At 44.6% G+C, this 72089-nt stretch overlaps 3 protein-coding genes and 3 non-coding genes across 6 annotated transcripts in view; 1 reads left to right on the forward strand and 5 right to left on the reverse strand.

Moving 5' to 3' along the window:
• Window positions 1-12531: 12531 nt before the first annotated feature.
• LOC109784082 (signal recognition particle subunit SRP54 2) lies at window positions 12532-16154 on the reverse strand. The gene is made up of 3 exons (XM_020342684.3): window positions 15297-16154; window positions 13102-15181; window positions 12532-12710 (listed from the first exon to the last, which is right to left on the reverse strand). Exons 1-2 carry the CDS (start codon window positions 15489-15491, stop codon window positions 15017-15019), a joined length of 360 nt encoding a protein of 119 aa, XP_020198273.1. The 5' UTR covers window positions 15492-16154; the 3' UTR covers window positions 12532-12710; window positions 13102-15016.
• LOC120962182 (small nucleolar RNA Z223) lies at window positions 13504-13595 on the reverse strand. The gene has a single exon (XR_005753030.1). It is a non-coding gene; the product is annotated as a small nucleolar RNA Z223 (small nucleolar RNA).
• Window positions 13647-13731, reverse strand: LOC120962249 (small nucleolar RNA U36a). Its single transcript, XR_005753091.1, has one exon. It is a non-coding gene; the product is annotated as a small nucleolar RNA U36a (small nucleolar RNA).
• LOC120962172 (small nucleolar RNA SNORD96 family) lies at window positions 14241-14332 on the reverse strand. The gene has a single exon (XR_005753020.1). It is a non-coding gene; the product is annotated as a small nucleolar RNA SNORD96 family (small nucleolar RNA).
• A 9439-nt stretch (window positions 16155-25593) lies between the features above and the next one.
• LOC109784085 (uncharacterized) lies at window positions 25594-32758 on the reverse strand. The gene is made up of 10 exons (XM_073495800.1): window positions 32573-32758; window positions 32281-32386; window positions 31435-31884; window positions 30659-31117; window positions 29915-30002; window positions 29531-29639; window positions 28042-28738; window positions 27467-27946; window positions 27041-27226; window positions 25594-26914 (listed from the first exon to the last, which is right to left on the reverse strand). Exons 1-10 carry the CDS (start codon window positions 32756-32758, stop codon window positions 25746-25748), a joined length of 3930 nt encoding a protein of 1309 aa, XP_073351901.1. The 3' UTR covers window positions 25594-25745.
• Window positions 32759-71186: 38428 nt separating this feature from the next.
• The window catches only part of LOC109784083 (deoxyuridine 5'-triphosphate nucleotidohydrolase-like), a 6954-nt gene continuing 6051 nt past the window's right edge, over window positions 71187-72089 (forward strand). Inside the window, exon 1 of the mRNA XM_073496032.1 lies at window positions 71187-71367. Within this exon, the coding sequence (XP_073352133.1) occupies window positions 71187-71367 (181 nt within the window). The remainder of the gene's footprint in view (window positions 71368-72089) is intronic.

Here is a 72089-nt window from a genome sequence, read left to right on the forward strand (position 1 = left end):
TGAACTTGATATGCATGTCACATTAAGTGTTTTTTAGTGAAATCACTTTCACTTTGTAGCGGCAACATATTAGTTTGATACAACAAGGACAACAAAAGATTACAACATTCACACTCTTCATCTGAAATATAATACTGTGAAATAACTTTCCATCTTCATTTTGTGACTTTAGTTTCAGCTCCACAAGGTGATATAATTTTCTTTAGTTCAAAATTGAAAATTGTGACATGCATATCTCAATATTAGTATTACATCACCAGTAATGCGTTCATAAAACTGCCACCACAAGTTAGCAGGGCGTGATGTTTTCTGATGGACTGTATTCAAAATCCAATGAAACATCACTCACCATATCTCATAAACTTATGTTCGTAAGTTATTTAGTGGTGTCACTCATATTCATTAGGTGCCAGTTCAGTTACCCCGCAAAAAGTTGTACACAAAAATCTAATATAGTACAAAAAAATGTATGAAATGGCATAAATGTATTACTTCATATTCAACATATGGGACGGCCCAGAAGTACAGAGCTGCATTGAAATAGCCCAGAAATGTGTGGCTGGTGAGATCATGCAAAAGCTAGACGAGATAGAAAGGTTGTGATCCAAAGAGCCAACACCTTTGTTATTCATGGTAAAGATGTGATCCTGTTCACGTATGGATTTATCTGGTGTATACTCGTTTCTTTTGGTTCATCTGTGGGCAGTCCACACTATCATATTCTATAAACTAGTATAGTACATGTGCTATGCAACAAAGAATAGACACACTCGCCGAAATATAACATGAAGGTCTATCTTTTTGTATTCAAACAACTATATTCCACCTCTCAAGACTGACATATGACAACATATTTGTGCCTCATATTCAACACTGAGACTATATGTTGGACATTTCTGTAAACGGTTTTGGACATTTCCGAACTTTATGAAGAGTTGGGGAGAGGGAAGCTTCTCAAATACCTTAAACATTGTACTTCTCACAAACTGATTAGGACGTCACATAAATTGGTTGTACTGTCGACGCACACGGCATGCTCGCTGATAGAGGGATATTTTTTCCTGTGTTGCTTGGCGGCGAAGTAGGTTGGTTGATCAACTATCTGATAGCCCTCGGAGTAGTTTTTTCCTGGAATGCTCCTCTCCTATGCCGCCGCGCCGCACATGGGCACCTCCTCTCCTATGCTCCACGCTCTCCTCCTCCTCATTCTCTTCTCGGCGGCCGGCGTCCAAGACGCGTCCAGCTCCGGCGTCGCGCCCTATTTGATAGCCCTCGGACGGGTGGCCGCGGCCAAAGCACGCGCCGGTGGGGGCAAAGGCGAGGCGTAGGGGTACGGCACGGGCATGGCCAGAAGAAGGCGAGGCGCAGGGGTGCGGCGCGGGCACGGCCAGAAGAAGGCGAGCGCGGGCGGGAGTGGTGCTCCGGCCATGGTGAGCATCAACAACAGCGGGAGCGCGGCAGCGGGTGGAGCTAGCGAGGCGTGGCTGGGCGCTGTCGGCAGCGGCGCCGGGGCAGCAGCTGCGCATCAGTAGGGAGGGGCAGCAGCGGCGAGAGTAGAAGGGGAAGCGCGGTGGGTAGGCTAGCGAGGCGCGGCGACTGCGGTGTGGTGCTCGCGGGCTTGGGCGGCAGCGGAGCAAGCACGCAGAGCAGGGGGGTGCGGCCAGCGGTTGGAAGAAGGTCGCCGGTGCCACGGGCTGCCGCTGCTCACCGGCGTCGGCACGGTGGTGCTGCCCGATGCACATAAGGTGCTTGTTGAAATGTTAAACAGAGAAGGAGGGGAGGAAGAAGAAGGTTGATGATGACGTGTGGGTCCCATTTGTCATAACGGTTAACTTCACGGTCAAATAAACAGAGTTGACTTTGCTGCCGGTCCCACATGTCATAAACAGGTTTAAAATCATGAAAACGGTCATCAACTCAACTTGGTAGTTTTTTGTCATAAAATTAGTATTAATCTGGAGTTTTCGGTCACTTTTCAAAATGTGGTAGTTCTGTGGGACGGATACGTGAAATGTGGTAGTTTTTTGTCAATTACTCGCCAAAATGGTACAAAGCCCCTGGGCCATCACTAGTTATGCCACAGCTGAGAGGTTTATAGCATGCATCAATGTTGCTTTTGCTGTGGTTATAGACAAATCTTAATTGAAAACTGTCGTCGCCATCCACATCAACACCACAGCATCTAGAGGTATTTTTACAATTTGGGATTTTTTTAGGGGAAAGTTTTGGATATTTGTCTTGTCGATTTGGCGGGGTTTCCTAAGGTTCGCGCGACACAGTGAAACAAATCGAATCACTAAAATGCATGCCAACTCAGAGTGTAAATCGACCAAAGCCTTGCTGTGAGAAGAAATGGAAATCCATGAACACACAAAACTACAACATGCAAATAGCAAAGCACACAAGTAACTCACCATCTAGGGGCATCAGAAGAATGCAGAGCTGCACCATGGAATCGGGTGTGAATGCATTCCTGTTCCGGATGGCAATATTCAGTCTCAGTAGTGGAAGATAAGCTAACTAACAGTAAATGGATACATCCCCAATTGTATCTGTTACTAAAAAAATTAATTACACTAGAGATGAACTGCAGATACAGAATCAAGTACATGACATAGCAGGAAATGAGCACCTGTACATTGACTCCTTTGGTTCACCTGTAAATTATACTCTGGATTCATCAGAACTGAAGATTTCTTTTTTTTTATGGTAGTGAAGAATTCTTAATGCCTGAGATTGTTCCCATGCCGCTCAATCTCATGATGTTTATATATGCATCCAATTCTTTGAAGACCTCCTCTATCTGCCCCAATGACATCCGAGGTGGAAGATGGTGACAGCGAGGAGCGGCTATGTGGGTGAGGGAGTGTAATGGAGCGCGCGTCCTCTTTCAACGACATGGAAAGTGTTGTTTTGCACAGTGCCAGCACAGTTGGGCCGATCAGTGGCACCGCCACTGTCCGTTATGCTGATTCTATCCCACAATGGAGAGGTCTGGTTTGAGCGTGCTCCGGCGGTAGACAAATTTGAGGTGAAAAGCGTCAGCACTATGGTCATATATAGATGGGAAAACCACAACAACCAACACCTTTAGAGTTCCACCTAGCCAATTTCTCTGTGATTCCTAGTCCTAGGTGCCGACGCATCTGGTTAGGCGATTTCAGCAACAAGTTGTACAATTTGATACCAGATTTCATGGGGATGGCATGCCAGAAGGAGGCCATCATGAATTTTGCAGGTCCGGTGTCATTCACAGTACAACTAACATCAATATTCTCAATCACCAAGGTGATGCCATCATGCAAGAAGAGCCTGGGGGGAGGGGGGCTGAGAAGTCTCATTACAAACAAGCGACACTGAAATCAAGCCCCTGGGAGCACCTTGAACCGATGCCAAAGTGGTAGTTGAAACTCAGATTGTGACATGTCTCAAAATAAAATGTTGCCCCGCTTTTTATATATAAAACACCAACCACAACCACATCTATCGGAACAAGTTAATGAAGTACACATCTGGGTGGTGTGATGCAATGTGAAAGCAAGACGAAATTTCACAACTGCCACAATAAAATGCACTGCTACATTTCTTGTGGTCATGATTAAGTAGACCTCACAAGTCAGTCAGTACATTCTGGACTAAGTGATTTCAAGTTTTCAACCAATCAGAGGCGGCACTGAGCTCTGCCAGACCTGTGCTGCATGCAGAAAGGGAAAAGTTTACTTAGTTTCTCTTTGGTTCGTGGGAAATTTTGCTGTTTCTTGTGGGAATAGAACGATTAAATTGATTTCGGGTTCCGCAGGCCCTTGAGAGGTTCGAACTCCGGAGTGCGTGCGAAGAACTCAACCTCCCCAGTCTGCCTACTCGCCAATCTCACGGCCTAACTCGATGAACAGAAAGGAAACGAGACACATCAGTTTTTATTAAAGTAATTAAGGAGACAGAGCACTTTAATGATCCTAGAAAGAGCCAATGTCAAGCACGTCAGCCTAAGCAAAACAATTAAATGAAGAAAGCTCACCAATTGTGCTAAATCATTAAATGAAGTGAACTTAGCTACCACCGATTAAGCATCTATGCATTGAGGACTTAAGTTGTTAAGCTATTTAATGCACTTAACAGCTCATCTAAGCACCTTTGCATTGAAGGAGGCCTTACACGATGGATCTGGCGTCATAATGTCGTTGTTTCGCACATGAGATCAAGCGAATGTTTAGATTGGGCCAGCCCGTCTAAGCGTTTGAGCATTTCGTTTGCAGAAACCTTCTATAGATTTCCAGCCGGTTATTCTATGGTTTTGCGAAACTTCTATAATGTTCCTGAACTAGGCTTTTTCTCTTCTTTTTATTTTTCTTTTTTCTTTTTCATGTTTACCTTTTTCTCCTATTTTCCCTTTTTAGTTTATTTTCTTTATATTTTTTGTTTTTTTTCTTTTTTTATATTATTTCTTTCATTTTTTATTTTCTTCTATTTTCTTTTTCTAATATTTTTTTTCCTTTTCTAAATGTTCGAAAATTTTAAAATTGTTTCCGCATCTCACATTTTGTCCACATATTTCAAAAAGGTTTAGACGTTAAAAAATTGTCCGCTTCTTTTTTAAAAATTTGATATATACAAAAAAAGAATTTTCAGAAATGATTTTTATTTTTATTTATGTATTAAAAATTCAAATTTTCAAATTTTATTCAGGATTCTGAAATTGGTCTTGATTTAAAAAATTTGTTCTCTAAATTCAAAAAATGTTCACGTTTATCAAAGAAATGTTCGGGGTTTTCAAAATTGTGTTCCTACATTCAATCTTTTTCTCTCCAAATTAGAAAATGTGCACGTTTTCAATATTTTTTTGAGATTTCTCAAATAACTTTTGTTCCATTTTCAAATTGTGTCGTCCAAATGCAATAAATGTTTAGGATTTTCAAATATTTTTTCTCATGTTCAAAATTTCTTCTTGATTTCAAATTTTGCTCTCTAAATTCAATAATTGTTCGGAATTTTCAAAAAAATTCACATGCATCATATTTTGTTCAAAATTAGAAAATAGTCAGAAATTTTTAAATTTTGGTTGTGCTTTTGACAAAATTGTTCACAAGTTCAATTTATTGCTCCAGTTTTTGGAAATCTGTTCTAGATATGTTTTCAAGTGTTTAGTTTTGCAGCTGTATGTAGGTCTTTTAGCGTCGTCCTGTACTTCCGTTAGTTGAACTCGACGGGCACTTTGGCTAGCAACTTGCGCACATGAGTGGGCGGCCGTAGGTTCAAATCTCGCCAGCTCCCTCACTGCTGCAGGAATGCTTAACAGTGGCAGGCGAAAAAAGCCAATCAGTGGCGGGCAAGGCTCTCAAGGGGAGCCCGCCACTGACCTCCCGCTACAGGTACGATCTCTTTAGTGGTGGGCATCCCTTTTATGCCCTCCACTGGTGTTAGTTGAAGAAGTGGCATGTGTATCTGGGATCCAAGCATAACTAAAAGTGCACCAACTAATTGGTTTTTTTTGAACCACTGAAACAGTAGGAGAGGCTCCTACTGCAAATTAAATAAATGAATCAACAACTGTACATGAGTTGTATGTTACAAAGCCATCCCACTTTGTGGGTGGAGAGAGGGAGGGGAGGTATAATCAGAGCTTTATTACAAGGTATCTAAGAAAGAAAGCAAGAAGGGTTTATTCTTATCTCCCACCCTATAAGTGAGGAGGGATAGGTCTTCTTTCAATCTAGAGAGCCAAGAGCTTGTGGATGGAGTGATTCCTCGAAAGTGCTTGTTGTTCCTTTCTTTCCAGATACTCCAAGCAGATTGTAGAAGGATTTCAACGAATAATGGTCTATTCCATGAAGTTTTAGCCGATTCCACCAAATCCAACCTATTACCTTGAGTAGACCCTTGCATTCCAATTTTGGCCCAGCAATGTAAGCTAAAAGGGCATTCAAAAAACAGGTGCTCCACCGTTTCATCAGTGCATGTTGGGCAAAGCAGGCAACCAAAGGTGTTACCAATGTTGTAGTGTCTTCGTTTTAGCATATTTCTGGTGTTCAACCTGTCCGAGAGTAGGAGCCATCCAAAGACTTTGATTTTCATAGTGGTTTTGGACTTCCATAGCCACGAATATGCAGGATGAGCTTGGATGTCTCTAAAGAAAAGTCATAAAAATTGTTGGCCGAGAAGTGAGTGGATCCCCAGATGTATGTCCATTCATCATGTGTTGATTGATCTTCCAGCTGAACGTCCGAAGTCATGCTCTGTAGATCTCTGGTCTCAGCATGAGCCTGCGCAGATAATGGTAGGTGGAACGTTTCCTGCAAGCTAGTGGTCCCTAGGAACGCGCGAACAGAGATGTCTTCATCCTTGGAAATGAGAAGGCGCGATTCACCCAGCCACATATCTTAGCTAGCTAGCTACCCAAAACAAAGTAGTCAAAACACGATGGACGGTACAAACATTCGCTAGTTAATTAGTACCGATCATGACAAGTGCTAGGACCTACTCCTCTCTTTTAGAAAAAAAAATTAAAAAGAAAAGAAAACCCTTGCATCTCCATGATGGAGCACAGAGATCCACCAACCTCCAATTTCTGGCTTGCACTCATTCAATAATTGCCTCCATCCATCAATTTTGAGGCGTCCATCTGATAGAAGATCAGTCGAGTATCTTCCTTGAAAATTGGTCTTCTCATGACAAATAATTGCCATCTGACATTGCACATCCATCACCGCAAGCAGAACAATTCTTGGGAGCTTTAGTTGAAGAACATAATAGTAACATAGTAAGTAGTGTAAAATAAATCTAACCATGCATTGTTTTACGAATGTTGGTATGGCTTAACTTGTGCACTAGTGGCACGTATCGTATCTTGTAGTATTTCGGCCAGTTGTAAGTGCCCTTAAAGAACTCAACATCATTAATAAAGGAGACAAGATAATTCTTCTCCTCCCAAGTAATCACTGAGCCAACAGTGTAATAGGTCTCTGATACGTCTCCAACGTATCTATAATTTTTTATTGTTTCATGCTTTATATATCATTTTATATTATTTTTATGAACTAACATATTAACTTAGTGCCTAGTGCCACTGTTTTTTTTTGTGTTTTCTTTGTTTCTAAAAAAACATACCAAACGAAGTCCAAACACGATGAAACTTTATGGTGATTTTTTTGAACTATAAGAGACCCTAGAATTTCGGGGAGGGGCCAGAAGATGCATGAGAGAGCCACAAGCTCAAACAGCGTGCCCTATAGGGGGGCACGTGCTACTTGTGATAGTATTGGGATTTCTCCGAAGAGAAAGGGTGATGTATTGTAGTAGTAAAAAATATTTCCCTTAGTTAAGAACCAAGGTTTATCGAACCAGTAGGAGGCGCCATACCAACAAGATAAGCGGTATCTGCCTCTGTTGGAAAAGGCAGTGCCTAGGAGGCGCTTAGTCACGCCTAGCGCTAGGCAATGGCCAAACGCCTCGCCTAGGGCATAAGCAGAAGTCTAGGCAGAGCAAGTAAGAAATTATCTACCCAACCGAGAAATCATGCCATATTGTACTGATATGCCAAAAGGGCCATATTTCAATCGTGATAGTTGGTAGTTAACATACTTATATGCCCTGAATTAATAAAATACACATATAATAACCACATATATACCTTGATAGTAAAAATTATATAACCGCCTAGGCTGCACCTAGGGCGGTTAAGCACCGCCTAGGCACTAGGCGAAGGCCAACCGCCTCGCTTACGCCTACCGCTTTTTCCAACCTTGGTATCTGCACACACATAAAGCCAATGCTTGCACCCAACGAAGACAAGAGGGTTGTCAATCCCCTTGTTCTCGCCAATTACAAGCATTAAATCTGGTAGTGGTAGATACATAAATAAAATAAAAATAAAAACAGCGAGGAATTTTAGGCTTTTAGTAAATATAAAAGATGGACCTGGGGCTATAGGTTTACTAGAGGCATCTCTCCAATGAGCATAGCAATGGTGTGTAAACAAGTAATGTTGGACAATTGTTAGAATAGCGCATACTTATGATGATTCTTCATGGCATAATCAATACATAGGCATTACGTTAGTGATAAATAGACCGTTACACTTACAGACGTCTACTATTATTACTCCACCGCAAGACCGCTATCCAGCATGCATCTCAAAATATTAAGTTCATGACAAACAGAGTAATGTTTTAAGTAAGATGGCATAACGCAGACAAAGCAATATCGATTAATATGTTCTAGCCCCATCGTTTTATCCTTAGTTGCAACAATACAAATACGTGCCTTGCAACTCCTTCTGTCACAGAGTAAGGACATTACAAGATTGAACCTACTACCAAGCATCTCTCCCACTGAAAATAAATTGATCTAATTGGCCAAAAGAAATATAAGGCTATAAAATCACACATAAATAAATCTCAGAAAAGGCTCAAATACTTTTAGTGAATAATTTGATCATAAACACACAATTCATCGAATCCCAAGAAACGAACCGAAAAAGTTTTCGCCGGATGGGTCTCGAAGAGATTATTGTATTGAAGATTAAAGAGAGAGAGAAAGACATCTACCTATTGCTATGGACCCGTAGGTCATGTGGGAACTACTCACACATCATCATGGAGACTGCAAAATCGATGAAGATTGCCTCCCAATGGTTTCCCCCTTCGGTAGAGTATGGGAAAAGGCCTCTAGATGGGATCGCGGAAGAACAAAGGCTTGCAGCGACAAAAAAAGATGGCCCAACCCAATGCGCTTGGCGACCATGTTCTTCTCTCTGACTTCCTCCTCCACCACAGGGTCCAATCGGCCGGCGCCTCCGTCCGCCGTCTTTCTCCCCCGCCGCCGGCGCCAGTCTCGCCATATGCACCGCCGACCTGAGACCCAGTCCCCCCTCCCTCGCATCTCCCCCCCCCCCCCCCCCCACACACACACACACTACACATCGCCGCCGATAAAAATGAGCTGCCTCCCCACGCTCCCGCCGGCGTGATAGAGAGAAGCGAGCGAGCGAGCGGGAGTGCCACTTTCTTTGAGTTGGTGCGATGTTGGTGAAGGAAGCAGAAACAATGGCTGCAACTTCCCTAAGTTACTCGCGAGGCATGCTTCTTCTGGGAGATGGTGATGGTATCCAGACCGGCTAGCTATTCATCCTATTCTAGCATAGCCTTCATCCACAGGAGTTTGATGCCCGCTGGATCATTGTTGTTATCTTTTGGCCCTTCTTTTGCGGAGTCTTATCCCCTAGACGGTCTTTTATCTAAGCTCTGGTTTGTTGTGTCGTCAGGTTTTCGCCCCATAGCTGATGGTCCATTTCAAGATCATCATGCGATGGGTTTCCTGGCGATGCACCAACTCTCTCCCCCCTTTCAGTCCCCCTTTGCTGGTAGTTGCTCTATATGGCTCGGTGCCTAGTTAGTATGTTATGTTGAACTGATGCTACAGACAGACAGATGTATTTCCGTTCATTGCAAAATTAATGGAAAGGGGTGTGAGCCTGGTTGGAAAAAAAACTTCCCTAAGTCCCAAACAGTGCAAGGCACCGGGCGATCCTCAGTTCTGGTGATGAATCCACTTGTTCCCCTCAAAATCCTAAGCAATCCGTTACTGGTGCTCGTTTCTTTTTAATTTTTAACTCATCCTGCATCTCGAATCAGTCTCCAGCGGTCTGAATTTTTGCTACGGTATGCCCTCGGTTTCAGCTTGAATTTGGATTTCTTAAAAAAAGAAGCTAAAATTGGGGACGAGTTCAGTTACTGTTAGTAGCTGTCAGTTAGCTTATCTTCCACTAGGCGGGACTGAGGATTGCCAGACAGCTAACGGTTTCATGAGGGCGGCATCCACAATCGATTGCGCACTACCATTCCGCATTCAAACGATGCCCACCTGCCACATGAAAAGTAACCATGAATATCCTCTGCAAGCTGCCTGAGATCTGCCATGTTCACATTTCTCGGACCAGGTTTATCTCTTTGATTTGTAGGAATTTTTGCTGCTTCTTGAATTGTTTGTTGTCGTCACTCATGGAGGCCTCGCAAGTCAGTCAATACTATCTCTAATTCTAGCCCATAAAAAGGGCCACCAGCCTATCTCTGTCCCTAATAAATCACATTAATTACATGCCTTGTTTCTGGATTTCCGAAGGTTTGCTCTGTACAATAAAGGGATTACCAGCAACTAGTAAAAATTCATGCCAAACATAGACAGGAAGTCCACCATATGCTCGGGCTAAAGGCCCTTAACATCAGCAAATTAAATTGATGGAACGGGAACATATGAGCTCGGGCACACAAAATTACCGCATGAAAAATGCCAACTTGCACAGGAGCTCGCTAGCAGGGGGATCGGTTGTTGATGCCATCCAACTCATGAACAGCGACAAACAGCTGGGGAACTTCAGTCCCATGCATCCAGTGGAAGATAAGCTAATTAACTGATTGCCTCAGCTGAGATCACCAATAGCAACTGAATCCATCCTCAGAAGGCTAACTATTGGCTCAAGATAAAGTGGAGCCATCAAAGTACAAAACCTCTGTAAAGCGAAGGTTTTGGGGGAACTGGCTCAACCCTCAAAGGGGTGGCCTACCACATATATATAATGATTACATACAAGTCCAATACCAATAAGGTATGGTTTACACAGTAAGACTACAATACGAAGTCTAACACCCTCCCTCAATCTCAACTCACTCCTGAAGTATCTAGGAGGTTGAGATTGCGCCTACAGACCTCAAACATGGGAGAAGGTAGAGGCTTGGTGAAGATGTCCGCAAGTTGATCTTTTGAAGAGATAAACCTGACTTGTAATAGCTTCCGTGCAACACGTTCCCTCACAAAATGATAGTCAATCTCAATGTGTTTAGTCCGTGCATGGAACACCGGGTTTGACGACAGAAACGTAGCACCGATGTTGTCACACCAAAGGACCGAAGGATGTGGCTGAGCAACTCCTAGCTCTCGAAGTAGGGACTCAATCCATATAAGTTCAGCAGTTGCATTGGCAACCGACTTGTACTCAACTTCTGTGCTGCTGCGGGAAACAGTGGCTTGCTTGTGTGCACTCCAGGCGATCAGATTAGGACCCAAGAACACAGCATGTCCCCCCGTGGATCGCCTATCATCTGGACACCCAGCCCAATCAGCATCAGAGAATGCAGAAAGAAGTCCAGAGGAACTGGGGCGCAGGTGAAGACCAAAGGAGACAGTGAGACGCACATAACGCAGTATGCGCTTCACAGCAGACCAGTGTACATCAGCAGGAGCATGAAGATACTGGCACACCCTGTTAACCGCAAAGGAGAGATCATGACGTGTGATCGTCAGATACTGCAGGCCACCAACAATACTCCTGTACTCAGTAGCATCCTCAGGAGAGAGAAGAGCACCATCAGTAGCAGAAAGGGTGTCAGTGGAGGACATGGGCGTAGGCGATGGCTTGCACTTTGAGCATACCAGCACGACGCAAGAGATCAAGAGAGTACTTCTTCTGGGTGAGAGCCAAACTGCCACGAGACTGATGAGCGACCTCAATACCCAGGAAGAAATGAAGCTGTCCCAAATCCTTAACTGCAAAATCACGACCAAGTGCAGTCACAAGAGCATCAGCAGCCGTCGGAGATGAGCTCACCAGGACAATATCATCCACATACACAAGGAGGTACATGGTCACACTCGGTCGCTGAAATATGAACAGTGAAGTATCAGTCGTCGAAGGAATGAACCCATGAGTGCGTAGAGCTGAAGCCAGGCGAGCATGCCAGGCACGAGGAGCCTCCTTCAGTCCATATATGGCCTTCGTCAGATGACAGAGATGATGAGGCTGTGTGATCAACAAATCCAGGTGGCTGCCGCATGTAAACCTCTTCTTCAAGCAATCCATGAAGAAAAGCATTCTGCACATCAAGCTGGCGGAAAGACCAACCACGAGAAACTGCCAGAGACAGAAGAAGTCGAATAGTGGTAGCACTACAAGAAATATGTCAACTTGTGACCCTCACTATTGGCCGCTGAAAAGTCATAGTTTTTCATTTGCGACCTTTTTTTTGACCAAAAACAGAAGGTCAAAAGCTGGCAGTCGTAAACTGAAATTAACGACCTTCTGTAAAAGGTCGTTGGTTCTTCGACCAAAATTTTGGTCACTAGCAGCCTCCCCAGACCACGTAGGATCCAGCGTGGTAAGCTGACATGGATAAGAATCAGCCCAGTCCAGTTCGGTGTTTTACATGGGCCGAGCCTAACAATTCAGCCTATTTATTGTTTTTTCAGGTGAATTTTTGGTCGGCTACACAGGCCAAGCCCAACGTTGCAGCCTTTTTATTTCCAGGGTTGTGATCCTTTTTTGGTTTCTTTTTTGAGCCGCATCTATTTCTCAATTGGGCCTCGGCCTTTTTACAGTCCATTTCCTTAGTTTTTAGGTTTTTTTCCTGTGAACATTATTTGGAAAATGGCCTTTTTATATGCCAAATACTATTAGGTCCCACTTGTCAGGTTCTAATTAAAGACAGCCAATGTTTCAATTTCCACACAATTATTTCAATCAGAACAGCAAACAAATGAGAATTATCAAACCACATGCCAATTTTGGCTAATAGCACAATCTTTACATAATTCATTTCACCATTACATGTGATACTATCAGAACATATAACTCCTACTACAAATACACTCCAGACTTCTTCACTTTTCTGGACTATCAGAACACGCCACTTCAAACTTGAAATTTCCTAGGCCTGGAGCTCCTGTAAAAGGGTGAACACAAAGTCATTAGAGTAGCATTTTCATTCCTGGAGTAGATATTCAAACCTCCAGGTTTAGTGTATAGACTATCTGGAAAATATATATTTAACAAAATTTCACAGAAATGCAGATTTATGGATCGAATGTATGATAAAGCAGCAGAAATGCATATATATGTCTATGAAACAATAGGTCAACTAGAGATTCATGTCTACAATTTGCTAGAGAAGAAAATAACAAGTCAGGATATAGAACATGGTTTCAATTTGTTCTTTGCATATTACATCAGTAGTTCTGTTGCAGGGTTCTGGTACATCATGATCTACATGCACATGAGATAGATGGACTTGGCGCACATGAGATGAGGGTGGAAGGAGGAGGAGCAGGGCATACCTAAGGTGTCCAGGTCCTGCAGCTCATCGGAGATGTTGCAGGCTCGTCGGCATCGACAGCCACCGCAGCAGCAAGCTGGGTGACGTACAAACTGAGTTGCGTTCATTCAGTTGCAAAACAACAAAGTTTGCTAGTTCCTGTCCATCAACAATCACACAAGCATCACTTGTACAGCAGAAGGAGCAAAATTGATATGAGTTAGAAGGAGCAGAGTTCGACTAGTACAGCCAGCAGAGCTCAACTAGTACATTGCAGTACACATGAACCATCTATTCCACGGCACAATAGTAAAATCTTGCTATAACCAGTAGATTATCCCCTAACAGAAGCTAATTAGGCACCAATACACAAGGCACAACAAGCACATAATAAATAAGCCACGGCCATAATACATGAGTACTAAACAGGTCTTGTATAACAGGTTTTTCAGTCATGAATTTTCAGAAGCAGAACTGTCATGTTTGTTGAAAGTGTTTATCATCACAGCCATGGTCAAACAGAACACATGAATCTAAAAGAATGACAATAATGTGAGTGTCTCTTTTTGCCTCATATTAAGAAATTCAACCATGTTTTCCCTTGTCCTTCATGAATTAATCAGAAGCACGGGTAAGGTTCAAATCACTGCCACTAATCCAAAGAAATGGCAAACGCTGCAAAGGGTTGGCAAGTAAACCATTTCTCTATCCGCGCCCACTACATCCCCCTTAGACCAAGTGCAACAAAGAGGGATAGTAGAAGCTAAGTGCAAACAGGACAAAAAGCTGAAGAATTAAAAAAAATGTAACTTATGAGAAGAACAAAGTGCACAATTTTTTTCTCTCAGATGCCAACCACAAGGGTAGCACAGATGATGCAGACATATCAACATGGCATCAGTTCAGACCGCCCGTCTGCTTGTACTCTCTTCATAGAGAAAGATTTTAGACCAAAAAATTATCAACAAAGATCAAAGCAACTTAAAAAATATGAACATATTTGTCCAGTCATTAGGTGTCCAAAAAGATGGTGTTTTATTCGGTTTTCATCGTTGTCCAGCCATATTCTATACATAGTAAACAACAGAATAAAAAAACTGAAAAATAGATGACATGTAAGTTCGGAAGTATTCAAAAAAATTACAGTCAAGCTGTTCAATTTGTCCTCAGAATTGCAGAATGACAGCATGGGCGCACTGCGACCAATCAGTCCCGAAAGATGGTATGATTAACAGGTTTTTCATCACCGGACAAATAGAACAGTAACACAAACAAATAGGTCTACAAAACAGAACTTAAATTACTACAAAAAACAAAATCTGACAAAAGAAGACAGAAAAGGAACGACAATAACAGTAATACATACATACACACCAAGAACGAATTCACAGGCACATAAATGAATATCCCCTGGATAGCATGGTAATGAACTACTCACAGGCAATTTGATAGGACTAGTACTAGTGATAACAACCCAACGACATCCTGACAGCCGCAGCAACACGCACACTTCAACCGCCTGAATACTGGTGAATAGCAAAGTCTATCCATACTTGACACACGAGCAAATCAATGTCAAGTTCAGCTCAGATGTGTGGTTCATGACAGCGGTAGCAGTTAACAAGATTACAGAGTTTTAATTTGTGGAAGCAAGGAAACAAGCAATAGAATGCCTATCTCGTTCACCACTAGAGTAACAGCAGTAGCAAATTCAGTCAAGCATGTGAGTAAGTAAAAGATGTAGATCAGCAGGGAATCAAACTAGTTCAAAGAAATCTGTAACCAAATGTACAGTAACAATCATCTAGTATTAATCAATGGTTCTGTTTTGATCCAAACTAGATGAATTCAGGGCTAATCTATTATGTGACAGTAGAGGAGTGAGTGCTATTGTACAGTTAGAAAAATGCTACACACAGAGTGGTACATATATACATTCAGTAATAGGTGTAGAACAATAAACAGAGCAAGCATGCGAGGTTGGTTGGTGAGTCAGACTGGCCCTGCAATCCGACGAACATGACTACGTTGGGCTTGCCCTTCTTGGGGGTGAAGACCGGCTTCCCTGGATCCAGCATGTTGCAGAGCTCCGTGAAGACGACCTGCAGCAGGAAAAACACAAGGGCATCAGCCTCCAACCGACCAGTCCCCCTGGCACGCGCGTCCCTCGATCGAATAGCGCATGAAATGAATTGAGGGAGGTGGAGCGGGCAGGACCTGTTGTATGATGCGCCGCTTGTTGGTGCCGGCGGCGAGGGTCTCGAGGTTGACGATCTTCCGGACATCGGACTGCAGGAGCGCGCGGGAGATCTCGTTGAGGCACTCCCCGAGCACCTTCTCGTCGATCACTGTGGCGTTGCTCATCTGCGCGAGCGCGCGGGAGATGCTCCCGCCCAGCTGCGCGAGCACCATCTTGGCTGGGCCCCCGCGGGGTCGGGCCTCGTCGGCGGAGGGGTGGGGTTCCGGCGGCGGTCAGGGGCGGCGCGCAGCGCGATCTGGGAGCGGGGGTGGGGAAGGGGACGCGGACGGGAGGTAAACCGGCCGGGGGAGATGGGGAAGATTTTGGTTGGGGTGGGGATTGGGGAACGCGGTGGTGATTGGGGACGACATCTGCGGGACGCGATGGGCGTCGCTGCGAGACGCGTCGAGGAAGGAGGTGGTGGCGGGACGCGCCGCTGCAGGACGGGGAGGAGGTGGCGGCGGCGAGGAGATGAGGGAGGGGGTGGATCTGGCCGCCGCCATGGCCATGGTCGTGCCATGTGGCTAGGTTGGTGGGCGTCGAAGAGGGCGGAGCACAGTCGCCGCCGCCGCGCCGGAATTGGTGGGAACGCCACCCTCGAAACCCTAGCCGTGGGAAGGGGTTGGGGATGAGCTATCGGGGCCGCGAGAGGCGGATCTGGCCGGAGGGGAGGGAAGAGCGGAGGCAGGGGAGCTCGGATCTGGGCTAGGCGCCGGCGAGGCCCCCCGGAACACGCCGGAACAAGAGGCGTAGGTGGCGGCGGCAAGGATTTCGGGCGAGGGATTGTGAGGGAGCGAGGGGCAGAGAAAGTAAGGAGGCAGAGAAAGAAAGGAGGCGGGGGGTGGATGGAAAACGTCCACGAGTAGAGCTTAGGTGGGCTCGGGGTTGGTGTGGTGGGCCGAGGACTGCCGTTGGATCCGCGAGCATCTGACGGTGTTCCATGCACGATCCGCGTGAGATGTCCACGGACCAATCAGAATGCAGTTTCACGTTATGACCACTTAAATTGGTCGTAGTTGACTAAAAATAGCGTGTTAAAATCATATCAGCTATTTTATGACCTGAGAAAATTCAAAAATAAAATGAAAAACCTTGTCATTGTGTCACCAAATGTGAATAAGTTTTCAGGAAAAGTAACAAACATGAAATAAGATAAATATCTTTAAAAAAATGCCATGAGAAATGAGTTTTTTGGCCAAAAAAAAAACATTTTCCATTTTTCGAGTGCCCAAAATGAGTTTTTTTGTGAAGGACCTACCAAATATTTGTTGCAAAATTGGACCAAATCATTTTTATAAAGATTAGGCCATATTCAATGCACAATTGACAAAATGGTTGGCTACCAAAAGCTTTCGATCCACCTCTAGTGAAAAAGACAAAACCCTGCCGATTCAGTAGGAACCAAGACAAATTTGAACTGCAGCTGCCTCATAGTTTGCTCTTTGTTTTTTCCAAAAATCATTTCTTGGTACATAAGTATCTATTTAATCATAGAAACACAAAAAGTTTTCCAAGATTCAACCACTAGCTAGGAACGGTCATGCCCGCCGTTTTGACCGCATTTTGAAACGGACATAAAAATTCAAAAAAATCAAAAAATTAGAAAAGCTTTGCATTGTGTCATTACATGTGACCAAGTTACCAGGTAAAATAACAAACCAGTAATACGACAATTATTTTTAAAAAAGTGTTCTCAAAAACGAGCTATCAAGTGTGAAGATGCATGGCTTTCAACCCAAATGCTCAATCTTATGGCCACATTCATGGCATAGTTTGTTCAAATGATCTCATATTGTGCACAAGGGTGCGTATTGGAATGACAAACAATGTTGCCTAAGGAAGTTTTCATTTTCTTTGGACGGAAATTTCATTTTCCATTTTTCGAGTGCCCAAAATGAGTTTTTTTGTAAAGGACCTACCATATATTTGTTTCAAAATTGTACCAAGTCAATTTTCTAAAATACTAGGACATATTTAATGCACAATTGACCAAATGGTTGGGTGTAAAAAGTTTTGATCCACCTCTCGTGAAAAAGACAAATTTCCGCCGATTCAGTTGGAAGCGGGTCAAATTTGAACTGCAGCGGCCTCATAGTTTGCTCTTTATTTTTTCCAAAAATCATTTCTAGGTACATAAGTATCTATTTAATAATAGAAACACAAAAAGTTTTCCAAGATTCAACCACTAGCTAGGAATGGTCATGCCCGCCGTTTTGACCGCATTTTGAAACGGGCATAAAAAATTCAAAAAAAAAATCAAAAAATTGCAAACCTTTGCATTGTGTCATTATATGTGGCCAAGTTACCAGCAAAAATTATAAACTTGTAATACGGCAATTATTTTTAAAAAGTGTTCTCAGAAACGAGCTATCAAGTGTGGAGATGCATGGCTTTCAACACAAATGCTCAATCTTATGCCCACATTCATGACATAGTTTGTTCAAATGATCTTATATTGTGCATAAGGGTGCATCTTGGAATGACAAACAATGTTGCGTAAGGAAGTTTTCATTTTCTTTGGACGAAAAATTCATTTTCCAATTTTCGAGTGCCCAAAATGAATTTTTTTGTGAAGGACCTACCATATATTTGTTGCAAAATTGGACCAAATCAATTTTCTAAAATACTAGGACATATTTAATGCATAATTGAAAAAATTGTTGGGTGTAAAAATTTTCGATCCACCTCTCGTGAAAAAGACAATTTTCCGCTGATTCAGTTGGAAGCGGATCAAATTTGAACTGCAGCTGTCTCATAGTTTACTATTTATTTTTTCCAAAAATTATTTCTAGTTACATAAGTACCTATTTAATCATACAAACACAAAAAAAATTCCAAGATTCAATCACTAGCTAGGAACGGTCATGCCCGCCGTTTTGACCGCATTTTGAAATGGGCATAAAAAATTCAAAAAAAAAATAAAAAAATTGCAAAACCTTCGCATTATGTCATTATATGTGGCCAAGTTACCAGCAAAAATTATAAACTTGTAATACGACAATTATTTTTAAAAAGTGTTCTCAGAAACGAGCTATCAAGTGTGAAGATGCATGGCTTTCAACCCAAATGCTCAATCTTATGCCCACATTCATGACATAGTTTGTTCAAATGATCTTATATTGTGCATAAGGGTGCATCTTGGAATGACAAACAATGTTGCCTAAGGAAGTTTTCATTTTCTTTGGACGAAAAATTCATTTTCCATTCTCTGAGTGCCCAAAATGAATTTTTTTTGTGAAGGACCTACCATATATTTGTTAAAAAATTGGACCAAATCAATTTTATAAAATACTAGGATATATTTAATGCACAATTGACAAAATGGTTGGGTGTCAAAAGTTTCGATCCACCTCTCGTGAAAAAGACAAAATTTCGCCGATTTAGGGGGAAGCGGGTCAAATTTGAACTGCAGCTGCCTCATAGTTTGCTATTTATTTTTTCCAAAAATCATTTCTAGTTACATAAGTACCTATTTAATTATAAATACATGGTTTTGTGGCGATACGTCGAGGTTTGGACGGTGGCCGAGGGCCCCAACTCTAGAGCGCGTAAACTCGCATGCCCGCCGCGTGGTCACCTCGTGACCGTGGCGTTGCCATGTGTTCTGGGTGGCCTAGGAATGTCTAGTGGGTTGGGCACTCCCCAGGTAGGTGCTAGGAATAAAATTACAACATAAGATTCTCACGAGGAGACCGATCGATGCTCAAACATGAATTAGCAGCCAAGTGTTTGATTAGAGGTACGGGAAATGCACATGGCTAATGGGCATGAGTTTTGGCTGAGGATGATCAGTTACTAAGAAGACCGTCTTCACAAAATTTCAGCTCAAAAGAAGGAGCCTAGGTGGTACTTGCTTTGCAAAGTACCACACTGGACATAAATACGAATGTTGATGCTGGGCTCAAAATAATGAATGGATTGAGCTGGCATTTGGTGGAGGATGGTTATTTGGGCATAGGAAAGCACTGTAGAAAATAGATACTATTTGGACATGCCAAAGTGGTACTTCCTTCACAATGCTCTTCTCTGGACAGAATAGGAAAATGAATATTGTTGAGTTATTTTTGAACTAGGCAAGGAAGGTTTTTTTACATATTTGACAAATATATGACCCAAAGATTTTATGAGATTTTTTGGGAATTTTGGGAATGACAGAAATATAGGTTACTTCACAACCTGGGGCAAAAATTGACACATGGACATGACACATAGGCAAAACTGATGAGGTGGCGCCTAGTCATAGCAACCCACCACAATTTACAAGGTTATGACCATCTATATTGGCCGTGATCAGCTAGAAATAAGGCAGCGGACTAGTGCTATCTGCTTTATAACCATTCAGTGTAAGGAAATTACGACATTTCTGACCAAAATGGTCGTTATAGTTTAGGGTTTGGAGCCCCCCGAACAGCTTTTGACCAATTGGTCTGAAATGGTCATAGATCTATGACCAATTCTTCCAGGGTCACTGACAGAAGGTCACTAGTTGACATATTTCTTGTAGTGTAGGCTTGACAACTGGGCTGAATGTATCCTCATAGTCCAGGCCCTGACGCTGTTTAAAGCCCTTAGCCACGAGGCGCGCTTTGTAGCGCTCAATGGAACCATCTGCATGTTTCTTCACCTTGAACACCCACTTCGAATCAATGATGTTCACGCGAGACAGAGGGGGAACAAGTGTCCAGGTCTTATTCTTCATAAGAGCATGATAGTCTTGTTCCATAGCAGCCCTCCAGTGTGGAATACTCATAGCGGCTTGATAACTCCGCGGTTCGGCGGTTGGATCATCCACAGCATGAGCCAGGCAAGCAGCAAGATAGGTGACCGTGCCATCGGTGCGCTCCTTGGGACAAACAATGCCACTGCGGCTGCGAGTGTGTGGACGCCGCGGGGGAGCAAACACTGGGGCCGGCGGGATGTCCGGATCAGGTGAGGCCAGTCCAGGGGACTCCGGGGAAGAAGGACCGGGTGACGTCGGGCCGGGCAACGGCGGACCAGGCGACAGCAGGCCAGGCGACGTAGGCCCCGGCGGCGTGTGAGCCGTTGCAGACCCGGGCGAAGTAGGCACCAAGGACACCCGCGCGGATCGCGAGGGCGACGATTTAGGGGAGTCCGGGCGAGGAGGTGGCGACGGAGACTGCTCAGAGGAGGCCGTCGTAGGCTCTGGCCCGGTCGCAGTAGCCAGCATGGGCTCCGGCCCAGGCGCGGTTGGAGACGGGGCGCCTGGTGCGGGGTCAAGGCGGGAGGTGGTGCATGCACCGGCCGATCGACGTGCACCACAGGCGACGTAGCGGGTCCGTTAGGGAGGAGTTCTAGGCGAGCTCCACGTCCAATTCCTGCACCATGATTAGGTAACAACACAGGCGAATAGGCAACATCTTCAAATTGGCCAGGCATAAGAGGAGATGAATGCATAGATGCTGCTGTGGTGGATGACTGAGGCATGGCAGAAAAGGGGAAGACGGTCTCATCAAAAACAACATCCCGAGATATGTAGACTCGATTGGTTGGGACATGGAGACACTTGTAGCCTTTATGGAGAGAACTATACTCTAAGAACACACACTTTTTGGAGCGAAACTCAAGTTTGCGATCATTATAAGGACGAGGATGAGGCCAGCAAGCACACCCGAACACCTTAAAAAGGGTATAGTCAGGAGTTTCACCTAAGAGAAGTTCGATCGGAGTTTTCATATTAAGAACACGCGTAGGTAATCTGTTAATGAGAAAACACGTGGTAGCAAAAGCATCACTCCAAAAACGAAAGGGTGCAGAAGCATGAGCAAGAAGTGTGAGTCCGGTCTCAACTATATGGCAATGTTTGCGCTCAACAACGCCATTCCGCTGATGTGTATGCGGGCATGATAAACGATGAGAGATCCCAAGCTTATTAAAGAAGGTGTTGAGGTTGCGATATTCGCCCCCCCCCCAATCTGATTGAACATGGATAATTTTATGCTGGAGTAGATGTTCAACATGCAATTGAAACTGTATGAATATATCAAACACATCAGATTTGCGCTTAAGAAGATAAAGCCAAGTGAAGCGACTATAGGCATCAACAAAACTGACATAATATTTGTGACCACTAACAGATGTTTGTGCCGGACCCCACACATCAGAAAACACAATTTCAAGAGGGGGTTCTTTACTTCTCTAGTAGATGAAACAAAAGGTAGCTGATGACTCTTGCCTTGCTGACAGGCATCACACACGGACATCTCTTTATTGCTAGACACTAATGGCAGCTCATGACGGTGGATTATGTGGCGAACGATGGGTGTGGCGGGGTGACCAAAGCGAGAGTGCCACTGGGAAGGCGACACACGAACACCGCTGAAGACGCACGGGGCGGATGGTTCCTCCAAACGGTACAAGCCTTGGCTCAACCGGCCACTAAGCAGAACGTCCCGGGTTGCTCGGTCCTTAACAAAAAGATTAAAAGGGTGAAATTCACATAGGACATGATTATCAAAGGTGAGCTTAGGGACAGATAAAAGATTACGAGTTACCGAGGGTACCCGTAAAACATTACGAAGATGAAGCTGCCTAGAGGGATGACTAGTTAAAAGAGATGCTTGGCCAATATGAGAGATGGGCATACCTACACCATTGGCGCTGTGAACCTGATCGTGCCCGTAGTAGGGCTGGTAGGTGGAGAGTTTGTTGAGCTCGTTCGTCATGTGATCCGTGGCGCCGGTGTCCATGTACCAGGCTGGATCAACAGGGTAGGATGGTGTGTATCCCTGCTCGACGCGCGGGTCCTTGCCCTTGGCGGCGATGTGGGCAGACAAGGCGGCGGCGGGAGGACCAAAGTCTGTTGGAAATATGCCCTAGAGGCAATAATAAATAGGTTATTATTATATTTCCTTGTTCATGATAATCGTTTATTATCCATGCTAGAATTGTATTGATAGGAAACTCAGATACATGTGTGGATACATAGACAACACCATGTCCCTAGTAAGCCTCTAGTTGACTAGCTCGTTGATCAATAGATGGTTACGGTTTCCTGACCATGGACATTGGATGTCGTTGATAACGGGATCACATCATTAGGAGAATGATGTGATGGACAAGACCCAATCCTAAGCCTAGCACAAGATCGTGTAGTTCGTTTGCTCAGAGCTTTTCTAATGTCAAGTATCATTTCCTTAGACCATGATATTGTGCAACTCCCGGATACCGTAGGAATGCTTTGGGTGTACCAAACGTCACAACGTAACTGGGTGGCTATAAAGGTGCACTACAGGTATCTCCGAAAGTGTCTGTTGGGTTGGCACGAATCGAGACTGGGATTTGTCACTCCGTGTAAACGGAGAGGTATCTCTGGGCCCACTCGGTAGGACATCATCATAATGTGCACAATGTGACCAAGGAGTTGATCACGGGATGATGTGTTACGGAACGAGTAAAGAGACTTGCCGGTAACGAGATTGAACAAGGTATCGGGATACCGACGATCGAATCTCGGGCAAGTAACATATCGATTGACAAAGGGAATTGTATACGGGATTGATTGAATCCTCGACATCGTGGTTCATCCGATGAGAACATCGTGGAACATGTGGGAGCCAACATGGGTATCCAGATCCCGCTGTTGGTTATTGACCGGAGAGTCGTCTCGGTCATGTCTGCATGTCTCCCGAACCCGTAGGGTCTACACACTTAAGGTTCGGTGACGCTAGGGTTATAGAGATATTAGTATGCGGTAACCCAAAAGTTGTTCGGAGTCCCGGATGAGATCCCGGACGTCACGAGGAGTTCCGGAATGGTCCGGAGGTAAAGATTTATATATGGGAAGTCTTATTTTGGTCGCCGGAAAAGTTTCGCACTTTATCGGTATTGTACCGGGAGTGCCGAAAGGGGTCCGGGGGTCCACGAGCCCCGGGGGGCCACATGGGCTGTAGGGGGTGCGCCTTGGCCTATATGGGCCAAGGGCACCAGCCCCAAGAGGCCCATGCGCCAAGAGATAAGGAAAAGGGAGAGTCCTAAAGGGGGAAGGCACCTCCGAGGTGCCTTGGGGGGGAAGGACTCCTCCCTGGCCGCACCCTTCCTTGGAGGAAGGGCCAAGGCTGCGCCCCCCCTCTCCCTTGGCCCTATATATAGTGGGGGGAAGGGAGGGCAGCAATACCTAAGCCCTGGCGCCTCCCTCTCCCTCCCGTGACACCTCTTCCTCCCCGCTTGCGCTTGGTGAAGCCCTGCCGGGATCCCGCTACTTCCACCACCACGCCGTCGTGCTGCTGGATCTCCATCAACCTCTCCTCCCGCCTTTCTGGATCAAGAAGGAGGAGACGTCGCTGCTCCGTACGTGTGTTGAACGCGGAGGTGCCGTCCGTTCGGCGCTAGGATCATCGGTGATTTGGATCACGACGAGTACGACTCCATCAACCCCGTTCTCTTGAACACTTCCGCTCGCGATCTACAAGGGTATGTAGATGCACTCCTCTCTCTCGTTGCTAGATGACTCCATAGATTGATCTTGGTGATGCGTAGAAAATTTTGAATTTCTGCTACGTTCCCCAACAAAGTCTGCCATGGCAAACTGGCGCTCGTTGCCATTGCCGTCGTTGCCGATGCCAAGGAAGCTCCTCTGAAAGCGGCGGTGACACTTGGAGGCAACATGGCGTTCATGACCACATAGCTGGCACACCACCCTAGTGTTAGGGCCCACACCCAGGGTCGATGCAGGGGGCGGGGCTGCCTTGCCAGGTGACGGGGCAGGTGGGCGCTGGCCGCGAGAGGCCCAGAAGGCCGCCGGCTGGGCGGTGATGGTGTCGGAGGAGCGACGAGCCTCGACGCGTTGCTCGGTGAAGAGGAGGCGTGAGTAGAGCTCGTGAGGAGGCATCGCTGGCTTGGCGTTGTGGACGGCCTCGGCGAGATTGTCGTAGTCGGTGTCGAGGCCTTTGATGACGAAGCCGGCGAACTCCTCGTCGCTAAGCGGCCGACCAATAGAGGTGAGCGTGTCCGCCAGCACCTTCATCTTGTTGAAGTAGGTCGTAGCGGAGGAGTCCAGCTTCTTGATGTCGGCAAGTTCGCTGCGAAGGGCCATCGAGCGGGAGGTAGAGACCTGGGCAAAGGCATGCTCCAGGGTCGTCCAGGCATCCATGGAGGTGGCAGCGAAGAGACAAAGGCCAGCGACCCCGTCGCCGAGGGAACCCTGGATGGCAGAGAGGATCGCCTGGTCCTGCTGCACCCACATATGGTGTTCCGGGTTGATGGCCGGGCCGTGGACAGTAGGGATGACCTGCGGAGGACATGGTAGCGAACCATCAACAAACCCTAGGAGAGACCGGCTGCGTAGCAGCGGTAGGACCTTGGTGCGCCAGAACAAGTAGTTGTCCGACGTGAGTCGGATGGCGATCAAGTTGTCGAAGTGGAACGGCCCGGTGGGCGTGATTGCGCCAGCAGCAGGAACGATTGGCGGCGGAGCCGCGACAGGATCCACGACCGTGACCGATGCCGCGGGTGACGACGCGGGGATGATCGGGATCACGGCCGCGGGTGGTGCCGTGAGCGAGGCCGCGGGTGGCTCCACGGGCAGCGTCTCCCCCGAGGTCGCCGGGATGACGGCGAGTGTCGAGGAGGATCCGGAGGAGGCCATCGCGGGCGGCGGCGGCGCGACTGGTGCTGAGGCCGTCGCGACGGTGACGGTGGGATCGGCGCTGAAAACAGGGAGCCGACGGCGGTAGTGCCGAAGAACTGAGGCGCTGACGGAGCCAGGGGCGAGGTGGGAGGTTGAGGAGGGTGGCAAGCGACGCGGGGATAGACCCGGAGCTGGCGGCGCCCGAAGCGGAAGCGATCATGGCGCCGGCGGCGGCAGCCCTAGGGTTTAGGGTGTTGGTGCGGCGGCGGCGGGTGGGGTGGAGGTGGAGGACCTAGGTTAGACTCGATATCATGTAAAACGTAGGTTTTGGGGGAACTGGCTCAACCCTTAAAGGGGTGGCCTATCACATATATATAATGATGGCATACAAGTCCAATACCAATAAGGTATGGTTTACACAGTAAGGCTACAATACGAAGTCTAACAACCTCAATGCTGGAGATAAAGTAGAGGCATATAGAGAATCAACTAAAACGATAACAAGAAATGAGCATCTGTACATTTTTCTGGGACAAATGGATTCATCTCAAGAACTGGAGAGAACCCAATGCCTAAGAACGGTGGCAATGACAAGACAGCATGAGTGCTCAAAATCATTGCTAATATAATCCACTACATCTCTTCTAATCATCTCAGGGTAACAAAATTCAGTCTACATATATCACCAAGCATAATTCCAACCGAGAAACTGATACAATCATGATGACTGAAATCATGACTTATTACATTCCCAACCTAACTAGCCTGTAATACAGGTTCTAGCAACAGTTCATAAAAGAGGGAAGCAAATTATCCATTATTATAAGCTCAATAGCCTCATCTAACGTGGTAGGCTAGCAGATGACAAGAACTCTGCTTCCAAGCTATAGCGTCGTTGGCTACCTCCTGGCCGTACGGACGATTGCCGAGAAGATCTACTCCTTTGAGTCAACGGCCTTGCTTGCATCTGTTCTCCATAACTCGGATCAGGCTGAGATGAGTTCATCCGTTTTGTCCGTAGAGTCTGCAGCTCCGTCTCCACCTGTTTCATGGTTGGTCTTTCTTCGCCGTGTAGCCTCAAGCAACGCTCTGCCAAAGAAGCGACAGTACTGATCTCTTCCTCGGTTGCTTCCTCGATCACCTGGGAATTAGCAATACCTGTGATTCTTCCCTCATTGAACTCCTGGAGGAAATAGTTTGATAAGCCCTTAATTGTGCCTGATTCACTTGAGAAAACAGGCTTCATTCTGAGAAGCAACTCCACCAGCACCACACCAAAACTGTACACGTCGCTCTTCTCGTTTAGCTTCCTGGTATGGAAATACTCTGGATCTAAGTACCCAAATGTACCTCGCACATTAGTGACAATGTGTGTTTGATCAATCGGAACCAACCTTGACGCACCAAAATCCGAAACTTTAGCTGTGTAGTTCCCATCCAAGAGTATATTTGAGGACTTCACATCACGATGGAAGATTGATATTGAAGCTGAAGAGTGGAGATAAGATAGAGCTCCTGCTGTTTCCTGGGCAATCCTTAAGTGATCAGCCCAGGCTAAAGAAAAACCTTTATTTGAATCAGCATGAAGAACTTGAGACAGTGAGCCACTGGATACATACTCATATACCAGCAGTGGAACCTCGGTTTCGAGGCAACATCCAAATAGCTTCACAATATTTCTATGATTTATCTGAGACAGGACTGCGACCTCATTGATGAATTGACTGATCTCACACTGCTTAATGATCTTAGACTTTTTTATTGCAACGACACGCTGATCAGACAATATGCCTTTGTAAACCATGCCATGGCCCCCACGTCCGATGATACGTGTAGGATCAAAGTTGTTTGTTGCCTTCTCCAGCTCTTCTAGCGGGAAAATCTTAGTATTCTCATTTGCAGTTTCATCCGATGATATCAACGTTTCTAGTAGAAGACCTTGGTTCTTCCGGAAATAGTTCTTCCGTAGTTGCTTTTGAACATTTCGTTTCCATCTACGAATGAGAAGTGCTACACTGAAGCAGAAATAGAATGCCGAAACCACAAGACAACCCAATAATTATACCTGTAGGCATTAAGCTCTTTTAAGTTTCTGTTCTATCTTTTTTATAAAAAATGTAACAATAATAGTCTTACCTAAGAGCAGAGGTTGTTGCCTCTTAGTACACTGCATTTTTAGTGGATCATACTCAGTCTTGCGAGGACATTCAGTACAACTAAAACTTCCTTTGGTATTATGACAGATCCCTTTACATTTGTTCGGTTGTAGGCATTCATTGATATCTGAAATTAACAAATTTCTAATAAGGCACGTCGATAAATCTATGACATGGAAACCAAAAGACTGTACAGCATTTAGTTAATATCAAAGGTAAGCCAGTCAATTAAATTAAACCTATACGGATGACAAAACAAACTAGAATTAGGAAAATAATATCACTGTCTAATAATAATAAGCAACTTTTTGAAGTAGCACATGTTTTTATACATCTGTAAAACTATCTTTGAGGCAGTTAACAGATAGCTAGTAGTACATTTCTAAGCCTACAGAGGGGGCGATACCTTGACAACCGGTTTGGATGTATGGATTTCCTTGGAAGCCATCTGAGCATTTGCAACGGTAACCAACATATACTCTATGAACAGAATCGAGGTCTTTAACACTTACTTCCACGCACTTGCTGTTGATACTCACGCAAGCATATCTAGAGCTATTCTGCTGGGCCTCTAAACAACTTAGATTAGCAGCAACCCATTGCGCAGAGGAGAATGACCCAGGAATAGGAAACACAAAATTTTCAGTCATGCTGTATATGCCCTGTTGGTCAAGACTGGTGATGTTAACGGTCCCTTCATCAATATTTATGCCGATGACCTGTTTCGCCTCTAACAAAATCAGGGCAGCTGATGACGTTGTATTTGTGCAGTTAAGGTGGAAATCTTCACTTGCAAAGCAACCCTCTTCTAAGCCAAATGGGAATTGCACACTAGCGTTACCACACCAACGGGTGCAATCAGCCCTGCTCGGAATTGGATTATACCCTAGTTTGATCAGTCAAAAGTTAGCATGTACTATCAATGCACAAAATTCTTAATAGTTGTATATTTGGTCGCCAGATTAGGAGAAGAGGATTTACCTCTGTCGTCGAGCTTGGAGCAACCATCTGGAAAGTAGGGGTTGCCTGTATAGCCAATGCTGCACATGCAGCTGTAGCCATGGCTTCCATCAAAGCACTCGGCATGCTCGCTGATACAGGCATAGTCTGCCCTGTTTTTCTTGGCAGCAACACAGTTGGATTGGTCGACTATCTGCCACCATAGCAGAAGGCCACTCGGCCCATCACTAGCTATGTTGATTCTATCCCACAGCTTAGAGGTGTGGTTAGAGAGTGCATCAATGTTGCTTTTGCTGTGGTTGTTGACAAGTTTGAGGTGAAAACTAGTGTTACCCTCCATATAAAGATGACAGCATCCGGAAGTACTTTCACAGTTGTGCATAGCCGCCATCTCTGGAATTCCTGGATCCAGGCACACGGTGCTGCATATCAACCTGGTGCCATCATCTTCGACAGAGTATATCCCGAGGTCACAGCCCGTAATGTTTAGAATAATGGTCTCACGTGAGAAGGATTTCCCAGGCAGTTTCAAAGACAAGTTGTAGACACTGACACCAGGTTGCATAGGGATGGTATGCGAGAAGGAGGCCGCGATGGAGTTACTACGAGAAAATGATTCTTCAAAGCTAATCACCTGGGTGATGCCATCACGCAAATACAGTCTAGGGGAATGCGCGGTGTCGTTGCAGGTGAGGTTGAAGTCGGCCCCCGGGAACACCTGGATCCGATGCCGAAGGGGTAGCCGATGCTCACATTTCCACAGCTCTTTGGGCAACCGTGGAGCGTGCCATGTGAGGGTTGCACCCAAAGTTTTAAATAGCGCGCTAAGCCTTTTAGCGGCGGACCTCTTCTAAATGCTATAGCACGCTATTTAAAATGTTTTCTCATGTGTTTGGACAAATGACCCTTAGCGCATGACCTTTTTCAAATGCTATAGCGTGCTATAACGGAGCTATAGCGGGCTATTTAAAACCATGGTTGCACCCAGCCTCCTGCAGGGTTGTAACTTGTTACGCCTCCTGATGCTAGCGCAGCTAGCTTTCCTCGTGACCCGAGTACCAACAAAGGGAGTAGTGCATAGATCACTGGCAAAATGCTCATGATCCACACCCCCTTTCACAGCTCCCAATTGCACTTGAGATTCAGTTTAGACATCAGTATATGTATTTGAGGATTTCACAGTGTTGTGAAGTGAATGGCTCAGGAGGGCCTTCTCTTATATGGCTTGCTAGTGGAAACATATGGTGATACTTGTCCCAACTAACAAGACATGGTGGAGAACAAGAATGGTACTCCCTCCGTTTCTAAATATAAGACCTTTTAGAGATTTCAATACGCACTACCTACGGATGTATATAGACACATTTTAAAGTGCAGATTCACTCATTTTGCTTCGTATATAGTCTATATTGAAATCTTTAAAAGGTCGTATATTTAGAAACGGAGGGAGTACGCACCAGGACTCCAGAAGACGTTGACGCGCTTGATTTGGCCACACTCCACTACTTACTTGTGGAGGTTTACGTGGTTGACTTGGCCACATTCCAATACTTGTTGTTGGTCGCATAAAATTGACATCGCAAGTCAGTCTGAGTTGGCTTGACCACAGAGTGCGCAATCTGTGTGAGACGATTAGTATTCATTTTAAGAAAAAAACATAGAACTAACATTAAGCAAATAAATTGATCTGAATTGTTCATTGCGAACTGCCTCTTCCTTCTTGGGCGGCAGAGTGATTGTCCCAAAGTTAAGTTTAAAAAGCTGAAGCTGGCTATTAAGCAGATCCTGAAACATGGGCTAAGATCCCCTTAATGATCTTCCAACACTTGTGATAGAATGCTATCGAAAATCCATCCGGCCCATGTGCCTTATTATGTTTCATTTGCGCAATAACCTCAAAATTAGCCTCTCTTTTTCTGTAAAAGGAGCTTTAAGCACCTCATTCTCATCCGCCCCATGTTGTAGGGTATCCCCCACCATTCCTTCATATAGGGACACAAAACTATCTAACGAGGCCCCGAATAGCTTTTTAGTGGCGTGTTAGTCGAAATAAATGATGACACTTGACCCAACTATCAAGACATGGCGGACAACAAGACTCCAGTAGACGTTGACGTGGTTAATTTGGCCACACTCCACTACTTACTTGTGGACGTCGAGGTGGTTGATTTGGCCACACTCCATTACTTACTTGTTGCCAGCCAGTCGCACAGCAATGACCTCCCAAGTCAGTCGGTCAATGCCTGCCTTCTTGTGCACGTTACTCTAGCCCATCAAAGGGGGCACTGACAAGTCTTTGAAATCGCATCGCATTGTTTCGGTTTGTGCTTCGTGGTGCAAAGAGAAAAGAATTGCCAGCATGACACGAATCTCATGCCAAACTTGCAGTCTGCAGAGTAGACCAATCATACATAGCCACAGCAGCGAGTCCTTGCTGTCCATGAAGAACTGCGAGTATGAAGATGTCAATCAGGAGAATACTAAGTAATTGTTTGCTCAACGGATTTAGACGGTGCCCTATTTAACGTGAATGCGGCCGTCTTTAATGCATAATCCCAAAACGATAGTGGTATATTGGTAAGAGACATCATAGAACGCATCATATTCAATAAAGTACGGTTACGACGTTCGGACATACCATTATGTTGTGGTGTTCCAGATGGTGTGAGTTGTGAAACAATTTCACGTTGTTTTAAATGAAGACCAAACTCGTAACTCAAATATTCGTCTCCGTGATCAGATCGTAGAAACTTTATTTTTTTGTTACGATAATTCTTCACTTTACTCTGAAATTTTTTGAACTTTTCAAATATTTCAGAGTTGTGTTTCATTAAGTAGATATACACATACCTACTCAAATCATCTGTGAAGGTTAGAAAATAACGATACCCGTCGCGTGCCTCAACACTCATTGGACCGCATATATCGGTATGTATTATTTCCAACAAGTCATTAGCTCGCTCCATTGTTTCGGAGAACGGAGTTTTAGTCATCTTGCCTATGAGGCATGGTTCACAAGCATCAAATGATTCATAATCAAGTGATTCCAAAAATCCAACCGCATGGAGTTTCTTCATGCGCTTTACACCAATATGACCTAAACGGCAGTGCCACAAGTATGTTGCACTATTATTATAACCTTTGCATTTTTTGCCATCAATATTATGAATATGTGTATCACTATGATCGAGATTCAATAAACCATTCACATCGGGTGTATGACCATAGAAGGTTTTATTCATGTAAACAGAACAACAATTATTTTCTGATTTAAATGAATAACTGTATTGCAATAAACATGATCTAATCATATTCATGCTCAACGCAAATATCAAATAACATTTATTTAGGTTCAACACTAATCCCGAAGGTAGAGGGAGTGTGCGATGGTGATCCTATCAACCTTGAAATTACCTCCAACACACATCGTCACCTCGTCCTTAACTAGTCTCCCTTCATTCTGCAACTCCCGTTTCGAATTACTAATCTCAGCAACTGAACCGGTATCAAATACCCAGGGATTGCTACGAACACTAGTAAAGTACACATCAATAACATGTATATCAAATATATTTTTGTTCACTTTGCCATCCTTCTTATCCACCAAGTATTTGAGATAGTTCCGCTTCCAGTGATCATTCCCTTTGCAGTAGAAGCACTCAGTTTTAGGCTTGGGTCCAGCTTTGGGCTTCTTCACGTGAGTGGCAACTTGCTTGTCATTCTTTGTGAAGTTCCCTTTCTTCCCCTCGCCCTTTTTCTTGAAACTAGTGGTCTTGTTAACCATCAACACTTGATGCTCTTTCTTGAATTCTACCTTCGCCGATTTCAGCATCGCGAAGGGCTCGGGAATCGTTTTCGTCATCCCTTGCATATTATAGTTCATCACGAAGTTCTAGTAGCTTGGTGATAGTGACTAGAGAACTTTGTCAATCACTATCTTATTTCTAAGATTAACTCCCACTTGATTCAAGAAATTGTAGTACCTAGACATTCTGAGTACATGTTCATTGGCTGAACTATTCTCCTCCATCTTGTAGGCAAAGTACTTGTCAGAGGTCTCATACCTCTCAACACGGGCATAAGTCTGAAATGCCAATTTCATCTCTTAGAACATCTCATATGTTCCATGGCGTTCAAAACGTCTTTGAAGCCCCGATTCTAAGCCGTAAAGCATGACACACTAAACTATCAAGTAGTCATCATATCGAGCTTGTCAAACGTTCATAACGTCTGCATCAGCTCCTGCAACAGATCTGTCACCTAGCGATGCATCAAGGACATAATTCTTATGTGCAACAATGAGGATAATCCTCAGATCACGGACCCAGTCCGCATTATTGCTACTGTCATCTTTCAACTTGGTTTTCTTTAGGAACATATCAAAAATATAGGGGAGCTATGTCGCTAGCTATTGATCTACAACATAGACATGCAAAACTATAAGACTAAGTTCATGATAAATTAAGTTTAATTAATCAAATTACTAAATAACTTCCACTTAATTAAACATCCCTCAAGTTATCTAAGTGATACGTGATCCAAATCAACTAACCCAAGTCCGATCATCACGTGAGATGGGGTAGTCATCAATAGTGAACATCTCTATGTTGAGCATATCTACTATATGGCGCACGTTCGACCTTTCGGTCTCTAGTGTTCCGAGACCATGTATGTACATGCTAGGCTCGTCAAGTTTAACCCAAGTATTCTGCATGTGCAAAAATTGTCTTACACCCATTGCATGTGAATGTAGAGTCTAGCACACCCGATCATCACATGGTGCTTCGAAACGACGAACTTTGGCAATAGTGATTACTCGGGGAGAACACTTTTATCTTGAAATTTAGTGAAGGGATCATCTTATAATGCTACCGCCGATCTAAGCAAAATAAGATGCATAAAATATAAACATCACATGCAATCAAAATATGTGACAGGATATGGCCATCATCATCTTGTGCTTTTGATCTCCATCGCCAAAGCATCGTCATGATCTCCATCGTCACCGGCTTGACACCTTGATCTCCATCGTAGGGTCGTTGCGTCGAGGTCGTCATGCCAACTATTGCTTCTACAACTATCGCTAACGCATAGTGATAAAGAAAAGCAATTACATGGCTTTTGCACTTCATACAATAAAGAGACAACACTAAGGCTCCTGCCGGTTGTCGATATTACAAAACATGATCATCTCATACATCAACATATATCACATCATATCTTGACCATATCACATCACAACATGCCCTGCAAAAACAAGTTAGACTTCCTCTACTTTGTTATTACAAGTTTTACGCGGCTGCTATGGGCTTCTAGCAAGAACCGTTCTTACCTACGCAAAAACCACAACGGTGTTTCATCAAGTTTGTTGTTTCAACCTTCTTCGAGGATCGGTCGTAGTCAAATTCGATTCAACTAAAGTATGAGAAACAGACACCTGCCAGCAAACTTTATGAAAAACTAGTTGTATGTCTGTCGGTGGAACCGGTCTCATGTGCGTGGACATGTAAGGTTGGTCCGGGCCGCTTCATCCCACAATACCGCCGAATCAAAATAAGACGTTGGTGTTAAGCAGTACGACTATCACCACCCACAACTCTTTGTGTTCTACTCGTGCATATCATCTACGCATAGACCTGGCTCGGATGCCGCTGTTGGGAAATGTTGCATGGAAAACCAAAAAATTTCTACGCACACGCAAGATCTATCAAGGAGATGCATAGTAACGAGAGGGGAGAGTGTGTCTACGTACCCTCATAGACCATAAGCGGAAGCGTTTCACAACGCGGTTGATGTAGTCGAACTTTCTTCGCGATCCAACCAATCTAGTACCGAACGTACGGCACCTCCACGTTCAGCTCGGTGACGTCCTCCGCCTTCTTGATCCAGAAAACGGCGAGGTAGTATATGAGTTCCGTCAGCACGACGACATGGTGACAGTGATGGTGAAGTGATCTCCGCAGGGCTTCGCCTAAGCACTAAGAAAATATGACCGGGGGTGTAAACGGTGGAGGGGGGCACCGCACACGGCTAAACAATTGCCTGGTGTGTGCTAGGCGCCCCCCTCCCACATATATATAGGTGGGAGGGAGGGAGGAGCAGCCAAAGGAGGCGCCCAAGTAGGAGGAAACCTACTTGGGATCCCTTCCAAGCCCCCCCTTTCCTTATTTGGAGTGCGGGGAAAGGCAGGGGAGGGTGCCCCCCCTTTCTTTTCTCCCATGAGAGGGAAAGGCAGTAGGGGCTAGCCCTCCCCGTTTTCCTTCCCTAGGGCTGGCCAAAGGGAGGGGGCGCACCAGCCCCCTTGTGGGCTGGTCTATCCACCCCTTTGGCCCATAAGGCCCATAACTTGCCGGGGGGTGCCCGGAACCCCTTCCGGTGACCCTATTCCTTCCCGGTACGTCCCGAAGCACTTCCGGTGTCCAAATACCATCGTCCTATATATCAAATCTTTACCTCTTGACCATTTCGAGACACCTCGGCATGTCCGTGATCTCATCCGGGACTCTGAACAATATTCGGTCACCAAAACACATAACTCATATAACATTATATCGCCAACGAACGTTAAGCGTGCGTACCCTATGGGTTCTAGAACTATGTAGACATGACCGAGACACCTCTTCGGTCAATAACCAATACCGGAACCTGGATGCCCATATTAGCTCCTACATATTCTACGAAGACCTTTATCAGTCGAACCGCTATGACAACATACGTAATTCCCTTTGTCCATCGGTATGTTACTTGCCCGAGATTTGATCGTCGGTATCTTCATAACTAGTTCAATCTCGTTACTGGCAAGTCTCTTTACTAGTTCCGTAATACATCACCTCGTGACTAACTCCTTAGTCGTTTGCTTGCAAGTTTATGATGTGTATTGCCGAGAGGGCCCAGAGATACCTCTTTGATACTCGGAGTGAAAGTTTCTAATCTTGATCTATGCCAACTCAACAAATACCTTCGGAGATACCTGTAGAGCATATTTATGATCACCCAATTACGTTGTGACGTTTGATAGCACACAAGGTATTCCTCCGGTATTCGGGAGTTGCATAATCTCAAAGTCGAAGAAATATGTATTCATGAAGAAACAAATAGCAATAAACCGAACGATCAATATGCTAAGCTAATGGATGGGTCTTGTCCATCACATCATTCTTCTAATGATGTGATCCCGTTATCAAATGACAACCCATGTCTATGGTTAGGAAACCTTAACCATCTTTGTTCAACGAGCTAGTCTAGTAGAGGCTCACTAGGGACACGGTATGTGTTTATGTATCCAAACATGTATTTAAGTTTCCGGTCAATACAATTCTAGCATTAATAATAAAACTTTATCATGATTTAGGAAATATAATAATAACCATTTTATTATTGCCTCTAGGGCATATTTCCAGCATCTAGGACGTGGGCGATGCAGGGCATCGTTGGAGGGGCACGGATGGCACAGCGGCAAGCATGCCGGCGGCCGATCCACTCCCTTCCCTTCAAGAACAACACCACTCCCTCCATGCCCACTCCTATGCAAGCAGCCAGAACTCAGGAAACCAGGATAGTAAGAGTGAGAGAGAGAGAGGAGATAGGGGAAGGGGAAAGGCTGCACCTCGAGCATGCCGGCGGCCGATCCAGAACCGCGATGCACGTGAGAGGGGAGGGTGGCGGCTGCCAGTGCATCGCCCCGACGGGAGCTTGGGGAGGCACCGCCCGCCACAGATTTGGCCGCTCATCGCGCTAGGAGCTCTACTCATCTTCTCCTTCCCACTGTCCAAGTCGAAACATAAGAGGAGGCACAGTGGGGCGGTGGTGGGGGAAAGTGAGGAGAGGTGGACCTGCTCCTGCCGCCGCGCTCGAAGACGCGGTCGGTCCGGTGGAGCAGTAGGGGCGGCGGTGGCGGAGCGGGAGATGGGGCGGCGGCGGTGGAGCGGGAAACGAGGGAAAGCGAGAGGTTGCAGCAGGAGGGGGTGGATCGAGAGGAGGGGCGGCGAACATGTTTTTTTTAGGTAGGGGTGGTGCGAGGTGGGACAAAAAAAGTCAAACGAAAATAAAGCGTGGAGGTTATTCTACCAACTAAGACATTAGAAATAGAGATAGAAGGTCTTCCATGTAAATGGAAAGGACTAATTTCTGTAGGCTGCCTTTAGGTAAGTGTCTATAGTTGTGGGAGGAGGCAAGAGCAAATCCAAGTGTATCTTGTAAGAAATGAACTTTAAGATGAAAGGGATCATTAAAAGATATGCTCACCACATATTTATGATGTAGGTGTGAGGGCATGGGTTGTATAGGGTTGACAAGAACATGAACAACATCGTTCTCTCGAAACAGACTTTTACCCCGCTTTGTAAATAAAGCAACATCCGAAGAAGTACACGGTCGAACAAGACAAAATGGTGCTTACAAAGCCGATTCTGAGATATCTTGCACACGTAGAACGCACGCGACCACACTACCAGCAACAAGCACCGAACGAACTAAACACCCCCACACTACGACCTAGCACACCTAAACTCCACGATAACGCCTCCAAGAGGGGGAACGGTGCAGAGCGTCGCCGCTGCCGAGTCCACACAGGACAAAGGTACGCACCTTGACTCCAGAGGACGTTGATGTTGGTTGTTTTGCTCGCATTCGACTAATTTCTTGTGGTCGTGTACAGTGGCCTCGCAAGTCAGTCAGTGCCTGCCTTCTTGTGCAGGTTAGTCTAGCCCATCAATGGGGGCTGATTTCCGCCCACAATAAACCAGATTGCATTTTTGGCTTGTGCTGCACAGAGAGAAGAATTACCAACATAACACGAATGACGAATCTCATGCCAAACTTGCAGGTAGAGCAACCATATAATACCCACAGCAGACAGTCCTTGCTGTGCATGCAGAACTGCGTTATAAAAATGCCACTCATGAGAATGCTAGGTAAAAGTAAGTAACTGAACTCCATCCTCAATTTAAGCAATTGTTTGCTCATGCAGCAACCGAGGGCAGAGTAAAGTGAAAAATAATTCTAACCGCCAGAAATAAACCATAGTCGCACGCAGAATCATGTAAAACAGTAGCAGGAAATGAGCAGCTCTCGCTGGCTTGTGTCGGACCGGAGGCGAGGGGAGGGGATGGGTGTGCGGCGGCGACCAGATTGCGCTCCGGGATTCCCTGGTGGAGAAGGACGCGCATTTTGGGCCCGCTGTCGCTGTACTCGCACTCCTTAGCAGCGAGTCCATGAGCCGGCCAAGTGATACCCAAACCCATATAATGCAGCCCATCACTGACATAGCGTTCCAGTCTACAATCTAGGACACTGCTGAAAACAATTCTACAGTCTAGGTCGACACTGTGGCTTCGCGGTTGTGTTCAAAGAATGTTGAGAATCTGTGGCACGCATGTGCGGCGTCATTGAGTCTATCGCGCGTGTTTTTTCTTTCAGCTTTTGATTTTCAAACTTTCATATCCTTCGAATGAAAAAATCAAATTAAGTTCTACTTTTATATTCATATTTTTCGTGACAAGACCTTTCAAATAAGACTCGTTTTGAATACTTTTTGGTGAAATTTGAAAAAAATCCTAGTAAGGAAGGGATTGAAAAACTTTCCGCCGATCCCCCCTCCTCTCCTCTCCCGCGACCGCGCCGCCCCCGCGGGCGGCCGACCGCGCCCAGCCCTCTCCCCCGCGCGCCTCTCCCTCCCCCTTCCTCTCTGCCGCAGTCGCCGGCGCCCGCTGCGGGCCTGGCCCGGGCGACGCTGGTGGCGGCGCTCCCTGGCTTTTCCCCTCTCGGGTGTCCGCCAGCGCGGGATGGGGCGACCCCGGGCGGTGCTTCTAGGCGGCGGCGGTCCAGCGCGGCGGCGGGGGCTCCCGGCGCGAGCAGGGGCGGACTTCTGGACGGCGGCGTCGCCATTGGCGGCGGGTGACGCGGCGGCGTCGCCGTTGGCGGCGGGGTGACGCGACGGCGCGGCCTGGCGGCGCCCGCTCGGCCCAAATTTGGGCCCTTCAGGCCCCATCTGGGCCTGGGCGGGCCGGCGGCGGGGCGGGTCTGCTTCGTGGTTTCTGGGAGGCGGGGGAGAGACGATGAGCGGCAGGGTGCTGGCGGCGCCATCGCCGGCTTGCTGCAGTGTAGCGGCGGGGCTTAGCGGGCCCGTTTCGGGCCTGGCCGGGCCAGGGGTGGCCTGGCATGCCCTGCTGCCGCGTCCGGACGGCTACCGCGACGGTGCCGGAGGTTCTGGCCACCCACACGACGGCGGTGGAGGTGGTTCCCTCCCGTTCGGCTTCGGTGCTGCTTCTCCCTCCGCGGGGCGCTTCTCCCCGGTCCTCTTGGCCTCGTGTTGGTGTTCGCAGTGAGGCGGCGTGGGTGTCGGCGCAACCGCGATGGCGCATGGTGGTGGGCAGTGGTCTGGCTGGTCGGCTCCGGTCCATGGGGTGGTGGGGATTGGAGTACGGGAGAAATCCTTGCCTGTCTTCGGCCCCGATGCGGTGACACTTGCGGGTGCCACCATTCCTTTCTGGAGGGTGTCGGTGATATCCATCCCCACCTCCCTCTGCGTGCCGGGGAAACCCTAGGACATGTCCGGGCAGCAGCGCCGTCGGCGTCGCTTTCCTTCTTGGAGGTGTTGTTTTATACGCGGTGGTCTGGAGCCTCGGGTTGTAGTGGTTTGTGTCTGGTGGGCGTAGCGGTGGCGGGTCATCTGCGCTCTGTCGAGCTGCCGTTGTTGGCATTTGCTTCTTCTTCTTCTTCTTTTTTGAGCTTGTTGTGCTGTTCGCCCCAGCGATTCTGTATCGATGTTGGTTGCTTTGGAATACAAAGCGGGGGAAACCCTTTTTGGTAAATTTGAAAAAATAATGTTAAGTTTCAACTCTTCAAACTTACTACGGACGACTGATAAAATCACGACTTTAGCACCTGCGGCCGACAAAAAAAAAACAGCTTAAAATTTCAACTCTGAAACTTCCATACTCACGACCGAGAAAATCAGAATTTTCAGATGCAAAATTGTAAGTTTCAATGATTAAAACTTATTGTGCCCTTGCGCGGGATGATTTTCAGATGCCAAGCCCCACTCGGTTGCTTGGTTGGGGGGGGGGGGGGGGGGGGTATCAATATTTTGCTAAACGTATTTTTATAATCGTATTTAACTATGTAAATCTACATTACAAATTGTCAACATACATAATTTTAAAAACGTATACATCCAACAGGCTGGCCTGGATCAACGGATCCCATGCATTCTTTACCGCCGTTATGGCCCCTTGGTGCCCATTGGTTGCGTATGTGCGTTGCTTGAAAAAAGTTACTAGAAAAAAGTTAAAAAAAATATAAAATTTTGGGTATGAAATTTGATTTGGCCATTCTACTCATGTGTGAAGTTTCAGGAAGTACCGACACATGAGGGTATTCTTAGTGAATAAAATACAATTGGGAACATACTATTCATCAAATAGTGTTTTTCTAATATAGCTTCAATTTCGTCATTTTTGCCCAGATTTCCATGGATGTCATTTTTTCGTGAAACTTCATATGCTACCGGTTGACTATGTATGTTAGAAAAAAATCAAATATTTTTTCTAGTATTTTTCTGAATTTACTATTCATAATAGGTGCGTGTAGAACCATGTTCATCAAACCCGCGTCCTTCAAATACTTCGCAAATTAATCGTGCGTGCGTACAGGAGTTCATGGGCCGGGACTAAATAATGTGGCCCGTGTGCACCACGCAACAAACACTTCCGTCGGGGCGCCCCTATGTCTTGCTTATAGTGATACGCAGCGAAGCCACGACATTGTTTCTTTGTTTTTTCTTACGTTTTTTTTTCATTACTCTACTTTTGTCTTTACTACCAAATACTCTAAATGGATCCATTGGAAAAACACTTTACATAAAACATTTGAAAAAAGCGCTAACCAAGCATTCAAAAAATGTTAAATATGTATAGAGAAACTATTTCTCATATATAAGAACAATGTTCACAAAAAATATAGAATTTGTGTAAAAAAAAGTTCATGTATTTAAAAAATCTTAATCAAGAAAAAACAAGTATCTGAAAAATATTAATCAATCATTTGAAAAAAAATTAATGTGTATAGAAAAGTGTTGTCCATATTCAAACAAATGTTTACACGTATTTGAAAAATGTTAAATGTATATATTGAAAACGTTGACCATGTATTCATAAAAATATTATTTTCGTATTGTATTAAAAAATATAAACATTTATTTGAAAAATGCTAATCAAGAATTTCAAGAATGTTAAATGTATATAAAAAATGTTGGCCGTGTACGGGAAAAATAATCAAGCACACGAAAAATATTAAATGTGTATACAGAAATTGTTGATCATGTATTCAAAAAATGCTACTCTTGTATTTGATTAATGTTTATTGAGCATTTGAGAAAAAATGTTAAAAATATGCATCAAAATTGGCCATGTATTAAAAATATTAATCCAGTATTTAAAAATTGTTAATAAAGCATTTTAATTTTTTAAACGTATCGGGAAAAAATATTGACCAGGTATTCACAAAATGTTAAACTAGTATTTATAAACTGTTGAACGTGAATTAGGGTAACTTGCTTGATGTATTAAAAAAATGTAGAATGAAAATCAAAAGAAACAAAGAAAACTGAAGAAACATTAAAAATGAACGAGAAACAGAAGAAACCAAACAAAATAAATTGAAGAAACAAGTGCAAAAAGAATGGAAAACAATGAAATAAGAGAAAGAAACAAAGGGAAACCAAAAACCAAATAATACCAAGAAAGAGACAAAGAAAAACAAAGAAAAAAAATGAAAACCCCATGAAAACGAAGAAAACAAATGAAGAATAAAACAAATGAAGAATAAAACAAATAGAAAACCCGAATGAACCAATGAATGAACGAAGAAAACCGGTGAGAAAACAAGAAAAAAAAGGAGAAACCCGTAGGAGAAAAAGAAACTAGAAGAGAAAAAAAAAAGATTCAAACCACCAAAGCAATCTTGCATGCCAGCTATGAAAGGAAAAGGGGGGGGGGGGGGGGTCAGCCCAGTTTATATGTGAGGTAAGAAATCCTTCAATGATGGAACCTATGGTCTCACTATAAGTGAACCATAGCTCTTGCGCTTCCATCGTCCAGAGCGAGGTACGATTCTTACGAACGAAGCCAATGACTATTCATATGCACCATATATGTATAACTATTCATGCCAAAAATCAAGCTAGGGAGGCCGCCCATCCCCGCCCTACCGAGTTATTTGCCCCTGGTGCAATACATGAAATAACGTATCGTTCTTTTGTATTTTATTTACACATGAATTTATGACCTCAAATGTCGAAGTTTATAATTTGGTAAAGCACATTAGCTTTAGAGGTTGGCCGCCATGTTTGGTTAGATGAACCTGTGAATCTTTACTTCTTGTGAATACTATGACGACTCAATAAAGCTGCGCATGTTTGCCTAACAAAACGCCTACAGTGTAGGATGATAGTGGCCATTTCCTAGCCATTAAGGCGCCATATATATACACACACTGCACCCAATACGTCCTCGCTAGCTTCCTAAATGGGGTATTGGCCCATATTGACTACCCAAGTCAGGTTTTTATTTTTGTTTTTGAGCAAACACAATGGAGAAAACCCCCAGTGTAAAGCCCCGTTAGTTTAAAGAACCCTTAAGAATGTTCCCTCCGGTTTTCTGGATAGAGTTTCTCTGTTCTTTGTTTTCATTCGTTTTTGTATGGTTTTTCGTGTTTGTTCTTTCTTTCCTTATTCCTTTTTCTTTCTTCTTCAGTTTTCCAAATTCATGAATCAAGCCGCAAAAAAATTCAAATTTGTGAAATTTTTTTAACCAATAACTTTTTTCTAATTCGTGAACTTTTCCTCCAAAATTCATCAGCTTTTTCCTCTAATAAGTGATTTTTTTTCAAATTTGTGAACTTTGTTTAAAAATCAATTAACTTTTTTCAAATTCACTAAAAAATTCAGAGTCATGAAATTTTCAAAAAAAATAACATTTCCCTTCTTCATGAACCTTTTTTGCAAAACTTTAACTCCTTATGAATTTTTTAGATTCATTTTTTAGAAAGTCAAACGGTCAAGGTTCACCCATCAACTATCCTACGGCGCTAAAGAAGGAGCCTGCAGCCCGAGCAACCAGGTATGTCCGCCTTTGTTCGGCTAGGCCCAGGTGCCTACAGCCCGAGCGACCAGGTCTGTCCGCCTTTATTCGGCTAGGCCCAGGTGAGCCTGCGCGTGAGCGGAGATTCGGCGAAATCAGTAGTTCCGGAGACAAAAACACAAAGTTCTTTCATCTACTGAGAAGGAAGAAAAATATGATACGAGCTTTGCAAAACTCTTTGGGAGTACTGGTTGACGACCCGATGGAACTGAGAGCTTTGGCTAATAATTTCTACCAAGATTTGTACTCGTCTGAGGGAGTGCAAGGAGTAGACACAGTACTTGAGCATGTACCAAGGAAAGTTACAGCGGCGATGAATGAGCAGCTTTGTGCGCCTTACTCCGCTGATGAGGTCAAGTGTGCTTTGTTCCAAATGTTCCCTACGAAGGTGCCGGGCCCTGATGGGTTTCCAGCCCACTTCTATCAGAAACACTGGGACGTTTGTGGGGAGAATGTGACTAACATTGTGCTACAGATTGTTAGAGGAGAGACGAGCCCTGAATGTGTTAACGATACTGTACTTGTCTTAATCCCCAAGGTTACAAACCCTACCCTCCTCTCTCAATACAGACCCATCAGTTTGTGTAATGTCTTGTACAAGATTGCATCCAAAGTCATTGCAAACAGATTCAAGCTTATCTTACCAGACATCATATCGAAGGAGCAGTCGGCTTTCGTGCCAGGGAGGTTGATTACGGATAACATTATCTGCGCATATGAGTGTCTGCATTTTATGAAGAGAAACAGGTCAAAAAATAATAGCTTTTGTGCTCTTAAGCTTGATATGATGAAAGCGTACGACAGGTTGCAGTGGCCATATTTGAAAGCTATTATGCAAAAATTGGGTTTTGCACAGGTATGGATTGACAGAGTCATGAACATGGTCTCATCAGTTTCATTCTCAGTCTTGTTCAATGGAGAAAGGCTTGAAGCATTTAGACCGACCAGAGGAATTCGGCAGGGAGATCCAATCTCCCCTTATCTCTTCTTGATTGCAGCAGAGGGCCTCTCGTGCCTCCTGAAAACTAGTTCTCAGTCATCACTTCTTGCAGGTGTTAAGGTGGCTCCCACGGCTCCGGCTGTTAACCATCTTTTATTTGCAGATGATAGCCTGTTGCTTTTCAAGTCGAGTGTGGAGGGAGCAGAACTTGTATCAAACCTACTGAACATGTATTGTAATGCTTCGGGCTAGAGAGTAAATCATGCAAAATCATCCATCTTCTTCAGCAGAGGATGCCCACAAGCAACCAGAGAGGGGGTGAAAAACAGCCTCCAGGTCCAGAATGAAACTTTGAGCGAACGCTATTTGGGCATGCCCACTGATGTTGGACACTCCAAGAACGGAACATTCAAATATCTGCGGGATAGAGTGTGGGAGAAAATAAGAGGATGGATGGAAAAATTGTTGTCAGCTGCGGGCAAGGAGGTCTTGATAAAGTCAATTGCTCAAGCAATACCAGTTTATTCTATGTCATGCTTCAGGTTGCCAAGGGGTGTGTGCCAGGATATCACATCCCTTATACGTCAATTTTGGTGGGGCAGTAAAAGAGGAAAGAGGAAACCCTCATGGGTTGCGTGGGATGTGATGATCAGACCCAAGTATATGGGGGGTATGGGATTCAGAGATCTCGAGTTGTTCAACCTGGCGTTATTAGCAAGACAGGCATGGAGAGTTTTGATTGATGATGAGTCTTTGAGTGCTCAAATACTCAAAGTAGCTTATTATCCTAATTGCTCTTTACTAGATGCAACCCTTGGGCCGCATCCATCACAGATTTGGAGGGCCATACTTGATGGCAGAGATGTGCTTGCTCAGGGAGTTATACGTCGGATTGGAGACGGAGAGACTACCAGCATTTGGGACCAAAACTGGATACCGAGACCAAGCTTCAAGCGACCCATTACCTCTCTGGTACCGGCTCCACCGGAGAGAGTAGCTGAGCTCATCGATGAAACCACAGCTTCATGGAAAGAGGGACTGGTGAGAGCAGTATTCACCCTCTTTGATGCCGAAGAAATTTTGAAGATCCCACTGTGCACTAGACGAGTAGATGATTTTTGGGCTTGGAGCGAGACCCCGAGGGGAATTTTCACAGTTGCGTCGGCATATCGCATGCTTGTGACAACAAAAATCAGCAGAGAAAGTTGGTTGGAGGGAAGAGAGGAATCATCGCTTATAAACAGGGAGAGTGGTGAATGGAACAAGTTGTGGAAATTGCATGTACCTTCTAAGATCAAAGTGTTCGCATGGCGGCTGGCGAGGCACTCAATCCCTTCCGGAGAGGTGCTACACCACCGCCATATGGCAACGACTACAGCGTGCCCCCTGTGCGGAGCTCGGGATACATGGAAGCACACGTTACTCGAGTGTCCGATGTCTCGCTGCACTTGGGCATTATCTTCGGAAGTAGTTCTGGATCATCTCTGCATCGTTCAACACGACAGTGCGAAAAGATGGTTATTTGCCCTTCAGGAGAGCCTCAATGCCGATGACTTTATTAGGTTGGTGGTCACTCTTTGGGCAATCTGGGGAGCTAGAAGAAAAGTAATACACGAAGGAGTATTCTGTAGTCCTCAGTCCATCGATGACTTCATAAGATCCTACTTGTCGGAGATCCATATGATCTATCCCCAGAGAGCCGCAGTGTCCAGCGCAACTACAGCAAGGCCACGACGGTGGTTGCCACCGGTGGAGAATCATGCCAAGATAAACACGGATGCAGCAGTCGGAGGCCGGGGACGTTTTGGTGCAGTTGCAGCAATCTGCCGAGATGGAGCGGGAACATTTGAAGGTGCGTCGGCCGTCGTATACAGGACAATTGGAGACCAGCTACGCTTGAAGCCTTAGCCATCAGAGAGGCCCTCTCCCTTGCTGATGATCTATACCTCCAGAGAATTCACGTGGCTTCGGATTGCAGGGAAGTAGTGGAGGAAATTTCCCGCGGTGGTGCATCGAACTATGGTGCAGTTATACAAGAGATCAAGTTGCATGCATTGTCTTTTATTTCTTGTAAGATACTTCATGAGTTTAGGAGCTCAAAATTTGATGTTCACAACCTTGCGAAATATGCGTTGGGTCTCGGGCCTGGCCGCCATGTTTGGTTAGGCCAGCCCGAGGGTATTCCCTTCGTCCATGTAAACATTGTGACGGATGAATAAAAGTTTCGCAGGGTTGCCTCAAAAAAAAGTAGTTAAGGATTACTTCTTTCAAAGATCACTCCCATCTTCTTAGATTGCAACAAGTGGCACACTGCATGCATGTCACTTGTCGCAACCTGAAAGTTTTTTCTTTTTTCGTACATCCATTTATTCAAAACATTTTATCTCTTACCGTACGTCCAAATCTCGAGTAGTTATCATCATTGGATTCCTCGCGATGAGACCTTCAAAATTAGATCCCATGTTCATAGGTTTTGACTAACTTTTTTTCACAAAACAATGGACGGAAAAACCAAACCGGTAGCACGTTCTTCCACTTTCCGAAAGAGACACGACCGTGCCTTTCGCGAAAGAAGAAAAAAATGCGTTTTTTTCATTTCTGAGAGGCACGGCCGTGCCTCTCGCGAAAGCACAACCATGCCTCTCGCGAAAGCACAACCGTGCCTCTCGTAGAAGAAAAAAAACAAAAACATGTATTTTTTTCGTTCCCAAGAGGCACGGCCGAGCCTCTCACGAAAGCACAACCGTGTCTCTCGCAGAAGCAAAACCGTGCCTCTCGCGGAAGGAAAAAAAATAAAAAACGTGTTTTTTTCGTTTCCGAGAGGCATGATTGTGCCTTTCGCAAAAGCAAAATCGTGCCTCTCGTGGAAGCAAAAAAATGTGTTTTTTTGCACAAAAAAAGGTTCAAATTTTTTTCCCAAAAGCTAAGGAAGGCCGATGGAAAACAAAAAGGTCAAAAAAACAAGGAAACCCGTTTAAAAAGCCGAAAACGTGTGCGGAAAATTAAAAAACAAAATCCAAAGGGAGCGCCCAAAGCGCGCCAAGTGGCACACTCTCAGCCCACCACCAAATGATCACTGTGAGGCTCCCGAAGGAGCGCTTGTAAGGAGCGCTTGTTAACTAGTTGCTCCCGAAATTCGGCGTTAAAGGCACCATATAGCATCACTCAGTGGCTTTCACAAAAGCAAAATCATGTCTCTCCAGAAGAAAAAAACATGTTTGTTCGCGCAAAACAAAAGTTTGAATTTTTTACCAAAAGCTAAGGAAGACCGGTGGAAAACCAAAAGGTCAAAAAAAACAGGGAAAACCCGTTTAAAAAGCTGAAAACACGTGCGGAAAAATTTAAAAAAAAATCCAAAGGGAGCACCCAAAGCGCGCCAAGTGGCACGCTCTCATCCCACCATCAAGTGATCGTTGCGAGACTCCCGAAGGAGCGCTTGTTAACTAGTTGCTCCCGAGATTCGGCCTTAAAGGCACCATATAGCATCACTTAGTGGCTTGCTGGTTCGGGAAAATTTTTGAAATTGTGAAAGTTGGCGCTTAAAAGAACATAATTAGGCATCTCCAACGCGTACCATCAAAACGCACACAAATGTCTGGATGTATCTGTTCGGATGCAGTTTGTCATCCAACATGGTATCTCATCGGTTCATGGACGCGCCCGGTTGTCCGAAATCCCGCAAACCAGGGGCAGCTTTGCGGGCGTCCGGATCTCTGCCATATACACGTCGGACACCTCGGCCCCACCCAAAAGCCTCTCCCGCATGAACACACCTCAACTCCCTGCCGCCGCATTCATGCCGACCCAGAGCAGACGCTACTTGACACGGGAGCGGACATTGTAGCGGCACGTTGGCCGAGAGCACTGCCCACGTGTTATCCTAGTCTCTGCGCATGTTCAATGCAGAAGATACGTGACTGGACATGACGAGATGACTATCGGCCGCATTCACAATGGTTGCTTGTCTGTCCTCCTGGCGGCATAAAACATGCGCGACAGCCGATAAACCCACTCTAGCGTCCGCATTGATACAACCCACCGCTTGGCCTAGCTGGTGTCCGCTATTTATACGTGCCCACGCCCGGCACGAACCACATCGCACAATCCCCACTCTTGTTCCTATCCGTGCACCACCTTCGCCATGACCGCGAGCTCTAAAGAGATGTGGGAGAGCATCTCGACATAGCAGAAGCACGAGCTGGACGGCTGATAACCCACAAGTATAGGGGATCGCAACAGTTTTCGAGGGTAGAGTATTCAACCCAAATTTATTGATTCGACACAAGGGGAGCCAAAGAATATTCTCAAGTATTAGCAGTTGAGTTGTCAATTCAACCACACCTGGATAACTTAGTATCTGCAGCAAAGTATTTAGTAGCAAACTAATATGGAAGTAACGGTAACGGTAGCAAAAGTAATATTTTTGGACTACTGTAGTGATTGTAACAGTAGCAACGGAAAAGTAAATAAGCGAAGAACAATATGTGAAAAGCTCGTAGGCATTGGATCGGTGATGGAGAATTATGCCGGATGCGGTTCATCATGTAACAATCATAACATAGGGTGACACAGAACTAGCTCCAATTCATCAATGTAATGTAGGCATGTATTTCGAATATAGTCATACGTGCTTGTGGAAAAGAACTTGCATGACATCTTTTGTCCTACCCTCCCGTGGCAGCGGGGTCCAAATGGTAACTAAGGGATATTAAGGCCTCCTTTTAATAGAGTACCGGACCAAAGCATTAACACATAGTGAATACATGAACTCCTCAAACTATGGTCATCACCGGGAGTGGTCCCGATTATTGTCACTTCGGGGTTGCCGGATCATAACACATAGTAGGTGACTATAGACTTGCAAGATAGGATCAAGAACTCACATATATTCATGAAAACATAATAGGTTCAGATCTGAAATCATGGCAATCGGGCCCTAGTGACAAGCATTAAGCATAGCAAAGTCATAGCAACATCAATCTCAGAACATAGTGGATACTAGGGATCAAACCCTAACAAAACTAACTCGATTACATGATAGATCTCATCCAACCCATCACCGTCTAGCAAGACTACGATGAAATTACTCACGCACGGCGGTGAGCATCATGAAATTGGTGATGGAGGATGGTTGATGATGACGACGGCGACGGATTCCCCTCTCCGGAGCCCCGAACGGACTCCAGATCAGTCCTCCCGAGAGGTTTTAGGGCTTGGCGGCGGCTCCGTATCATAAAACGCGATGAATCCTTCTCTCTGATTTTTTTCTCCCCGAAAGTGAATATATGGAGTTGGAATTGAGGTCGGTGGAGCGTCAGGGGGCCCACAAGGCAGGGGGGCGCGCCCAGGGGGGCAGGCGTGCCCCCCACCCTCGTGGACAGGGTGTGGGCCCCCTGACGTGGATTCTTCTTCCAGTATTTTTAATATTTTCCAAAAATATGTTCCATGGAGTTTCAGGTCATTCCGAGAAATTTTGTTTCTGCACATAAATAACACCATGGAAAGTCTACTGAAAACAGCGTCAGGGTTAGTTCCATTCAAATCATGCAAGTTAGAGTCCAAAACAAGGGCAAAAGTGTTTGGAAAAGTAGATACGACGGAGATGTATCAACTCCCCCAAGCTTAAACCTTTGCTTGTCCTCAAGCAATTTAGTTGATAAACTGAAAGTGATAAAGAAAAACTTTTACAAACTCTGTTTGCTCTTGTTGTTGTAAATATGTAAAGCCAGCATTCAAGTTTTTAGCAAAGATTATGACTAACCACATTCACAATAACTCTTAGGTCGCATGTTTACTCATATCAATGGCATAATCAACTAGCGAGCAATAATAATAAATCTCGGATGACAACACTTTCTCAAAACAATCATGATATGATATAACAAGATGGTATCTCGCTAGCCCTTTCTGAGACCGCAAAACATAAATGCAGAGCACCTTTAAAGATCAAGGACTGACTAGACATTGTAATTCATGGTAAAAGAGATCCGATCATAGTCATACCCAATATAAATTAATAGTAATGGATGCAAATGACAGCTGCGCTCTCCAGCTAGTGCTCTTTAATAAGAGGGTGATGACTCAACATAAAAGTAAATAGATAGGCCCTTCGCAGAGGGAAGCAGGGATTTGTAGAGGTGCCATAACTCGGTTTTAAAGCAGAGATAAATAATATTTTGAGCGGCATACTTTTATTGTCAACATAACAACCAAGAGATGGCGATATCTTCCATGCTACACACATTATAGGCGGTTCCCAAACAGAATGGTAAAGTTTATACTCCCCCTCCACCAACAAGCATCAATCCATGGCTTGCTCGAAACAACGAGTGCCTCCAACTAGAAACAGCCCCGGGGGAGTTTTGTTTGCAATTATTTTGATTTAGTTTGCATAAAGCATGGGACTGGGCATCCCGGTGACCAGCAATTTTCTCGTGAGTGAGGAGCGGAGTCCACTCCTCTTGAGAATAACCCGCCTAGCATGGAAGATACGGACAGCCCTAGTTGATACATGAGCTATTCGAGCATACAAAACAGAATTTCATTTGAAGGTTTAGAGTTTGGCGCATACAAATTTACTTGGAACGGTAGGTAGATACCGTATATAGGAAGGTATAGTGGACTCATATGGAATAACTTTGGGGTTTAAGGGATTGGATGCACAAGCAGTATTCCGCTTAGTACAAGTGAAGGCTAGCAAAAGACTGGGAAGCGACCAACTAGAGAGCGACAACAGTCATGAACATGCATTAAAATTAATAAGCATTGAGTACAAGCATGAGTAGGATATAATCCACCATGAACATAAATATCGTGAAGGCTATGTTGATTTGTTTCAACTACATGCGTGAACATGTGCCAAGTCGAGTCACTTCAATCATTCAAAGGAGGATACCACCCCACTATACCACATCACAACCATTTTATTAGCATGTTGGCACGCAAGGTAAACCATTATAACTCATAGCTAATCAAGCATGGCACGAGCAACTATAATCTCTAATTGTCATTGCAAACATGTTTATTCATAATAGGCTGAATCAGGAACAATGAACTAATCATATTTACAAAAACAAGAGAGGTCGAGTTCATACCAGCTTCTCTCATCTCAGTCAGTCCATCATATATCATCATAATTGCCTTTCACTTGCACAATCGAACGATGCGAAAATAATAAGAGTGCACGTGCATTGGACTAAGCTGAAATCTGCGAGCATTCAATAAACAGGAGAAGACAAGGCAATATGGGCTCTTGGTTAAATCAACAACAATGCATATAAGAGCCATTTCAACAATTTAATCATAGTCTTCTCCTATCGACCCCCAAAGAAAAGAAAAGAAATAAAACTATTTACACGGGAAAGCTCCCAACAAGCTAAAGAAGAACGGGAAATCTTTTTGGGTTTTCTTTTAATCATTACTACTACAGCAAGAAAACTAAACTAGCTAAAGCTATTACTAAATTTTTTTTGGTTTTTCTTAAGGTTTATTAAACACACAAGAAGAAAGCAAGAAAAAGGAAAATAAACTAGCATGGATATTACAGTGAAAGAGTATGAGCACCGACATCTAGCAATGAGTGTGTGAACATGAATGTAATGTCGGTGGGAAATACGTACTCCCCCAAGCTTAGGCTTTTGGCCTAAGTTGGTTTATTGCCACGGATGGCCTGGCGGATATCCATAGTTGTAGCTGGGGTCGTACTGCGATGCGGCAGTTATTGCCTCCTGGGCTGCAGCGTGGCGGCGAGCTGCCTCCACCCTCCTCTCGTACTCATCTGCCTCCTCTCTGGTAATAAAATGTCTTCCTTTTGCCTCCTCACAAAGGAACTAGTGAGATAGTGGTACTGGCGGCACTTTTCCTCCTCGAAGCTCACAAGATCAGCGTTACGCAAATATGCGTTAAATTCTTCCTTGATTCCCGCTCGATCCATAAAGTTTTCTGAAGGCCATTTACAAGGCCGCACTGGAGCGTCCCTTGGTGGCTCATCGTCAGCATCACGCAATGCAATCCTAGGTCCTTGCTTCCTTGAAGAACCACCTTGGTACATTTCCTAAGCATATTTCTTCCTTTGAAAAATTTCTGAAATTTTTAGTAACTTCAAATAAAAGTGAACCAAGCTCAACAAAATTGATAGCAACTACTCTTACAAGTGCCTAGAGACTAAATCAAGCATTAGAACTACTTGGAACCATATAAATTTGACATGCAAGCTCAAGAACATGGTCACCTAGGCAGCACAAATTTGCAATGAATAGACCACTAGAACAAAAACTAATTGGACCAATGGATGAGTGACATACCAAGGAACAATCCCCCCAAACAGTTTTGTGAGAGGTGCTTTGAGCAAGGAGATCGAAAATCGCAGCAAAATGAGCTAGAACTCGTGCTTGAGCTGGATGGTGATTTTTTTGGGAGGAAGAAGAAGTGTGTGGGTGCAGGAATAAGTGGAGGGGAGCCACCGTGGGCTCACGAGGCAGGGGGCGCGCCCTGGACCCTCGTGGCCAGGTGCTTGCTCCCCCTGCTGTGTTCTCAGTGCCAAATATTCTCAAATATTCCAGAAAAAATCATATTCCATTTTCAGGGCATTTGGAGAACTTTTATTTTCGGGGTATTTTTATATTGCACGGATAATTCACAAAACAGACAGAAAAATAGTATTTTTACTTTATTTCAACTAAATAATAGAAAGTAGAAGGAGGGTACAGAAGGTTGTGCTTTCTAATTTCATCCATCTCATGCTCATCAAAAGGAATCCATTAACAAGGTTGATCAGGTCTTGTTAACAAACTCATTCCGAATAACATGGAACCGGAGAAATTTCGAATAACACTATGTTACCTCAACGGGGATATGCACATCCCCAATAATAAGAATATCATATTTCTTCTTGATAGTGGGAAGAGGAAATTCAAAACCTCCAAAAATAATCGATGGAATTTTTCCAATAGAGTTGATACTATGAACTTGAGGTTGTTTCCTCGGGAAGTGTACCGTATGCTCATTACCATTAACATAAAAAGTGACATTGCCTTTGTTGCAATCAATAACAGCCCCTGCAGTATTCAAAAAGGATCTTCCAAGAATAATAGACATACTATCGTCCTCGGGAATATCAAGAATAACAAAGTCCGTTAAAATAGTAACGTTTGCAACCACAACAGGCACATCCTCACAAATACCGACAGGTATAGCAGTTGATTTGTCAGCCATTTGCAAAGATATTTCAGTAGGTGTCAACTTATTCAAATCAAGTCAACGATATAAAGAGAGAGGCATAACACTAACACCGGATCCAAGATCACATAAAGCAGTTTTAACATAGTTTCTTTTAATGGAGCATGGTATAGTAGGTACTCCTGGATCTCCAAGTTTCTTTGGTATTCCACCCTTAAAAGTGTAATTAGCAAGCATGGTGGAAATTTCAGCTTCCGGTATCTTTCTTTTATTAGTAACAATATTTTTCATGTACTTAGCATAAGGATTCATTTTGAGCATATCAGTTAATCGCATACGCAAAAAGATAGGTCTAATCATTTCAGCAAAGCGCTTAAAATCCTCATCATCCTTTTTCTTGGATGGTTTGCGAGGAAAAGGCATGGGTTTCTGAACCCGTGGTTCTCTTTCTTTACCGTGTTTCCTAGCAACAAAGTCTCTTTTATCATAGCGTTGATTCTTTGATTGTGGGTTATCAACATCAACAACACGTTCAATTTCTATATCATTATCATTGCTAGGTTGAGCATCAACATGAACATCATCATTAACATTCTCACTAGGTTCATGTTTATTACCAGATTGTGTTTTAGCATCAGAAATAGAGATATCATTTGGATTCTCAGGTGGTTCAGCAATAGGTTCACTAGAAGCATGCAAAGTCCTATCATTTTTCTTTTTCTTCCTTTTAGAGGGACTAGGTGCATCTATATTATTTCTCTGAGAATCTTGCTCAATTCTCTTAGGGTGGCCTTCAGGATACAAAGGTTCCTGAGTTATTTTACCAGTTCTAGTAGCCACTCTAACAGCATAGTCATTTTTCTTACTATTCAATTCATTGAGCAAATCATTTTGAGCTTTAAGTTCTACTTGAGTGGTAACCATAGAAGCATGTTTACTAATGAGTTTAAGTTCACCTTTAACATTAGCCATGTAATTACTCAAGTGTTCAAGCGTATCGGAATTGTATTTCAATTGTCTACCAAAATAAGCATTGAAGTTCTCTTGTTTGACGATAAAATTATCAAACTCTTCTAAGCATTGTCTAGTAGACTTATAGTGAGGAATATCACCTTCATCAAATCTATAGAGAGAATTTACCTTTACTACATGTGTCGGTTTATCAAGACCATGAGTTTCTTCAATAGGTGATTATTAAGATCATATGTTTCTTCAACAGGCGGTAGATTAAGACCATGTATTTCTTCAATAGGAGGTAAATTCTTAACATCTTCAGTTTTAATACCTTTTTCTTTCATAGATTTCTTTGCCTCTTGCATATCTTCAGGACTGAGAAATAGAACACCTCTTTTCTTCGGAGTTGGTTTAGGAATAGGCTCAGGAATTGGCTCAGGAGCTGGCTCAGGAAGTGTCCAATTATTTTCATTTGTCAACATATTATTCAATAGAATTTCAGCTTCATCCGGTGTTCTTTCCCTGAAAACAGAACCAGCACAACTATCCAGGTAATCTCTGGAAGCATCGGTTAGTCCATTATAAAAGATATCAAGTATTTCATTTTTCTTGAGAGGATGATCAGGCAAGCATTAAGTAATTGAGAAGCCTCCCCCAAGCTTGTGAGAGACTCTCTTCTTCAATTTGCACAAAATTATATATTTCCCTTAAAGCAGCTTGTTTCTTATGAGCAGGGAAATATTTAGCAGAGAAGTAATAAATCATATCCTGGGGACTACTCACACAACCAGGATCAAGAGAATTAAACCATATCTTAGCATCGCCCTTTAATGAGAACGGAAATATTTTAAGGATGTAAAGGTAGCGAGATTTCTCATCATTAGTTAACAGGGTGGCTATATCATTTAACTTAGTAAGATGTGCCACAACAGTTTTAGATTCATAGCCATGAAAAGGATCAGATTCAACCAAAGTAATTACATCAGGATCAACAGAGAATTCATAATCCTTATCAGTAACACAGATAGGTGAAGTAGCAAAAGCAGGGTCAGGTTTCATTCTAGCATTAAGAGATTGCTGCTTCCATTTAGCTAATAACCTCTTGAGCTCGTATCTATCTTTGCAAGCTAAAATAGCTATAGCAGCTTCTTTTTCCAAAACATAACCCTCAGGAACAACAGGCGATTCATATTTATTAGGGGGAGAGTCTTCATCATCACTTTAATCAATGTTATCAGTTTCAATAATTTCATTCTCTCTAATCCTAGCAAGTTGTTCATCAAGAAATTCACCAAGTGGCACAGTAGTATCAAGCATAGAAGTAGTTTCATCATAAGTATCATCCATAGCAGAAGTGGCATCATCAATGACATGCGACATATCAGAACGAATAGCAGAAGCAGGTTTAGGTGTCGCAAGCTTACTCAAAACAGAAGGTGAATCAAGTGCAGAGCTAGATGGCAGTTCCTTACCTCCCCTCGTAGTTGAGGGATAGATTTTTGTTTTCTCATCTTTCAAGTTCTTCCTAGTGACCAGCTGATATAAATCCCAAGTGACTCAAAGAATAGAGCTATGCTCCCCGGCAACGGCGCCAGAAAATAGTCTTGATAACCCACAAGTATAGGGGATCGCAACAGTTTTCGAGGGTAGAGTATTCAACCCAAATTTATTGATTCGACACAAGGGGAGCCAAAGAATATTCTCAAGTATTAGCAGTTGAGTTGTCAATTCAACCACACCTGGATAACTTAGTATCTGCAGCAAAGTATTTAGTAGCAAAGTAATATGGAAGTAACGGTAACGGTACCAAAAGTAATATTTTTGGGTTTTGTAGTGATTGTAACAGTAGCAACGGAAAAGTAAATAAGAGAAGAACAATATGTGAAAAGCTCGTAGGCATTGGATCGGTGATGGAGAATTATGCCGGATGCGGTTCATCATGTAACAATCATAACATAGGGTGACGCAAAACTAGCTCCAATTCATCAATGTAATGTAGGCATGTATTCCGAATATAGTCATACGTGCTTATGGAAAAGAACTTGCATGCCATCTTTTGTCCTACCCTTCCGTGGCAGCGGGGTCCTAATGGAAACTAAGGGATATTAAGGCCTCCTTTTAATAGAGTACCGGACCAAAGCATTAACACATAGTGAATACATGAACTCCTCAAACTATGGTCATCACCGGGAGTGGTCCCGATTATTGTCACTTCGGGGTTGCCGGATCATAACACATAGTAGCTAGGTGACTATAGACTTGCAAGATAGGATCAAGAACTCACATATATTCATGAAAACATAATAGGTTCAGATCTGAAATCATGGCACTCGGGCCCTAGTGACAAGCATTAAGCATAGCAAAGTCATAGCAACATCAATCTCAGAACATAGTGGATACTAGGGATCAAACCCTAACAAAACTAACTCGATTACATGATAGATCTCATCCAACCCATCACCGTCCAGCAAGCCTACGATGGAATTACTCACGCACGGCGGTGAGCATCATGAAATTGGTGATGGAGGATGGTTATGATGACGACGGCGACGGATTCTCCTCTCCGGAGCCCCGAACGGACTCCAGATCAGCCCTCCCGAGAGGTTTTAGGGCTTGGCGGCGGCTCCGTATCGTAAAACGTGATGAATCCTTCTCTCTGATTTTTTTCTTCCCGAAAGTGAATATATGGAGTTGGAGTTGAGGTCGGTGGAGCGTTAGGGGGCCCACGAGGCAGGGGGCGCGCCCCCCACCCTCGTGGACAGGGTGTGGGCCCCCTGACGTGGATTTTTCTTCCAGTATTTTTAATATTTTCCAAAAATATGTTCCGTGGAGTTTCAGGTCATTCCGAGAACTTTTGTATCTGCACATAAATAACACCATGGAAAGTCTGCTGAAAACAGCGTCAGTCCGGGTTACTTCCATTCAAGTCATGCAAGTTAGAGTCCAAAACAAGGGCAAAAGTGTTTGGAAAAGTAGATACGACGGAGACGTATCAACGACCTTGCGGCTCGTTGGCAGACCCTCGTGCGCTGCGGATAGAGGTCGGCTGGACGGCTAGCTCGCCGTGTGTGAGCGATGACAACCGAGCACTGGAGGAGGCCTCTGACAACAAGTTGGTGCCCCCGCCCACTTGGAACCACGAGGCCGCGCCGTCCACGTCCATTATGGACCTTACCTCCACTGGCGACGTCCTGGATACGGACTCCAACAAGGAAGAGTAGGGAATGGGAGAGGGATGTATTTCCTGTCCCATGTGGGCACAGACATACCCCATGCCTTATGCTTCCTCGTCTGCGGCCCACAGCTTCACTTCCCGAGGCACCCTGTCTAGGAAGATGCCGGACATGAGGAACAAGGACTTCGAGCACGGAGGCCAACGAAGATTTATATTATGTTAACTTTTGGACGCTTTTGTTTAATTAAATATGTCAAGAATGTGGTCCAGTTTAAATAAAAATCATCCGATTTGCATCAAACCCACCGGCTTGTTTAATTAGTATAGTCAAATATGTGGCCAATGGATGGTTTGAAAAATTTAGTCATGCATGCATGGAATATTCTAAGGCTAGCTTGCTGCTCTAGCATCATTCATTGTTTTGGTGATCAAATCGGATTGACAAGAACTAGTCGATCGGTCATGCATGTGAGTGGGGTGAGGTCATACATAAGACCGACCGACCATGTTTTGTTTCATCAATACACTTTATTAGCACCAAATGCATCACATGTATATGCAAACCAACCTGTGGTTGGGTGGTTAGAGGGACAATGGTATCCTAACCCATCAGGGTACAAGTCCTGATACTCGCATTATTCTTGAATTTATTTCAAGATTTTCGGCGATGCGTTTTCAATGGGAGGACACGTTCCCATCGACGGCGAGGCACCTACGGCAACTTCGTAAATCTCAAGATAATATGCCGGCTCAGTCTCTCGAAGGTGCATATAAGGGTAGGGTGTCCCCGTTTTATATATAAAGCAACGACCAATCATCATACAACTCAACACACTCCACTCAGCACCACAATACACACACTCAAGGCTCAATACAAGGGTGATAAGAATAGCTACAAACAGAAGCCGTGTATGACGAGTCGGGAGCTCCAAGACGGCGCCTTTAAGAAGGAAACAACAGCAAAATACCGCCACCGCCCGATCCAGGGGTCGGGGTTCCCCCGGAGGAACAACGTAGACGAAGAAGACTCGCGACGACGTATTCAAGAAGGGAACGACACCATAGATGTTGTGATCCTCGACCTGGCATAGCCAGAATGGGTTTTCACCTCGGCATGCCCTCTACATCTCCCAGACAGAGTACACCAAGCCCGTTTGTCGTACCACCATCACCAGCCACCGCCGCCGTTGACCATGGCAACCAGTCCACACCCCAACCGCGAGCTCCACCCACGAGCACCACGGCTACCACCACCAAGGCCGCTGCCCCGGAATCCAAGACCTTGACACCACCCCTATCCTAGATGTGTAACTACAACGACCAAAGAGATGGGCGGAAAGGACCCTCTTTTCCCACCCCTGGGCGACCCCCAGCCTCGAGACCCACCCTCGGGCCGACCAGATCTGGCTACCACCCCCCGCCCTGCCGCTCCTTGGCAATGGACGAGCTCCCTGGTGGTACACAACCAACCGACGGGGGAAGGATGATTCCACGGCCCTCCTGGCGGGGTAATCGTCCCTCAACAGTGGATGATGACTAGGAAAGGACCAACCCTCCGTCGAAGATAGCACACGCGCGACGAGGAGAGGAGGCGGAGGCCAAAATGGTCTGCCTGCAGACGAGCCGACGCCGGAGAGACCGGTCGTCGTCATAGCGGGAATCGCCGAGCTACCATGCAGCGCCACGCTGCAGGAAGGCCACCGTCTCACCTCACTGTGACACCGCCGCCCACGGCCAGAGCAGCAACCACACCAAGCTGTTGCCCCAACACGCACCACCCGCCGGTCACCACAGCAACAGAGACCACTGGGGCGCCCACCAACACCATAACATGTGCGCCTCCATGCCCTAGCCAGGTCCACCCGGAGTCCCACCACCCCAAACCGGAGCAGACGGACACCAGTTGCATCACCACCACCTTAATAGGGCCGTCGGCAACCCCTGCCACCGCCAACCGCCACTCCCATCCAGATCTAGACAGGGACAACCAGATCCGCCGCCAGCTCACCCCAGGACTCCGGATCCCCCACGAGCTGCGCTGGAGGGGCGAGGAGGGGAGAAGGCGGCGCCGGCGGGCAACCAGGACGCTAGAAGGAGGAAGGGAGCCGAAGCAGGGCCGGCCCGACACCCGACACCACCGAGTAGAAGGGGACACCCCACGCCGCCCCACCGCCACCGACACCATGCGGCCTTTGACCGGCGACGCCCACGACAGCGGCAAGGGAGGGGCCAGGGTGACGGGTCAGGGGTGGCGGCTCTAGGGTTGCCACCCAGGGGCGCCCACGGGAGCGCCTTGGGAGGGGTGTTTTTCTGATATTTTATTGAATTCACATGGATAAATTTTTTGATAGCGATTTATTATCTCAAAATGTAGCATCACGCGGATACAAAGCATTATGAGTAACAACCGGCCTCTGCATAATTAGGATGCACATGGCCCAATATGAAAGTCTGACAAAAATTCATGAAACAAAAACCAACAAATCGGCAACAGTAGAGTCCTCTAGACCAACACTATGACTATGTCGAAGGAGGTGGTGGGTCGATCTGAAGGTTATGTTGCCACCCATGTTGGGAAAAAACCTCCGTGGCCACCTGCTCCAATCGCATACACACCGCGTTGAACAGCGGTTAATCCTCCTATCGTTGTAACATAGACCATGTACATAGCGAGTGCGTACACCGGAAAATAACCTGCAGAGGAGAAACATTTTTCACTAAAAACCAAATCATTTCTACATAGCCAAAGCCACCAAATTAAGGCATACGCTCCCACCCTTATTAGCGTTTTGAACCTATTTAAAATCCCGTCCAACCAATGAACAAAAATATTGACAACACTTATGGGTGGATATAAATTTGACGCTATTTGGATGACTAACCACGTAGAACGTGCAAACTTGCATTGAAAAAGGAGGTGTTTGATTGTCTCGTCATCAGTACAAACACAACACTTCTTACTCCCTTGCCAGTTGTGCCGTGCGAGGTTGTCTTTGATTAACACAACTCCCCTACGAAGATACCACATGAAAATTTTCACTTTTAGTGGAATCTTGGACTTCCAATTTTTTTTGTTATTACTCACTGGTACCTCAGAATGTGTGATCTCATGGTACATAGAGTCTACAGTGAAAGGCCTTGATGTAGTAAGGTTTCAGCGAAACATATCCTGTCGTTGTGTCAGGTTAATCGAATCCAGCCGGGACAAAAGATTATGCCATGACACAAGTCAGGGGCCAATCAAATCCTGCCTGAACGAAATATTCGACGGGGATGAACTGAGCACATGCGCAATAGTATTATTTTTATCGTGAGCAATGTTGTATATATTGATCCAATTAAGAGGAGTGAAGTGTTAGGGAGATATACTGATCCAATTTGTGGCGTTCTGCCGGAACGCCGATGACGGCATGAAGAAGCACTTTAGAGTTTCACAAGTGAAAGGTAGTCAAAAGAACGAGTCTGTATGTACTATAATTCTTGTATTAAGACCCCGGACACCGCGCCTCCCGGTCGCACGCGCGGGTGGCTCCGGAGGCCCCCAAATCCCTAAACCATAAGCCGCCGGACATTCTCCCCCGGCCGCTGCCGCCGCCGGTGCCGGCGGTGGCGACCGCGCCCGGCCGTCAAAGGCGGCGGGTGCTGGCGACGCCCCCACAACAGGCCCCTTCGCGCGGAGCGGGTCTTCCCCGGGGCCAGCCTTGGAGGTTGGGTGGCCAGTGGCGTGATCTCATTGCTGGTCGCCGGAGCACGGCGGAGAGCGCGGTGGTGCGGAGGAATTGGGTCAGGAGGCTGCAGAGCGGAGGAGGAGGAAGAAGGCGGCGCGCTGGCGCTGGTGGGAGGCGACGGCGCGAGCGCTCTGCCATGGAGGTGGCGGCGCCGAGGAGGCCCTGCCAGGAAGGAGATCCTGGCGGGCAGCGGGCGGTCGGCCGTCTCCATGCGGTGGGCGTGCGGTGTTGCCCCCGGAAGCGCTAGCGCTGGAGCAGTGGAAGGAGGTGCGGTCAGATCCAGATCCGTTTTTGATCTGGGCCTGCGGGGTTGGTTCCGTCGCGCGGCAGTCCCCTGGCGGGTGAAGGTCGTCGTGGTGGTCCTGGTCCTTGCACGGCGTGGTAGGAGGCTGCAACTCCTCGCCCTAGTTGAGGGTGACTGTGGGGGTTCGCTCTCTCAGCAGTGCAGGTGTGGAAAGACCATGGCTTTCTTCTCGCGGGCGGCGTGGTCTGGCGCGGCGTTCTTCTCGCGGGCGGCGCGGGGACTGGCGGTGTGGTTGGAGGCACTGCAAGGGGAATGGCGAGGGCGTTCTCCGGATCCTGGCGAGGAGCGCTTCTGGTAGGTGGCTGCAGGTGGAGCGCCAGCAACGGCGGTGGCGGCGACGTTGGATCAGCCATGGGGGCGACGGCGCTGAGATGGCCCTGCCAGGTAGGTGTCCTGGCGCGCAGCGGGCTTCCGTCCGCCTCCGTGTGAGGGGATCGCGACGATACCCTGGTGGAGATGGCGCCGGAGTGAGGTTGGAGGGGCGGGCCAGGTACAATCTGGTGGCAGTCTCTCGTGTCGATGAAGGCCGATGGAGCGGATCTGGCTTTTGCTCCGCTTGGAGGATGTGGTTGCTTCTCGACGGCGATGTTTGTGGAGGTCTGGTTCGTGCTCTCTCGGCAGTGCGGGTGGTGTTGGACCACGGCTACGCGGCTTCAGCGGATTTGCTGCGATGACGGCGGTGTGAGGCTTCAGGAACGGTGCTGCCCGGTACCTTGTCGGAGTGGAGATGCGCAACATTACGGATGAAAATCCTGTCCGGTTTTGGCCGGCCGGCGTCGATGGCACCCGCGGGTGTCATTCCCCTCGCTGGAGGCGACGTCGAGTGTGTCGCCATCTCCCTCGTGCTTGGTGTTGGCAGTTGTCTCCGGGCGAAAGCCTTGGTCCTCTGTTTGTATAGCACCGACGCATACCAGTGTACTGTTGTCCTCAGGTATATCAAGAATAACAAAGTCCGTTAAAATAGTGACATTTGCAACCACAACAGTCATATCCTCACAAATACCGATAGGTATAGCAGTTGATTTATCAGCCACTTGCAAAGAGATTTCAGTTGGTGTCAACTTATTCAAATCAAGTCTACGGTATAAAGAGAAAGGCATAACACTAACACCGGCTCCAAGATCACATAAAGCAGTTTTAACATAGTTTCTTTTAATGGAGCACGGTATAGTTGGTATTCCAGGATCTCCTAGTTTCTTTGGTATTCCACCCTTAAAAGTATAATCAGCAAGCATGGTGGAAATTTTAGCTTCCGATATCTTTCTTTTATTTATAACAATATCTTTCATATACTTAGCATGAGGAGACATTTTCAAAATATCAGTCAAACGCATACGCAAAAAGACATGTCTAAGCATTCAACAAAGCGCTTAAAATTCTCATCATCCTTTTTCTTGGATGGTTTGGGGGGAAAGGGCAAGGGTTTCTGAACCCATGGTTCTCTTTCTTTACCATGCTTCCTAGCAACGAAATCTCTCTTATCATTTCTTTTATTCTTAGGTTTTGGGTTATCAAGATCAACAGCAGGTTCAATCTCCACATCATTTTCATTACTAGGTTGAGCATCGACATGATCATCCTCATTAACATTATCACTAGGTTCATGTTCATCACCAGATTGTGTCTCAGCATCAGAAATAGAAATATCATTAGGATTCTTAGGTGTGTCTAGAACAGGTTCACTAGAAGCATGCAAAGTCCTATCAGTTTTCTTTTTCTTTTTATTACTAGGACTAGGTGCGCATAAGTATTAATTCTCTGAGAATCTTACTCAACTCTCCTAGGATGGCCTTCAGGATACAAAGGTTCCTGAGTCATTTTATCATCTCTACTCATAACTCTAACAACATTATCATTCACCTTATTGTTCATCTCATTTAGCAAATCATTTTGTGCCTTGAGAACTTGTTCTACTTGGGTTTTTACCATGGAAGCATGTTTACTAATAAGTTTGAGATCATTAACAGTTCTACACATGTAGTCACCCAAGCAGTCAAGCAAATGACTATTTCGTTTCAATTGTCTACTAACATATGCATTGAAATTTTCTTGTTTAACAATAAAGTTATCAAATTCATCCAAGCATTGACTAACAGACTTATTATAAGGAATATCACCTTCATCAAATCTATATAGAGAATTTACATTTACTACCTGTATTGGGTTATCAAGACCATGTATTTCTTCAATAGGTGGTGAATTCTTAACATCTTCAGCTTTAATACCTTTTTCTTTCATAGATTTGTTCGCCTCTTGCATATCTTCAGGACTGAGAAATAGAATACCTCTTCTCTTTGGAATTGGCTTAGGAGGTGGTTCGGGAAGAGTCCAATCATTATCATTACTCAATACATTATTCAATAGCACTTCAGCTTGTTCGACGGTTCGTTCCCTGAAAACACAACCAGCACAACTATCTAGGTGGTCCCTAGAAGCATCGGTTAGTCCATTATAAAAGATATCAAGTATTTCATTTTCTTGAGAGGATGATCAGGCAAAGCATTAAGTAATTGGAGAAGACTCCCCCAAGCTTGTGGGAGACTCTCTTCTTTAATTTGCACAAAGTTAAATATTTCTTGTAAAGCCGCTTGTTTCTTATGAGCAGGAAAATATTTTTCAGATAAGTAATAGATCATATCCTGGGGACTACGCACACAACCAGGAGCAAGAGAATTAAACCATATCTTAGCATCACCCTTTAACAAGAAAAGGAACAACTTAAGAATATAGTAGTAGCGAATTTTTTCCTCATGAGCAAATAGGGTGGCTATATCATTCAGCTTAGTAAGATGTGCCACAACAGTTTCAGATTCATAACCATGGAAAGGATCAGATTCAACCAAAGTAATTAACTCCAGATCGACAGAGAATTCATAATCCTTATCAGTAACAAAGATAGGTGAAGTAGCAAACTTAGGATCATACTGCATTCTAGCATTCAAAAAAAATCCACTTGCATAGTAATTTCTTAAGATCATCTCTATCCTTACAAGCAAGAAAGTCCCTAGCTACCTTTCCATCCATAACATAACCCTCAGGTATAACAGGCAATTCATATCTAGGAGAGCTAGGCCTACCAGGTGTCTCAAAGTGTTTAGTTTCCATAATTTCATTAGTTTTAGAAATATCATCAGTTTTAGCATTAACTCTAGCAAGTTGTTCATCAAGAAATTCACCCAGTGGCACAGTATTATCAAGCAAAGCAGTAGTATCATCATAAGCATCATGCATAGTAGAAGTAGCATCATCAATTACTTGCGACATATCAGAATGAATAGCAGGTGGTAGTGTCGCAAGCTTACTCAAAATAGAAGGTGAATCAAGTGCAGAGCTAGATGACAGTTCCTTAGCTCCCCTCGTAGTAGAGGGAAAATTCTTTGTTTTGTTATCTTTCATATTCTTCATAGTGATCAACAGATATAATTCCCAGGTGACTCAGAGAATAGAGCTACTTCCCGGCAACGACGCTAGAAAAAGGTCTTGATAACCCACAAGTATAGGGGATCGCAGCAGTTTTCAAGGGTAGAGTATTCAACCCAAATTTATTGATTCGACACAAGGGGAGCCAAAGAATATTCCCATGTATTAGCAGCTGAGTTGTCAATTCGACCACCCCTGAATGACTTAATATCTGCAGCAAAGTATTTAATAACAAGGTAGTATGGAAGTAACGGTAACGATGACAAAAGTAACAGTAGCAGTTTTGTAGCGATTGTAACAGTGGCAACGGAAAGGTAACTTAGCAAAGATCAATATATGAAAAGCTCATAGGCAACAATCAGTGATGGATAATTATATCAGATGGCATTCATCATGCAATAGTTATAACCTAGGGTGACACAGAACTAGCTCCAATTCATCAATATATTGTAGGCATGTATTCCGAATATAGTCATACGTGCTTATGGAAAAGAACTTGCATGACATCTTTTGTCCTACCCTCCCGTGGCAGCGGGGTCCTAATGGAAACTAAGGTATATCAAGGCCTCCTTTTAATAGAGAACCGGACCAAATCATTAGCACTTAGTGAATACATGAACTCCTCAAACTACGCTAATCACCGGAAAGAATCCCAATTATTATCACCTTGGGGTATGCGGATCATAAATTCTAATAGGTGTCTACAACTTGCAAGATACGATCAAGAACACAAATATATCCACGAAAACATAATAGGTTCAGATCTTAAATCATGGCACTCGGACCCTAATGACAAGCATTAAGCATAGCAAAGTCATAGCAACATCAATCTCAGAACATAGTGGATACTAGGGATCAAACCCTAAGAAAACTAACTCGATTACATCATAAATCTCATCCAACCCGTCACCGTCCAGCAAGCCTACGATGGAATTACTCACTCCCGGCAGTGAGCATCATGAAATTGGTGATGAAGGAAGGTTGGTGATGATGATGGCGATGAATCCCCCTCTCTGGAGCCCCGAACGGACTCCAGATCAGCCCTTCCGATGAAGAACAGGAGGAGGCGGCGTCTTCGCGTCGTAAAATGCGATGAATCCTTCTCTCTGATTTTTTTCTCTCCGGATGTGAATATATAGCGTTGGAATTAGGGTCGGAGGAGGTCCAGGGGGCCCACAAGCCACCTAGGCGCGCCCCCAGGCTTGTGGCCAATGGGTGGACCCCTCTGGTTGATTCTTTCGCCAATATTTTTTATATATTCCAAAAATATTCTTCGTAAATTTTTAGGTCAATCGAGAACTTTTATTTCTGCACAAAAATAACACCTTGGCAATTCTGCTGAAAACAACGTCAGTCCGGGTTAGTTCCATTCAAATCATGCAAATTAGAGTCGAAAACAAGGGCAAAAGAGTTTGGAAAAGTAGATACGATGGAGACGTATCAGGTGACGACCACCGAGTAGAGGGGGCGCCCCATGGCGCCTGCCACGCGCGCGGGGGAGTAAACCGCCCCGCCGCCGCGGACACTATGCGTCCTTTGACCGGTGACGCCCACGAGGCGGCACGGAGGGGGGGCGGGTGACGGGCCAGGCGCGGCGGCGCTAGGGAGGACACCCGGGGGCGCCCACGGGAGCGCCTTGGGAGGGGAGGGTTGTTTTTCTGACGTTTTATTGAGTTGACATGGATAGATTTTTTTTGATAAAGGGCGATTTTATTATCTCAAAATGTAGCATCACGCGGATACAAAGCATTATGATTAACAACCGGCCTCTGCATAATTAGGATGCACACGGCCCAGTATGAAAGTCTGACAAAAATTCATGAAATAAAAAACGATAAATCGGCAACAGTAGAGTCCTCTAGACCAACACTATGACTATGTCGAAGGAGGTGGTGGGTCGATCTGAAGGTTATGTTGCCACCCATGTTGGGAAAAAACCTCCGTAGCCACCTGCTCCAATCGCATACACACCGTGTTGAACAACGGTTAGTCCTCCTATCGTTGTAACATAGACCATGTACATAGCGAGTGCGTACACCGGAAAATAATCTGCAGAGGAGAAACAAATTTTCACTAAAAACCAAATCATTTCTACATAGCCAAAGCCACCAAATTAAGGCATACGCTCTCATCCTTATTAGCGTTTTAAACCTATTTAAAATACCGTCCAACCAATGACCAAAAATATTGACAACACTTATGGGTGGATATAAATTTGACGCTATTTGGATGACTAACCACGTAGAACATGCAAACTTGCATTGAAAAAGGAGGTGTTTGATTGTCTCATCATGAGTACAAAGACAATACTTCTTACTCCCTTGCCAGTAGTGCCGTGCGAGGTTGTCTTTGATTAACACAACTCCCCTACGAAGATACCACATGAAAAATTTCACTTTTAGTGGAATCTTGGACTTCCAAAATTTTTTGTTATTACTCACTGGTACCTCAGAATGTGTTATCTCATGGTACATAGAGTCTACAGTGAAAGGCCTTGATGTAGTAAGGTTTCAGCGAAACATATCCTGTCCTTGTGTCAGGTTAATCGAATCCAGCCGGGACAAAAGATTATGCCGTGACACAAGTCAGGGGCTAATCAAATCCTGCGTGAACGAAATATTCGACGGGGATGAACTGAGCACATACGCAATAGTATTATTTTTATCGTGAGCAATGTTGTATATATTAATCCAATTAAGAGGAGTGAAGTGTTAGGGAGATATACTGATCCAATTTGTGGCGTTCTACCGGAACGCCGATGACGGCATCGAAGAAGCACTTTAGAGTTTCACAAGTGAAAGGTAGTCAAAAGAACGAATCTATCATACACAGTATTTCAATTTAAAGAATGAGAAGTACAGCTGGTACACAGCTTCTTTCTTGATATATTATTTGGGAAAATAAACATAGTACATATCATAATGGGGCCGTACGTGAGGGATTATTACAAGTGCTCGATCATGCCAAGCAAAGTCACCAATAGAAATAGAAAGAAACAAAAATGAAACAAGAACTACTGCATGTACGATGTGCATGCATGGCAATGGAAATAAGAAACAAATCGAATATATGGGTGAACGAGGTGCCAATTACGGAGCTGGGCTAGAAGCAGCCTCAGTAAAGCCTTTCTCCATGATCGAGAACTTCTGAGCGGGCGGCGCGGCAAGGACTTGCTCACCGACCTTCTTGTAGGCCAACATGAACGCATCTAATTTCGCCTTGTCTCCTTTGGCCGTGTTCACTTTGGCACTAGCGAGTTGCACTTGCTTCTCCCCGGCCGCTTTTACTTCAGGTATTTTGGCTGGTGGGGTGGCGGCGATGACGTCGTCGAGGACCGAACTGATGAGCCCGGCGAGGGCAAACTTGAACAGGTTCTCGTCGGACTTGGTGACGGTGGCGCTTGACGACGGTAATAATGCAGTTGCCACCATGACGATGACAAGGATTCGTGCCGCCCCAATGTTCTTGGCTGGGGCCATTACTCTGGTTGACAAGGAAAGTAGTAGAGGGACGATTCAACAAGATGTTGCTTCTTTCAATGAGATCGATGCTTACGTCGGGGACGCTTATGAAGGTGGCCGTTGCTTTAAATAGGAGATGTTGCACAAAGAGAGCGTGAGGCCATGCGAGCTTCGCGGACGCCATACCGCATGTGGGTGAAAATTTGGTTGCACCCATGCACGGGTCAGATGCCCACAATAATTCTTAGGAAATAGGAGTACCATCTATCTAGCTAGGAACCACAACCAGTAAAACGACCGGATGTGCAAGGTTCCAAATCTGAGAGGTTCATGATACAACCTTTTGAATGAGGAGTTCATGAAACAGCCAATCGCCTCATACGCTCGCCTACATTTTTTCGCTCTCTTTTCCTCAGTTTCTCTTACGAGGTTTTAGTGTCTACCAAGAAAACCGGTTGCCGATTTTTTTAATTAAAAAATGATCATAGATTAGAAAATTCTCGAATTTAAAATGAATCTGAAAAAGGTTCACAGATTTTTATTTTATTTTTTAAATTTGGAAAAAGTTCACGAAATTATTCAGAAAAAATCAAAAAGAAATCGGGATCTGAAAAATGTTCATGAACTTGGAAAACCTTCATGAATATGAAAATAGTTCATGAATTTGAAAAAAGATAACAGATTTTCAAATTGAATTTAAAAAGTTTGCAATTTTCTGAAGGGTCATAAATTCAAATAAAATAAATAAATTTGAAAAACAAATTTAGAAAAGTAAAAATTTGCCTATATTTGGGTGTGTGCTGACGAAACTAGCGAAGAATGGGTGTGTGCTGTGCCCTGTCTACAGATTTGCCTATATTTGGCGGCTTGACAGCTTGCTTAATAGGACTTGGCCGCGCCATAGCCACCAAACGCACAAACCCACTGCCTCGCGTGCACTTTTGGACTGGCTCATGTTTGGGGTGGTTTTTTATTTTTGAACTTCGAAAAAAAATCATGAATAAAATTTTTGCAAAATATGATTTGGATTCAAAAAATATTCTGAATTAAAAATGTTCCCTGATATTAATTTCTTTTCGGAATTTCAAAACATGTTCATGAAATAGAAAAATGTCCTAAATTTCTGAAAAGATCATAGATTTAAAATAATCACGAATTTAAATAACATTGAGAATTTAAACTAGGTTCAAACTTTGGAAACATACCCTGAATTTCAAAACTTCTTCTTTTTAATGTTCAAAGATTTTAAAAAATGTTCTAACATTAAATAAACATAAACTTGAATACATTCCCTACATTTAAAAAATGTAGTTTGTTAATTAAAACATTGTTCTTGTATTTTGGAAAATATCTATGAATTTGAAAATTGTTCCCAGATTTAAAAAGTTTATGAATTTTATAGTTTTTCATAGATTTCAAAAAAATATGATTTTTTTAAATGAACTTATAAATCGTTATCCCATATAAAAGTGAATTTTACAAAATGTTCACTAATTTGAAAAATATTCCTGGACTTCAAAACATGTTCATGAATTTTTAAATTGTTCTCATATTTTAAAAAGAGTTCAAATTTTAAATTTATGCCCATATTTTAAAAATAAGAAAAATTCGAAAAATGTTCCTGAAATTTGAAAAAATGCATGAATTCAAAAAAAATCTCTCATACTTCGAAAATGTTCGTAGATTTAGAAAATGTTCTCGTGTTTTAGAAAATGTTCGAAGAAATTTCAAAAAATGTTCACGGAATCTAAAGGTAAAAACATATTACAAAAGGAAATAAGAAAAAGATACCGAAAAACACAAAAAAATGAAGAAAAAAAAGGTTCAAGGAAGGTTCCCAAAACCGGTTGGGAGGAAACAGGGAAGGGACGGGCCATATAGTGGCGCTCTCACTAGGGGTTGTGTGTTTACCCTCTATTCTGAACCTACGCGGGGAATATGATTTGCCCTATTTCGCTCCACCGGTGTTTCGCACCTCGCTTCATCAAACCTACTATGTTTCCTGTGACCTCCTTCCTTTTTCATTTTATTTTCGTCCATCCGATTTATTCTCATTGAGTCGGAATCAAGGCGGCTCAGGAGTCCGCCTAACCAACAACCAAAAAAGTAATTCTAACGGCAAAGTATGTAGCTGTGAAGAATCCATGGTCCATGTAGTTCTAATGTAGTTTTTGAGACTTGTGAAGCTATTTTGGGTATAGAATATGTGAATGGATACAGGGGGAATACAGCACAATTTTTCTCATAGTGATGGTGAAGGGAAAGGACACTTCCATGCATACTATAATGTTCTCTCTCTCCCAGTGCAAAGAATCTTTATTTTCTTTGTCCACTTTTTATAATGGTATATTTTCATCAAACTCTATTTTTTGTACAGTTTTTATAGATATTTGAATTCATAGTGAGAAGATCTTTCGAACGACATCAACCATGATAGCGTTTAAACTAGATTGAATTTTACTGTTGGAGTCGTATTTCAATCTCAGTTATAGTGAAGTTACCTATTTCACTAAAAATTTCAAAAAACGGATTTGGCTCATGTTAAGAAAATGATTTCACGTATTTCAAATAGCAGATTTCACTCATTTCAAAGCATGGATTTCAACCCATTCAAAAAACTTATTTCACTCATTTCAAAAAGTATATTTAACTCGTTTCTAAACACCAATTTCACTCCATTACGAAATATGATTACAGTTAATCCAAAAAATGATTTCACTCGTCTTAAAAAACTTATTTCACTCATTTCAAAAACCTAATTTCACTCATACTAGAAAAAAAATACTCAATTCAGAAATTTAATTTGGCTCATCTCAAAACACTAATTTCACTCATTTAAAAGGTTGGTTTCATTCATTCCAAAAAAGCTGATTTCGGTCATTTCAAAAATCTTTCACTCATTTTAATAATATGATTTCACTCAATTTAGAAAACAGAATTTACTCATTTCAGAGAAATATATACTCATTCAAGAAAACTAATTTCGCTCATTCTAAAACATTTTCATTATTTTTTATAATGGTCTAAAAAAATCATTATTTAACACATATTTTAGTTAATATAAATACGATTGAAGATGTAAAATTTAATGTTAGTTTCAATGTATTCAAGAATTGTCTTGTCTGAAAGGTCTCGCCGTAGGATTTCAAATATATAAAAAGATTCACAAACAATTTTTTGTTTAAAAGGTATGAATGTTTAAATTATCAAAAGAGCAATGAAAGCCATAAATTTTCCTAGTGGGAACTAGAAAAATTGAATGTGTCTATGTTATGCATGTATCACTACTAGGAAATAGTTTATAGATAGACGCTTACTAGTAGCGCGCTATTTTGACCCATGCTACTGCTAATTACTAGTAGCGCGCTACATTAACCCCTTGCTACTAATAAATATTCACTAGTAGCGCATGGCAAAGAAACGTGCTATTAGTAAATATCTTCCGCGGACAGGGCATAGTAGTAGCGCGGGTGGCAAACCCTGCGCTACTAGTAAGCAAATAACTATAGCGAGGTGAGATACCCCATGCTACTACTGAGCCTGTCCACCACCGCACCACACCCTCCCCCCTCCCCCCGGTCGACCCCCACCCTACCAAACTCTCTCATGAATCCCTCAAAAAAAAAGCTCCCTCTCTCGCGCGCGAACCTCGCCGCACCCCTCGGTCGATCTCCTCTCCCCCATGATCTCCTCGCCGCCGCCACCACCCACGCCGGCCGGTTCCGGCGAGCTCCGGCTGCGCGCACACGCCCCCAAGATCCTCAAGCTCCGCCCCTCCGTCCAGATCCGTGCCTAAGGCCTGCACCTTTGCCCGCGGCTAGGGTTTCGGGCACCTCCCGTATTCTTGCCGGAATCCACCACAATCGGCGATGGCGGGGCCGGAGCTTGCGGGATCCATCACCGGCGGAGGCGGGGAGCCCCCGGGCGCCGCATCCTCCACCCCGGCGTCTGGCGGCAGGAGGATCCTGCGCACGCAGACCGCGGGCAACCTGGGCGAGTCCATCGTCGCCAACGAGGTCGAGGCCAGCAACCCGCACGTCGCGTACCTATGTAAGGCTCCTACTCTTCTTCGCACATTCATCTAATCATCTTCTGTTACCAAGGCACGAAAGCAGAGCAGAGCAGAGCAGATCCTCTTCTCTCTTTGTTAATTGTACTTACTGCTCACTGCTGCTGTATTCTATTAGCACCGAGTCTGCCTGCATATTATATTCTTCATGCTGGAGTATAAGATTAGTGCTATTTTTGTTGCAGCCGGTGATAGTCCATGGATTGACTGTGAATTTATTTCATTAAACAAGCCCATAATTCCCTCTCTACCCAGCCGCACCACATAGTACAGAGAACTACTACCTCTTCTCTTGTCTCATCCCGATCTCGTCCGTGATGCCCCTCTCGCTCTGCTTTCTTTTGCCTTGCTTTGCTTTCCTGACCAGATGTTCTATGGTGCAGGATTTGCTCACCAGCCTGAAAATGCTGGCCGTGAAGCGGGCGGAGACCGTCGGACGTCCCCACCTCGCCGACCCGTTCGATTTGCGCACGCTGCGTGCTATCGGTATTGCTTGCTGCATCCTCTGTTTCCTCCATCGATGGACACTGGCACGGAGTATACAGTAGAATGCTTAAAGTTAGTCGATTGCTGACCTGCTGCTGGTTACTTGCTCGATGCAATGTGCTCATCTCTTTGTTGTTTGGTAGTAAATCAATCGTCGGTACTCTGAATTTGTGTGCGTCGAATTTGGAGCAAACTTCTGAATTCATAGTGTAGGCCT

The sequence above is a fragment of the Aegilops tauschii genome, chromosome 3 (genome assembly GCF_002575655.3).
Source record: "Aegilops tauschii subsp. strangulata cultivar AL8/78 chromosome 3, Aet v6.0, whole genome shotgun sequence".
NCBI lineage: Eukaryota > Viridiplantae > Streptophyta > Magnoliopsida > Poales > Poaceae > Aegilops > Aegilops tauschii.

Excerpts from the sequence above, each read along its gene's own strand:
- LOC109784082 (XM_020342684.3), bottom strand. The coding sequence starts at position 15,491 with ATGGTGCTCGCGCAGCTGGGCGGGAGCATCTCCCGCGCGCTCGCGCAG. Across the intron at positions 15,182-15,296 it reads AGCGGCGCATCATACAACAG|GTCGTCTTCACGGAGCTCTG; the intron begins GTCCTGCCCGCT and ends TTCCTGCTGCAG.
- LOC109784085 (XM_073495800.1), bottom strand. The coding sequence starts at position 32,758 with ATGGGTGTAAGACAATTTTTGCACATGCAGAATACTTGGGTTAAACTT. Across the intron at positions 32,387-32,572 it reads CACGTGATGATCGGACTTGG|AAAACCAAGTTGAAAGATGA; the intron begins GTTAGTTGATTT and ends ATGTTCCTAAAG. Across the intron at positions 31,118-31,434 it reads GGTGACGATGTGTGTTGGAG|GTCATATTGGTGTAAAGCGC; the intron begins GTAATTTCAAGG and ends ACTGCCGTTTAG.